The sequence below is a fragment of the Protopterus annectens genome, chromosome 2.part0, assembly GCF_019279795.1.
Source record: "Protopterus annectens isolate FY-2018-M chromosome 2.part0, PAN1.0, whole genome shotgun sequence".
In the NCBI taxonomy this organism is placed as follows: Eukaryota; Metazoa; Chordata; order Ceratodontiformes; family Protopteridae; genus Protopterus; species Protopterus annectens.
In genome coordinates, this window is record NC_056728.1 from 1,910,965,628 (window position 1) to 1,911,037,716 (window position 72,089).

Here is a 72,089-nt window from a genome sequence, read left to right on the forward strand (position 1 = left end):
GGGATAATATACTAGACCTGATCATCACAAACATGGGGACAAAATGCTCCACACCGGAAGTATTCCCCTCACTAGTGAGATCTGACCACAAACTAATCACCCTGGATATACATTTACCACCTCCACCCCCAGCACAAAAGACTACAGTGAAAAACTTCTCAAAAGCTGACTTTACACTTCTTAAGACTGAGATGGTATCATTGAAGCCCACAGGGCCAATGGAAACCACATCCCACAATGCTGAATCCTACACAAATGCTTTCTACAGACATCTCCAAGAATGCATGGATCATGCAATCCCAAATAAAACCAAGACCCTCTCCACCAAAGGAAAGCGTCCTGTCTGGTGGACCACAGCCATAAACAAACTGTATAACAAAAGAAGGAATCTACTGCAAGACAGAGCAAAATCCCATAAAGGGAAGGCATCTCTGATCAGCACTAGTAGAAAGCTACGTTCTCTCATAAAAACATCCAAGGCCAACTTTGAGAGAAAAATCGCCAAGGACACTAAAGATAACCACAAGGCATTCTTCAGTTATGTTAGAAACCTGGGAGGAAACCCTCAGATATGCTCAGAGTTAGTACACAATGACAAAAATTTACTGACCCCACAGATATTGCCAACATTCTGGCAGACAGGTTCAGTGCAAATTTCTCCCCTCCCTCACCCCCAAAAGAAGAAATACTTATCCCAGCTGAATGTAACCTTCCTGTCATCTCTGATGTCCAGGTGAGAACCACCCTCAGCAAAACAAAAAACACAGCATCAATGGGACCTGATGGTATCCCCAGCTGCGTGATACGTGAACTCCAAGAGGAGCTAAACCCACATATACAAATGCTATTTAACCTTAGCCTTACTACAGGATATGTACCTGAACACTGGCGTACAGCAACAGTGGTACCACTCCACAAAGGAGGCTCCACTACAGACCCTGGGAACTACCGCCCCATAAGCTTAACCAGCCTGGTCTGCAAAGCTATGGAAAGAATTATTATGGAACTCATAAACAACGACATTGGGGACCTACAGACACTTGATCCCACCCAGTTCAGCTTTGTAAAGGGCAGATCATGCCTTTTGAACCTGGTTGACTTTTTTGAAACAGTCAATAGAGCCATTGATGAGGGCAAAGAGGTCCATACAGCCTACCTGGATTTGGCTAAAGCCTTCAACACAATACCCCACTCAGGCATCATAGACAAGCTAAACAGCTTAAATGTAAATCCATATGTCACAAGATGGGTTGCAAACTGGCTAAAGAACAGAACCCATAAAGTCAAAATTGCGGGAGCCATGTCAGACTCAAAACCAGTCACAAGTGGTGTCCCACAGGGCTCTGTCCTGGGACCCCTCTTGTTCAGCATTTACTTCTCAGATGTGAAAGCAAACATGGGAGGGTTGTGACTGACAAAGTTCACAGATGACTGCAAACTAGGTGCCATAGTCGATACACCAGCTGACACATACATCCTACAGAAAGGCCTCACCGAAATGGACAACTGGTGCCGGAATCATGGCCTTAAACTGAATGCCAAGAAATGCATAGTCATCCCCTTTGGGAAAAACAAAGTACCCACAAATTATCACATAGACAGTAACCCACTGAGTATGGAAAAAGTAATCAGAGACCTGGGGACCCAAGTCGATAGTGACCTCTCATTTGACACCCATGTTGCCAAAGTGGTTAGAAAGACTCTCTACCTTGCCCACCTTATCATGAAGGGGTTCACATCCAGATCAAAGGAGGTCATTGTACCCCTATACTCCTCCCTTATCAGGCCCATGATTGAATACAATGCCCCATTTGGTATGTACCTCACCCGGCACTTACAACAGCTGTAGAGACCCCAGAAGTACCTCACCAAGAGGATCAAGGGTCTCCAACATATGTCATATGCTACCAGGCTAAAGAAACTCCAGCTCTATTCAGTAGCATACCGCCTGCTCAGAGGTGATCTGTGCCTGATGTACAAGGTCATGTCCAACCAGGAATTGATGGACATGCTCCACCTCAAAAAATCCAAATCCATTAGAACCACATGAGCCAAAGATTTAAACCTCAGCACAAATATGAATAGAACATGCTGGAGGGACAGATTCATAACTCAGAGGCTTCCCATACTCTGGAAGAGAATCCCAGTTCATGTTAGGCAGAGCCCCTCACTGACTCTCTTCAAGAGAAATCTTGACGAGTGGATGGGAGATCGTAGGTTTACCCCAGGAGTCACCCCTGTGTCGCTACTTGACAGAGGCACAGTAAACTAATTTTAATAAGTAAGGGGGTCTTCAATGTGTCACTACTAGACAAAGGCACAGTATTCTAAATTTATTCTGCACACTTTAGTACCACTACATGGGGTGGCAAAAGCCACATCTCTAGGGCTAGGCTTACAAATGCCCCAGGGCAGATAGCCTAGTACTAAACTATGAAACTATGAAATATTAATAAAATTGTAAAAATAGGAATATATATATATATATATATATATATATATATATATATATATATATATATATATCTATATATATATATATATCTGTGTGTGTGAACAATGAATGCAAATGCATCATAAATATTCAAATATTAGTTTCCAAATATTAGTGTCTACTCAGCGCTTTTATCTTTAGTAGACTACTAATTGACACATTTTCATTCAAGCCTGGCCAATATATTGAATTAAGATGAAGCTGCCAAGATAATTCCATTTTTTCAAGCTGATATGGCCAGGCACCACTCCTAGGGGAAATTGATATATTATCCAATACTACGAATGTAAAATCATGCTGTGGGTATACCATAATATGTTTTGCCAGTGCATTGCATTCATGGCCATCACGTATATTCCTTAAATGTTCCCCTATTTTACTTTTCAACCTACGCTCGGTTTTACTGATATAGAAACATGGGCAGTTACTACAAAGGACGCAATAAACCACTCTCTCTGTTAAACAAGAGAATTTCCCTTTTACCCAAATTTTCATCCCATTTACATCTACTACTTCGGTTTCTAAAATAATTTTACAAAACTTACACATACCACATTTGTGCATATAACCTTTGCCTTTTTTAGGTTTATTATACTCAAACATATTCGTTAAACAATGATCTTTTTTGTATAGGATATGTAATGGAGCCCCGAGTATCCACAATAGGCTTCATAGGTGGCTGCTGTATGTCCTTGTCGATTTTCGGGTCTCCAAAAATGGTTGGGGTAACCGGACATTCTACAGAAAGGTTGTGTAATTCACTAATGGAAATAAGTCCATCTATAAACATATCATGAATAAAACCTTTTATTTTCCTGTAAGCTCCTTTCATTTCATTTAGGGAGCTCTTAATACAGGTATCAGTATTCAAAATTTCAAGAATCTTGTTATTGTAGTTCACCAAATTCATGATGTCCACACTGCCCTCCTTATCCGGTTTCATACCATTATTATGGACTAGAAAGGCGAGCTCATATTCTTCATCCTCGTTTAAATTCCCATACACTTTATTCAAGCCAGACCTACTATTAGAATTCCTACTAAGCTCTCGAAAATCGAGTAAACAAACCCTCTCAAAAAGTGTTAAAGTGGGATGTGTGGGCAGGTTAAATGTGCTAGAGATATTGAATGGGTCACTAATCAGCTCAATACTATTAAACATGATTTTAAGATTCAGTTTTCTGATGTAGGGTTTTAAGTCCATCAAAGTGTGGTCCAAATTGATTGATCGGTCAGGAACAAAGGTAAAACCTTTTGCAAAAATATCACACATAGTCACATTAAGAATTAGGTCAGAATAATTATAGACCTTAAAATCCTTTTCAGAATTATAGTTCATCGTCAAGGGTGGTAGTAGACAACCATTCCTACTATCAATCATGTCAAATTCTGCTGTGTCAGGGATGACTAGGTCTTTCTTCCCCTCCAGGAATTCCTGTTGGTCCCCATATTGTTAATTCTCACCCTCTCCACCTGCTATGCATTGAAACAACCCCTCCCCTGTTGTTGCTGGAGTCTCTGCTGGTTCATAATCCGCTCCGAGTGCCTCAAGGGTGGGATTTGTTCTTCATCTAAAGAATTGTCTTCAAAAGTGTCCAACTCAGTGACCCTATTGTCCTTCTGATCACTATTATTGTATTGTTCAACACTTCATTTGTTTTGTTGCCGTATCTGTGATGGTGGGGGATGGGGCTAGGCTAAATTATCAGCATATTCTTTTTCATCTCTAGCCAACTTCTTAATCTTCCTATTTTTAATTGTTAACATCTGTTCATCAATAGTCTGAAAAAAGCAACAGTAGTCAAATTTATTACTTGGAAAAGTAGGATTTTGTACAATCAGTTTGTCCATTGCTGTTACTTCAGCATTTAAAGTGTCTATCATTTTATTGTTATAGTCAGTAACCATCTGCATGTATTCAAAGCCAAATCTATTAAAAAGGCCAAATAGGTCCTTGTGAAATCAGAGCCTGCCACTAATCCAGTAGGGTAGCGCCACATCCTAAGGCCCTTTGGAACCATTCTCTGATTCAAACACTCCTTAAAAAACATATTGTCCATCTGTAGTTTTTTGTTTTAAGAAGGTAGCGATCTAAATAATTTAACTGGTCATGCAAACTAGCATTAGTAGTTCTGGTATTGCTTAACAAGCCACAGTAATTTTTCAGCCATGCAGTTAATGTAGGTGTATTAAAGGCACCAACATTTATGTCAACAGCAGTTTTACCAAAGTCATTTACCTCTTTATGTCTTGTTTCTGTTCTCAAAGAGGGGATTGAAGCAGTACAGGCTGCTGCATGTCCATTGACTCTGTTATTAACAGCTCCTTGCACTCCCATATGATTGGACTGAGTGGAAGTGCTTGATGTAGAGTGAATTGTCAACTGGCAGAGAGCTGTTTGCTCCAAACAATCAAGCCAAGATAATTCCATTTTTTCAAGCAGATATGACCAGGCACCACCTAGGGGAAATTGTTATATTATCCAATACTATAAATTTAAATTTATGCTGTGGGTATAGAAAATATGTTTTGCCAGTGCATTGCATTCATGGCCATCATGTATATTTCTTAAATGTTCCCCTATTCTACTTTTCAACCTACGCTCGGTTTTGCCGATATAGAAACATGGGCAGTTACTACAAAGGGTGCAATAAACCACTCTCTGTTAAACAAGAGAATTTCGATTTTACCCAAATTTTCATCCCATTTATTTCCACTACTTCAGTTTCTAAAACATTTTTACAAAACTTGCACATACCACATTTGTGCATATATCCTTTACCTTGTTTAGGTTTATTATCCTCAAACATATTCCTTAAACAACGACCTTTTCTGTATACACAAATAGGAGCTTCTCCCAGAATATCCTTCATTTCCTTGTCATTTCTTATGAACTCCCAATTCTTGATTAAAATATTCATAATATTATGTGCATCCCTATTATAAGTAGTTAAAAAGCTATTTTGATAAGATGTACTTGCCCTACTAGTATTAGCTTCCCCAATATTAGTCGTAACTACCTCCTGTATATTTAATTAATCTTCCATAACATTATTAAACTTTATCATACCCTTATTACTTAAAATAGGTACAAAATGTCCGCTTTTTCTCTTATTTTTTACCTCATCCATGATCTGTTCTATTAATTTACCTGGATATCCTCTTTTAACAAACATCTGTTTGAGTATATTGCATTCCTCCAAAAAGGTCTCCCACCCACTAATCATTCGGGCCACCCTTACAAATTGACCCTTAACTACTGCCCGTTTTTGAAAAAATGGATGACAGCTAGTGAAATGGAGGAAGATATTAGAATCAGTGTTCTTGCAATAAATTTTAGCTACAAATCTTTTATTAATTTCATCTTTCATGAATAAAATGTACAAGTAAGGAATATTCTTAGTGTTTATCGAGTATGTAAATTTTAAGAAATTGGTCATATTATTAATGTAATCAAGGAAGGATTCAACCATAGCATGCTTTCCTTCCCACAAAATGAATATATTGTCCAAATATTGTATATAACATTAACAGAATGAAAACTATTGAGACTGATGTAAATATTGCTTCTCCAATTCTAACATAATAATATTGGCATATAGGTCCCCACATGAGGAGCCCATTGCCACTCCTTCATTCTGTAAATAATATTCCTGTTCAAATAAAATGAAATTATTTTTTAAAATTATATCCAACATTTGTTCATATAAATTCACTTTATCCTGTACAATATTTTTAGACTGTAAATATTCACAAAACCATTGTAGTCACACCTCATGGGGTATCACACTATTGAGATTAACAACATCAATTGTGATAAATAAATATTCATTATTAAACTGAATGGCATCAATTTTCTCTAAAAAATCCCACGAGTTAATACAAATGTTAGGCTCATCCCAAACAAATTTACTCAACTCCTTGTCAAGGTACTTCACCATAGGATATGTAATTGTTAGAAAAATATGTATTAATGTGCGTATGCTTAATGCCAATTAATAACCAAATAGATTAATACGTTCTTCATTCTATTTTTCATACACTATGTTATATATAGAAATTGAGTTTCATATGAGACTGAAAAGATGCTTTTTGAAAACTGCAGTATGCTTTCTGAAACTTGCAAGATGCCCTCTGACCTAGTAACTGCTAGCACAGCAATATTCATGTTTATGCCTTTTGGAAATGTACTTGAGAAGCTGGTGCTTATCTGCTAGGTCAGGAACGAATGAATGAACGATACTATATTCTGTAAATGTAATGATTTCAAACAATCAGCTCTGTTCGAACTATGAAAACATGTGCAGCTGCAGTAACTTAGAGATAAAGTAGACAAAGAATTATTAGAGAAATGAACTGTTAGCATTGTGCCTGAATTAGCCATAGTACCTTGAATGGTAACATAACATGTATCTAACTGGTAGTAACCAAGGCCATGTTGTTTTCATCAGGAAGTTTCACATAAAAAATGATAAATCAGCAGAAATTTATGGGAATGATGGTCAGCAGGTGATGATGAAAAAGGTGGTAATCTGTTACGTCAGTTTGGTGGGCTATGTCTAGTTAATGAATCTATAAAAATGAAAGTATTTCCTGTTTCTAGTTAGACAAACTCTGTAATAGCACATTTTTGTCTCCTTGCTGCAAGATTAAAGTGTCTTAACCTGAACCTACCATGTTTTGATCATTTTTAAAGTATATTTTTCTTCTGACAGTTTGGTCCTTCAGACTGGAAAGTACCTCTCACTCTAGGCCTAGGTCAGAATTGGGCCCGGTGGCATGCATCTGTACGGAGAAGAGGCCAAATCGGCTCATCTGTTTTGAAAGACCTCCGAATGAATTGTCGTTCGAAAGAGGCCAGCCACTGTTTCTGATCTGGGAATGGAGGACGAGTCAACGATCCGGTGGATCAACTCACGGAGAGACAGGTAAGGAGGAATTACCTTATTTCTGTTTTAAGATCATGGACTAGTTACATAACTGTTTTTGTCACTAAGATTTGCACGTGCAGATCAGGGACAAAAAAGGGGTTACTGTTTTGTCATTGATCAGGGAAACAGGATAGGTAGGCAGTTATTCTAGATAAACTGAAAACACATAGGTTTGTGGTACCACGTGATAAGAAGGGTTACGTAACAATTTACAGCTTAGCTAAGGCAACAATGGGAAATCAGTGCACGAAAAGTTCCTGGACCTGCCCCTAACTGAAGATGCAAAATATATGCAATTACAGCGTGCCGACAATGTTAAGTATTATTCAAAATGGGATGATAAGTATAAATTCAATGGCAATTTAGATAAACTCGCACTCATTAAACTCATCAGACAACTAAAAACAGATGCAAAAGGTCAATTAAAAAAGCAACAACAATTAGGAGTCCCTCAGGCACATAGGTGGCTTGAGGAAGCAAATCGCAGGGAACAAAAGATGAACAATTCGAAAACAATGTTCTTAGACAAAGAAGATAATAACTTGGTAATAGCAATGGCCCCTCCTTCGCCCCCTCTGCTTCCCTTACCAGAATATGAAGCGAGTGGATGAGCTGATCCACCTCCGCTATACCCAGCTGTTTCCACAGCATCAAGACCACTTGTCAGGGATCCTATCGAGACAAAGTCTCAAACACACAACTTGAGAAGGGAGATTGAACTATGTGAAATAGATAGGAATTCACATGCTATGAGTGAGGAAGAAATATGTCCACTCATAGAAGTACCGAATCCTCAGGCAGGACAGGCAGGACAGGATCCGACTCTTTCAGTTTATAGACCGTGGACACCGGAAGATATCCGGAAAGCCACGGAGGGAATTCCCCATCTGAAAGTGAATTTTCAAAAATTTTTAGAAGACTTACAGGGTATGAAATTAAGTTACCATTTAAATGGAGAAGAAGTAGAAAAAGTAGTTAGGCAAATTGTAGGTCTAGATTGGCACATGATTAGTGGCAACTGGAATCCTCGTGACGCACAGCTTAGACCACTCCCACATACTGATGCAGAATTGTATGGCAGAGTAAAAGGTCTGACAGACCGAATCTCTGAAAAATGGAAGCCTAGGGCTGATTGGACTTGCATTAATCAGTGCATTCAACAAGAAGGTGAAACAGTTGATAGATATTATGCTAGATTATTAGAGTGTTTTAATAACCACTGTGGAATGCAGATACCAGAAAATCAGACAAAAGATTCCCCTTATGAGCAACAGCTAAAGAATGCATTCTTGAAGTGTAGTATAACTCCCATTAGCAGCTTTATCACAAAACACATGGTAGATCATCGTACGAGTAGATTGCAGCCGTTACTTGAATATGCTAGACATGCAGAGAGGCATTTTAATAGCAAAAAGAAAAAGAAAACTCAAGTATTTTCAGCAGAAGATGGGTCAGAAGTATTTGTAGTACAAACTGGAGAAAGGGTAAGAAAAATGCCCAGGGAAATAAACAATCTGACAAGCGGTCAGAGGATTTTGAAGAAAGGAAGAAGAGAGGTGAATGTTTTAAATGCGGAAAAAAAGGACATCTAGCCAGGGATTGCAGACTAAATAAGAAGGCGACTACAGAAAATAAAGAGGATGAGGCATGACTATATGACAGTCAGGAATCACTAAATGGAAATTAACAGGAAAAGACAAGAACAAATGTGATAGCAAGGGCAGAGGATGTGACAGAAGGGGTAGAGGATGTAGATGAATTTGTAGACATTGAAGAAAATGAAATTTTGGACTTAGCCTTATTGAGCCTAGAGCTTTACTTAGCAGACACGAAGCCAGAAGTGACGCTTCTAGTAGAGGGGAGGGAAGTCAAATTGTTGAGCGACTCAGGGGCTTCACGGACCCTGATACACCCTTCCAAATTACCGGAAGATTCAGAATCACCAGATTATATACTAGTGAAAGCAGCTAATGGACAGCTGTATCGGAACCATTCCATGACATATAGCGAACAGACCCCATTTCAGAAATGACCCAGAGAAGTAAAATTGTAGTTTCTGCGAAATGCCCAGTAAACCTTTTGGGTAGAGACTTAATGCAGATATTTGGCATAGCCGTAGTTCCAACCATGCAGGGTATGGAAGCACAGCAACAAATGTATACTTTTGTAGTGCGACCGGAGGGTGAGACATATTATTGGTATAGCCAGGACTTGGTTACAACTGGTCCAGGGGCAGTAACCAAAGAACTGATGAACGTAGCCGACAGTAAGTCCCCCTCCCTCAACATTGACAAATGGCATTTGTTGCATTGTACTCTATATTACTGTAATAGACCAGGACCTGATAAAGAATATGAGCAGGAATTGTTTCAGAACCATGCAAACAGACTAGTGTTATGAAACTTGTACTGGGATGTAGAAGGAAACAGTGTAGTAAGCTGTTCATTGCCCCAGGAATTTTTAGAACTTTACAAGTCTAACCGACTGCCACGCGTTAGCTTAACTAAGAATAGAAATTTGAAATGGTCAGACTTAGGAGAAAAAATCACAAAGTGGGAAAAGCAGACAGAACTAGAACTCTCTGAACAAGGAGTACAAAAACAGAAATTTAATTGGATAACACAGACACACCCAGCTGTACACTCACAGGCTAGTGAGGATAGTTGAGTATTACTCTTGTTGGAGGAAGAAGAAAAAGCCTTGCAAAACATACCAGAGACTCTCTGGTCAACAGGGAAATCAGATGTAGGACTTATACAAACAGCAGGACCAGTTACTATTACGCCAAAATCAGCATTTAGACCTCAGAAAAGACAGTATTCCTTGAGAAAGGATGCAGAGGTAGGGATTAAACCTATCATAGCAGCCTTACTTAAGGAAGGAGTCTTAATAGACTCTCCTGATTCACCATGTAATACACCCCTATTTCCCTTCAGGAAAGCAAACGGTGAGTGGCGTATGGTCCAAGATTTGCAAGCTGTAAATAATGCAGTTATACCCAGGGCACCAACAGTGCCAGATCTGCACACCTTACTGAATGATTTAAAACCTCAGCAAAAGTATTTTTCTGTTGTAGATATTAGTAATGCATTTTTCTCAATACCGATACACCCCGACAGCCAACATTGGTTTGCGTTCATGTTTCAGGGGAAGCGGTATACATATACGATATTACCACAGGGATATTGTGAAAGTCCAACAATATTTGCACAAGAAATGGCAAGCAACCTGGTGGGATTTATCCCACCAAAAGGTAGTCAGATTTTACTTTATGTAGACGACATTCTGCTGGTGGCCCCCACCCAGCAAGAATGTAAAGAGGACACCATAGCATTGTTACAGTTTCTAGCTACTCAAGGACACAAAGTAAACAAAAACAAACTACAACTTTGGAGAAGACAAGTTAAGTACTTAGGATATGTAATATCCAAAGAAGGTAGAATACTAGATGAAGATAGAAAAACAGCAATATTACAAGCACCTAGACCAACTACCAAGAAGGAAATGATGTCCTTCCTGGGAACTACTAACTTTTGTCAGAGTTGGATACAGAATTATGTTTTGGAATCTGCTCCACTGGCTAATTTAATATTCAAAAAGCTGATGGCAGCACAGGAATTATTACAGTGGACACCAGAAGCAGAAGCAGCTTTCTGCAAATTAAAACAACTGATAGCATCATCCTTAGTTTTAGGATTACCAAACTATAACAAGCAATTTTTTCAAACTGTAGACTGTAAGCAGGGATATATGACATCAGTATTGACACAGCAGCATGGGGATAAGCAACGCCCCACAGCTTACTATTCATCACAGTTAGACCCAGTGGTGCGGTCCCTGCCCCACTGTGTACAAGCAGTAGTTGCAGCTGCAATGGCAGTGCAGGCTTCGGCCTCAGTAGTGTTATTCCACCCTCTCACATTGAGAGTGCCTCATGCAGTCTCAATTATTTTACTGTAAGAAAAAGTAGCATATCTTTCTCCTGCTAGACATCTTTCCTGTATGACTATACTGTTGAGCCAACCTCATATGACAATTGAATGATGCACAACTTTGAATCCGTCAACCTTGCTTCCAACCCCTGCAGATGGCAAACCACACTGCTGCCTGCAGGAGATTGAACAAAAAACATTACCTAGACAAGACCTTATGGATGTTCCCTTGGATGATGCCGAAGTGACATACTATGTGGACGGCTCGTGCAGGAGGGGTCCTACAGGACAGATCCTAGTGGGTTATGCAGTCGTTTCTGATACTGAAACTTTAGAAGCAAAATCTTTACCACACAATTTATCTGCACAAGCAGCAGAATTGATTAACTTGACAAGGGCATGTACCTTAGCGAAAGGTAAGAAAGTGAATATTTATACTGACAGTCAGTATGCTTTTTCTACTGTACATGTTTTTGTGCAGCAGTGGAAAAATAGAGGAATGATAACATCTACTGGTAAACCAATTAATCATGCGCAATTCATTTTAGATTTATTAGACTCTATTCAGTTACCTCAAAAAGTAGTTATTTGCAAATGCGTAGCTCATACTAAGCAACAGGATAGGATTTCCAAAGGTAATGCAGCTTCAGCCTCAGAAGCCTTTCCTTTGAGTGAGGAATTACAACCCTCTGAGATTTTGGATTTAGAAATGTTAAAAACAATGCAGACACTTACTACAAATGTAGAAAAACAGAAGTGGATAAAACGAGGAGCAATCCTTGAAAAGGGACTGTACATCTCCAAGGAAAAGAAACCGATTTTGCCGTCTAACTTGTTTAGATATGCAGCTTTGTTGAGCCATGGGCAGATCCATGTCTCAACAGGGGGGATGGATTTACAAATTACACAAAAAATGTTTGTACAGCATGCCATGTTTGTAACAAGCATCACGCACAAGGGGCACTGAAGCCTAAGCAAGGGAGTTTCCCTACAACACCGTATCCATTTCATACTATTTGTTTGGATTTCATAGAACTGAATAAATGCAAAAATAAAAAGTATTGCCTTATCATTATAGATATGTTTTCCAAATGGGTGGAAGCTTTTCCGACTAAAAATCCAGATGCAGCTACTGTTGCGAAGGTCCTTGTTAAAGAAATTATACCCAGATTTGGTATACCGGAAAAGATTTGTGATAACTGAACACATTTTGTGAACTAAACAGTACAACAACTTAGTCGTTATTTTGGAATATCATTGAAAAATCACTGTGCTTATCACCCCCAATCTGCAGGGCTAGTAGAGAGGCATAATGGGGTACTAAAGAATAAACTTAGGAAGCTGATGACAGAAACACAAAATAACTGGGTGCACTGTTTGCCTTTAGCACTGTTGAGCATGAGAACTGTTCCAAATGCAAAGGGATTGACCCCTTTTGAGACTTTGTTTGGGATGGCATATTATACACCTCAGTGGAAACCTCTCATGTCTGCAGAGCAAGAGGCTGGCAGTTCATTTGCAGGGTATATGAGACGATTTTTGAATAACAAACTTTTGCAGTTAAATTCTGTTTCAGATAAAGAACAACCAAAATCTGAAGCACCAGTAGCCCCGGGCACCTGGGTCTGGGTGAAGATTGTGAAGCGAAAGAACTGGAGTTCTCCGAAGTGGGAAGGACCATACCAGGTACTGCTGTCGACACCCACTGCAGTCAAGATTGCGGAGTGAGCTTCCTGGATCCATTTGACACACTGTAAACTGGTTAAGAACTTTGAATTGGACAAAAACTTTGTTACTATTGTACAACGAGAACAATAATGGCCAGGTACAGAGTGAATAGAGACATTGAGCAACCTCAGAAAACTTGCATGATCATTTTAATAGCTATGCTAATCACACTGTTCTTTTTGTTATGGCCACTTCTTTTTCCTGCCACAAAAGTTGAACTGATTAAACATAATGAACAAAACATAGACTGGCATCCGAACTTCAACACTTATCAGGCAATTACACGTGTGTATGCTGAGACTTTTAATGTCTCAAACTGCTGGATCTGCACATCCATACCAACAGCATACGGGGGTTTACTGATGACTACTATCCCCCTAGGGGTCAATGAGACCTGGGAAAATCTGTTTTTTTGACACAGTTGCTATTAAAGCACATGATAAGGTAGCACTGTATTTGCCTGTAACAGAAAAAGGAATTGTATGTTTTTACAAAAATGATACCATCAAAGTGTCATGGAGTAAGTGTAATGTCACAGTACAGTATAAATGTTATAGAAAACCTAATGATTTAGGTGGATCTTGTAGTACAAATTATGACTCATTTCTGAAATCTATGCATAAGACTCTTGATCAGGTACAACGTAATCCTGTACTTTTCAAACAGTTATCTGTAATAGATAGGAAAATGTTTCATGCAGGGCAGTCATTTCATAACAAAGTAACAACTAAAGTAGAGGACTGTTATTTTGTGAGTGGGGAAAAAAGCATATAAATGGTTACCTGAGAATTGGTCTGGCAGTTGTTTTTTGGGATACCTGGTTCCAGCCATCCGACACACTGCAGTATTGCCTCTGGGAAGTATTCAAAATACCCGAGATGTAACCAAAAAGACTGTTAAGAAACCTGAGAATCCAGTGGGACAGATCGAAGCAGGCTGGAAAGACCATTGTAATGTGGGAATCAAACTTGCACACATGGACTTGAGTGATGCTGTCATATCCTGGGCAGGTATACTACCTGCATATGGTGCAGTTAAATCAATGTGGGAGTTGTGAAAACTGTCAAAACTTCTCAAAGTAATGAGCAATGCGACTTTTTCTGCTCTTGAACTAATAACTGATGAACTGAATGCCATGAAAACTGCAGTACTCCAAAACCGAATGGCTCTTGATTTCACCCTAGCGGCGAGGGGTGGGACATGCACTTTAATCAAAGAAGAATGCTGTGCATTTATTCATGATCATCAGCATAAAATTAACAATCATCTTGAGGTGATTCAGCAAGTGTTGGCCATGTCCAAACCAGGCCCAAACCCTCTGACAGATTTTTTCCAGAATGCATTTGGGGGGTAAGGATCCATCCTAATGAACATATTGATTGCCATTGGGGTAGGGTTACTCCTAATAGGAGTTTGTGTTTGTTGTGGAATCCCCTGCATGAAGAAATTAATCAAAGAATTCATAGATATATCAGTGACTGAGACTATGTATCAAAGTACTGAATTTGAGGAACTGCTAGAATGCGAAACACTTTCATAAAAAGTTTAAACTAAATGACTTTCTTAACTGTAAATCCTGGTTGGAAGAGGTTAGGAAAAGAAGCAAACTGTTTATTCTTTTTTGAAAGTAGAATTACAAAGTATTAACAGGAGGGAAATGTTAGAAAAATATGTATTAATGTGTGTATGCTTAATGCCAATTAATAACCAAATAGATTAATCATTCTTCATTCTATTTTTCATGCACTATGTTATATATCGAAATTGAGTTTCATATGAGACTGAAAAGATGCTTTTTTGAAAACTGCAGTATGCTTTCTGAAACTTGCAAGATGCCCTCTGACCTAGTAACTGCTAGCACAGTAATATTCATGTTTATGCCTTTTGGAAATGTACTTGAGAAGCAGGTGCTTATCTGCTAGGTCAGGAATGAATGAATGAACAATACTATATTCTGTAAATGTAATGATTTCAAACAATCAGCTCTGTTCGAACTGTGAAAACTTGTGCAGCTGCAGTAACTTAGAGAAAAAGTAGACAAAGAATTATTAGAGAAATGAACTGTTAGCATTGTGCCTGAATTAACCATAGTACCTTGAATGGAAACATAACATGTATCTAACTGGTAGTAACCAAGGCCATGTTGTTTTCCTCAGGATGTTTCACATAAAAATTGATAAATCAGCAGAGATTCATGGGAATGATGGTCAGCAGGTGATGATGAAAAAGGTGGTAATCTGTTACATCAGTTTGGTGGGCTATGTCTAGTTAATGAATCTATAAAAATGAAAGTATTTCCTGTTTCTAGTTAGACAAACTCTGTAATAGCACGATTTTGTCTCCTTGCTGCAAGACTAAAGTGCCTTAACCTGAACCTACTGTGTTTTGATAATTTTTAAAGTATATTTTTCTTCTGATAGTAATGGAGCCCCGAGCATCCACAATAGGCTTCAAAAGTGGCTGCTGTATGTCCTTGTGGATTTTCGGGGCTCCGAAAATGGTTGGGGTAACCGGATATTCTACAGAAAGGTTGTGTAACTCCCTAATGGAAATAAGTCCATCTATAAACATATCATGAATAAAACCTTTTATTTTCCTGTAAGATCCTTTCATTTCATTTAGGGATTTCTTAATATAGGTATCAGTATTCAAAATTTCAAGAATCTTGTCATTGTAGTCCACCAAATTCATGATGTCCACACCGCCCCCCTTATCCGGTTTCATACCATTATTATGGACTAGAAAGGCAAGCTCAAATTCTTCATCCTCGTTTAAATTCCCATACACTTCATTCAAGCCAGACCTACTATTAGAATTCCTACTAAGCTCTCAAAAATTAAGTTCACAAACCCTCTCAAAAAATGTTAAAGTGGGATGTGTGGGCAGGTTAAATGTGCTAAAGATATTGAATGGGTCACTAATGAGCTCAATACTATTAGACATGATTTTAAGATTCAGTTTTCTGATGTAGGGTTTTAAGTCCATCAAAGTGTGGTCCAAATTGATTGATCGGTCAGGAACAAAGGTAAAACCTTTTGCAAAAATATCACACATAGTCACATTAAGAATTAGGTCAGAATAATTATAGACCTTAAAATCCTTTTCAGAATTATAGTTCATTGTCAAGGGTGGTAGTAGACAACCATTCCTACTATCAATCATGTCAAATTCTGCTCTGTCAGGGACGACTAGGTCTTTCTCCACCTCCAGGAATTCCTGTTGGTCCCCATATTGTTAATTCTCACCCTCTCCACCTGCTATGCATTGAAACAACCCCTGTTGTTGCTGGGGTCTTTGCTGGTTCATAATCTGCTCCGAGCACCTCAAGTGTGGGTATTGTACTTCATCTAAAAAAATTGTCTTCAAAAGTGTCCAATTCAGTGACCCTATTGGCATTCTGATCACTATTATTGTATTGTTCAACACTTCTTTTGTTTTGTTGCCATATCTGTGATGGTGGGGGACTGGGCTAGGCTAAATTATCAGCATATTCTTTTTCATCTCTAGCCAACTTCTTAATCTTCCTATTTTTAATTGTTAACATCTGTTCATCAATAGTCTGAAAAAGGCAACAGTAGTCAAATTTATTACTTGGAAAAGTAGGATTTTGTACAATCAGTTTGTCCATTGCTGTTACTTCAGCATTTAAAGTGGCTATCATTTTATTGTTATAGTCAATAACCATCTGCATGTATTCAAAGCCAAATCTGTCAAAAAGGCCAAATAGGTCCTTGTGAAAGTCAGAGCCTGCCACTAATCCAGTAGGGTAGCACCACATCCTTAAGGCCCTTTGGAACCATTCTCTGATTCAAACACTCCTTAAAAACATATTGTCCATCTGTAGCTTTTTTGTTTTAAGAAGGTAGCAATCTAAATCATTTAACTGGTCATGCAAACTAGCATTAGTAGTTCTGGTATTGCTTAACAAGCCACGGTAATTTTTCAGCCACTCAGTTAATGTAGGTGTATTAAAGGCACCAACATTTATGTCAACAGCAGTTTTACCAAAGTCATTTACCTCTTTATGTCTTGTTTCTGTTCTCAAAGAGGGGATTGAAGCAGTAAAGGCTGCTGCATGTCCATTGACTCTGTTATTAACAGCTCCTTGCACTCCCATATGATTGGACTGAGTGGAAGTGCTTGATGTAGAGTGAATTGTCATCTGGGAGAGAGCTGTTTGCTCCAAACAATCAAGCTGATTCATTAGTTGTTGTATAAGAATTGTTATGTCACTCATTCCTCCATTCTGCTGTTCGTTAATTTGTACATCCTCATTAAGTGAAACGCTGCCAAGATTCGCCTCCATACTCAGGAAATGACAAAAAAGCACACCAAGGCAAAAATAAAATCAATAATCCAAGAAAAAACAGGTAGAAGGCAAGCATGAGAGCAAAACATGAACACAAACACTTCTCCTTAGGGCAACCAAATCCTTTATTGTTAAAACAACAAGATAAGCACTTTCCTCTCAATTTTAGACAATCAAAGAGACTTCATCAGATAAAGCTAGAAAAAAAAAAAAAAAAAATAGATTTAAAAAACAGAACCAAGACCCAGATGATATAATGTCCTGCTAACAGGATTAACCATGTTTAAAGTGACAGTATTAAAATCAAATAGCAGTGTGCCGAGAGCAAAACAATATCGTACCAGTTATAAAAACATCAAACACTATGGCATAAAACAGGAACTTCATCTCATATAATATCATCACTGCCTTATAAAATATATAGAAAGCATATAATAAAAATTATGAATGCACATAAAATGTATGAGCAAGTAATTGAATAAGTCTGGAAACTGATTTGAAGAAGTCAGTCAGGTTCAGGAGACAAGAGCGGCCCTTCACGAACAGAAACTGGGTGGGGTCCAGTGTTTGAAGGTTGCCAATGTCTTTATTTATAAGTTCCATGATAATACATTCCATGTCCTTGCAGACTGGGCTCATCAGACTGATGGGATGGTAGTTCCCAGGATCAAAGGTGGATTGTGGATTGGGATAACTGTAGCTGTGCAACACTCAGTGGGCACAAAGACAGAGGTGAGGCTATAATTAAACATGACACTTAGGTGAGGTGCTAGTTCATTTTGCAGTTCATGTAGTACACAGCCCAGGATGTCATCTGGTCCCATGGATGCTGTATTCTTAGCTTTGGAGAGCGCTGTCTTTACCTGTGTGAATGTTATTACTGGAATTTGGAAATCTTTCGGTTTTGAGAAGGCCCCTTTAGGGGGTGAGAGTGGGGTGAAGTTGGCACTGAATCGATCTGCCAAGATATTGGCAATATCCTTGGGATCAGTATATTTAATGCCATTCTGTTGTAGCTATGAGCAGATCTGAGCATTATCATTTAGATTATTGACATAGCTATAAAATGCCTTGTTGGGTATCTTTGGAATCTTTGGCAATTTTATTTTTGTAACTAGCTTTGGAGGATTTTATGAGGGATCTCAGCTTCTTACTGAGGCTTTTAAGGGAGTTTTTTGCATCTTGGGATCTTCCTCTTTTCTGCAACAGTTGCTTCCTTTTGTAGTAAAGTTTGTTTATGGCTGGAGACCACCAAATTGGCTACCTTTTTTTGGAGGAGAGCGTTTTGGTTCTATTTGGGATGGCATGATTCATGCACGAGTGGATGTGCTCATATAGTGCCTTAGTGTAGGATTCAGCAATCAAACTTTCAGTTCCCATCTGCATGGGTGTCATAAAGTTTGTCACTTCTGACTTGAGTAGCATGAAGTTGGCTTTGGAGAAGTTTTTTACGAAGATTTCCTTACATGGGGGTGGAGGAGGGATGTTGATGTCATGGATGATTAGCTTATGGTCAGACCTGACCAACGAGGGGGTGACCATAGGTATGAAGCATCGATTTCCCATGTTGGTAATGACCATGTCTAGGGTATTGGAGCTGCTGTTGGGACTATGGATTAGTTGAACCAGGTAATTAGAATTTATGAATTCCAAGAACCGTTTGGCAAAGGTGTTGGTACACAAGTAATTTTCCCAGTTAATGGAAGGGTAGTTGAAATCACCCAGTAATAGGGTGTTTGGTTGTATCTTAATATTTTCCAGTATGTTTAGAAAGGTGTGGTGATATTCTTGGGGCATGGTGGGGGATTTGTAGCAAGCTAAAATTTGGACATTTTAATGTGACTCAGAGACATATTAGCCATAAAGAGGAAATACTTCATTATTGGTTAATTTTAATGTTTCTGACTTACATGATATTACTGCTAATGCTAATCAGTTTTTTACTTTCATAATCACATCTGCAGTCCCTGGTTTGTATTTGCTCAAGCACCCCCATCATGTATTTACACACACACACACACACACACGCACACACACACACACACACACACACACACACATACACACACACACACACACACGCACACACACACACACACACACACACACACACACAATACCATTCTTCTTACCTGTCCCTAAGTTTATAGTATTTTCCTAATGTAACTTTTTATTTTTTCCCCTGCCCTCACAAGTCACAGATGATTACAGTCACTCAATAATGCCAGATATTAGAGTTTTATTTTACTTCATTTTCAGAAACTGCATCATGATGCTCAACCAGTTGCTCTATTAACTTTTTAAGTTAATCTGTGTAATATTTAAAATTTCTCTATGGTATCAACTAGTATTCTTAGTGGCTGTGTCCAGAGGTCTTGAGCATGGCCCTTTGGAGCTATGGCAACCCCCCCCCGACATACTCACATACACATGGACACACTCCTGCCCTTCACAACTTACACTGGGTTTACATAATGTTCTTTATTTTGCCTCGTATACCTACTGTGTTCCTTTTAACTCAGTATTACAGTCTGTCAATAATGCCACAGTAAATATCATTATTCAGAAAATACGTTATGCTGCTGTAAGTCCACAGTTAGCATATAGGGCTATTTATTTATTTTTTTTTGTTAATGAGCTGCTTTCAATACGGGTACAGGAACTGAAGTTTTTTTCCTATTGCTCAACCCTTTAAGTGACTTAGGGTAAAACCAAGTATCACTGGAGTCCAGTGTTAGTACAGAGGACTAAAGCTCTGCTTTCTGTACAAAGAGTGTACTCAACTTTTTTAGTGACTTACAGTAATCTCTAAAGAGGTCCTTGGTGTCTAGTGGCCCCATATTTCTTTCACGTAAAGCCTGCTGTTTTTCTATTAACTTTTTAAATTGACTTACGGTAATCCTTAAAATTCCCTTGTCTACTCCTCTGCCTACATTATTTCAGAATTTGTTCATTAGTCTAGGAGTCTTTAGAGGTATGGTAGCTCCTCTGTAAATGAGCCTTCCACGAGCGCGCACACACACACACACACACACACACACACACACACACCTACCGTACCTATCTCCTTACTCATCCCCTACTGCAACCACCCAAGCAGAAACACAGTGTGTGTCTCTCTCTCACACACACACACACACACACACACACACACACACACACATACATACACAAACACTCCACAACTACTACCTGTCCCATAACTTCCTATGAGAACACAGACTTTCGGTTGAGTTATTTAACTAGTCCAGCAGTGCTGATGTATGCAGCTGAGCAGTTCTGATTATGTTTATTCTTAGGAAGAATAGTCGATTGATAATTAAAAGTGGTTTCTTCAGCAAAAACTAAATTAACAAAAAACGACTTAATTCATTCCAGCAAGTACAAAAGTTTATAAAGAGAACATTATTTGGACTTACTTCTTTTTATGCTTAACAGCAATTTCATAGAAATGTAGACTTTCTTGTTGGCTTAAACAAAGTTTTGACAGGTTACATGCTCCATAGCACAGAATAATTACTCATAGCTCTCTTTAATAAAACGTCCTAGGGGAGGACGATAACTGTCCTTTCTTGATGGTTTTGTCTTCTCTGAACAACACTACTTTAGAATTCTCTCATATCTAGATCTCCTGAGCTCAGGATTTCAACTTCATTCTCATCTTTTCACAATGTGGGATCTTCCCCACCTTCTACTGGTTCATTCTTAACCAAACTCTCCACCTTAACCTTGTGAGTATGGGTGTGGCAGGTACATGATAGTCAATTCCTTTATAGCCAGATCCGAATATCGTAGCCACATTACATCGCCTTTGCCCCATTTTAGAAAAAGTGTATATTTTTGGATAAAATTTGGTTGTGGCTAAGCTAATATAGCAGCATAGGTGACTGAGCCTAGTAGATAGGCTCTTCCACTTCATATTTACTGACTGTTGCCTCTAGAACTCAAGACTGGCAGCTTATTTAAAACTAACCTTGACCCAGACCTAGTACTTGCTCAATTCTGTGATAGTCCTTAATAGCATAATAATGCCATGGAAAGGAACAGTCCACATACCATGATTATAGTTTTGAAAATTGTTTCTCCTTTCTCATACATAAACTGTGTAAACATTTTAAATTTGGAAAGTCTCTGCATATTTTAATATGGAAAAATATCAGAGTTTAACTGTACACGTGTGTCAGGCATAGACTGAATACGTTTGATATATTACTTTCCATACTGGGCAGATTTTTGATTTCACGGTTAAAAGTACTAGAGTTTCATGGATATATTTAATTATCTTACGCATGTTACTTTGCATACAGTTTATATTTTGAAGATAATCTTCTGCAGTAGTAAGCATAGTCTGAAATGCATTGCAATCATGTTAAATTCTTGAAATTTCAAACTGGGACAGTTCCAAGTTTAGTATTTGGACTGAAAACAGCTAGCTCATTTTAGTCCATTCATTCGATTATGACTTTCCTTCTTTGGCACAGGTTCTTCTCTAGTATCATGAAAGAACTGTGATCCCCAACTTTACAGCAACGTGAAGATTTCCCAAGTAGTCCTGTACTACTCACCTGTTTGTCTTTCTCTGACATATGAGTTAACAGCTCTGCTGTCACCATATTTCCTTCAGTTAGGTCAGCTTTCTTATGGGCATATATATGAACTCTAACTCAAAAAATGCACTTTTGACCTTCCCAAGATAGGAAACCTCCATCTCTTGGCCATACTTGGAAACAATACTTACAGTACCCTGCTATGCTCTGAGGACACACTGGGGTTCTTCCCCATCCAGATTCCCACAGACAGCATCCCATACCTTATCCTATCGTACTATAGGTCACCTTTTATATTTCATGAAACCCATAGTTCATACTTAGGCCTATTGGAGATAGTCACCATTCAACCACATATCATGCTGTGGGGAATCTTTAGTTATCTCTCAATAAAATAGGAATCTTACACAACCCTAGATTTGCAGGTTCAGAAATTCCTAGAATTTGAAAACAAACAGTCTGGACCAGTTAGTGTATATGCTTAATAGAGGTACAAACATATTGGACCTGTACTCACAAATATTGGAGAATGCTGCACCATCCCAAGTGTCATGTCTTCTCTGGTCAGGTCAGACCAAAAAGCAGCTTCCTTTGAAATAAGAATGAATTTTGTAACCCTGTAACAGTTAGAATCTACTCCATGGGAAATTACCTTTTATTAATCGATAACTTGTCAAAATTTCAGCACCCCCCCAAATCCAGATAACAGCAGTCTAGGTGGAATTATAAAGAGAAGTTCTGTACAGCCATGTCAATGACTGCACAGAGGCTACAATACCTACCAGATGTAAGACAAAAACTAGATAAAAAAACAAGCCATCCTGGCACAATCCAAAATTAAGCAGGTTGTACAATAACAGAAAAAGCCGTAGCTAAATTTGGGAAGTTTAACACCAAAAATGATTATAAAAAAAAAAACTCCCATCAAACTGAATAACTGAATATACGACTAAGTTGTCTAATTTTAGTACAGCAAAGCAAATTTTGAGGTAAAGATAGCAGACCAGGCCAAGGACAACCATAAGGCCTTCTTCAGCTATGTCTGAAACATCAAAGGCAGCACACAACAGTGTGCCAAACTGTTGGTAAAGGAAGCCACATTCACAGAACTTGGAGATTTTGCTAATCTTCTGGCTGACAAATTCAGCTTTAACTTTACTCACCTCTCAGCTTCCTGCCAGTAAATACCATTTAATATAACCCCTCCAACTACCAGTAGACAGAAGGTCTTAGATGTTCTCACTAATGCTAAGAATACATCTTCAATAGCCCCATTAATATCCCAGGATGCCTCAAAAATAGCTGACGTGACCTATCAGGGTCTCCAGGGTCACTATTCAACCATAACCTCTGCATATGCTTCATGGCATGTAAATGGAAAACTGCAACAGTCATCCCTCTGCACAAGGGTAGACAATCAGCAGGTCACAGGAACTACAGACCCAGTAGTTTAATTAGTCTCATAAGCAAAGACATGGAAAGAATTATCATGGGAGTGATTAACAGCAACACAGGAAATCTTCAGGCACTGGACCCAACCCAACTTGGTTTCGCCAAAGGCTGGTAATGCCTACTGAACCTGGTGGACTTCTTTGAGAAAGTTACTAATACAATGGAGGAAGACAAAATGGTGCATACTGCCTACCTTCACATAGCTAAGGCATTTTATAAAATGGCCCACTATTGCATTGTAAACAAACTCATGGAATTAGGCATAGTCTATGTAACTTGCTGGATAGCCAGCTGGATTACAGACATGACCCAGGAAGTTAGGACTGCAGTGACCACCTTCACAAGGAGGCTAGTCTCCAGTGAAGTCCCCCAGGACTCTGTGTTGGTTCCACTCATCTATTTTGTGGAAGTCGAGGCCTGTGTCAAAGGCTTCTGGCTAACCAAGTTTGCAGATGATGGCAAATGAGGAGCAATCATAGAAACCCATCACGATACTAACATCTTGCAGGAAGGTCTAACACAGAGAAATTACTGCTACCAAAGCCACAGATTAAAACTCAGTGCCAAAAAATGCATAGTAGTGCCTTTTCGGGAGTTGGACACCTAGGGAAACTACCTCATTGATAAAACACCCCAAAAAGTAAGCACACTAGTTATGGATTTGGGGACTCATATAGATTCAACTAACATATGTCTAAAGTAGTAAGAAAATCATTCTGTGTCACTCAACTTATAAGTAAGGGTATGGCATCTAGGTCTCGGGAAGTCATTGTGCCACTGTACTCTGCCTTCATCAGAGCCATCACTGAGTATAATGCCCCTTCAGTATGTTCCTGACTAGGCATTTGCAACAACTATAACATCCAGAGTGGTTCCTCACCAAAGGAATACAGAGCATAAACACACTGTCCTGTGCTGATCACCTCAAGGCACTATATCTACACTCTATTTTCTACAGAGGCAATTTATGCCTGCCATACATGGTGTTCTCGGATCCCACTATGATGGAACTTTTGTATATCAGCAAAAAAAAAAAAACAGCACCAGAACAACCGTATTTAAGGATTATACTTTTCTTGTGACTGAACTAGGACATGTTGGAGAGACAGGTATGTAGCTCAAAGAATTCCCATTCTCCATTATAAGCTTACCCTCCATGTGAAACAGAGCCCTTCACTAACCCTCTTCAACCACAACCTGGACTAGTGGATGGGAAATCAAATATTCAACCCTAATCTGACATCTGTGTCTCTGATGTACAAAGGCAGCTGTTAAATCAATCCTAAGTAACGTACACCCCTTAAAAAAAACCTCGAAAGCACAATAACTCATGAGATACAATCGGGTTGCATGGCTAGGCATATAAAGACCCCAGTGGTTATTAGCCAAGCATATACCTATGAACGTATAAACCTATTTGCATATCTCTATGTAAGATCGCATCTGTGTAAATATGTTTTATTGATTGATTACATGAATATCATAGCTGCCATGTAAAAGCAAAATGCACTAAAAAAGCATTGCTTTATGATAAATGCTTTTGCCATGGAGATTTACACTGCAAATGCATTCACTAGAAAGGAGGTGGTGTAGGGGTTATTACAGCCAGCTCATCATTTACTCTAAATAATATTTTTCAAAATGTAGTTCTAGTCACTAAATATCTTGGGATGCCCTGAAACAGTCTTATCTCATGATGGGGGCCTTCCTTGTGAAAGATCATACAAGGATGTATAGTTTTAATAACTCCAGCAATCACTTTCCTGAAGGGGAGCTTTGGATATTTCTTTTTGCCTAGGAGAAAGAATTTTGAGATTGTCATTGGTTAAACTGCAAATCAATAATTACAACTGTGAAAGTGCAGCTAATGCATTATTCATAAGCCAATTTATGTGACTTTCTCAACTTGGCCCATTAGAAGCTATGTACTATTTTTTTAAGAATTCTGATCTAAATCTGAATTTAGAGATTCTATAACTTAATTTATCTGAGTTAGTTGCATCAGGTTTTTTTGCAGAGACGCTAAGGAAGCTATAATTAAGTTGTCCATTTAATTAACTGGACTATGTTTTCTTGATTTCTGTCTGAGCTGTGCATTTTTTTATATTCTTATAAAATGCCTAGCCATTTCTGTGATGTGCCCATTGCATGCATTCATGGAGTCAGTGCCATACTATATGATATTTATGCGATGGGATTTGCTCAGTCATCTACAGCATAATGAACTGAAGTGACTTGCTACCTACTAAGACCACCGATGTAGTGGCCACCATAGGCATTATACTGCTTGTGTTGAATGTAATACTGGAACTGCATACAATGTATGATTATAGCAGAAATGCACAGTACTGCATTTATATCCTGTACAGGGACTGTATGTAGGTGTGCTGCATGTCTGTCACATGCCACGCGCCTCGCACAGTGCAGTGCTGTAAACCCTGCATGTAGTGCTTCCTGTGTGGAGCAAGTGGAACTACACACAGTTGCAAGTACAACATAGCCAGCGAAGATCCAAAGCCCTCTCTTGATTAAATTGTGTCCAGCTATTGTCCATGGGATAGACATCTAGAGCATAACCTTGTTAGAATTACAGAATCCTTGTGTGCACTAAATGAAACACATGCATTCAGGAGTGTGATGTCTGCAAGTGTGATGTCAGGAAAGTTCACATGCTACAGTAAACAATTCCCATTAGCATAGAGTCTGTGCCACCAAAAACTAATCTTTAACAGAATTTGCAAGTAAAAGTATATTTACAACAATTTTGAAATATTGCCAGGATATAGCTCCTCATATGCCCTTATATATCTGCGCAGAGAGATTCTTGTATATACAGATATAAGCAGTATTTTAACTGATTTCTCGGAAAGGGACATTCCTTCTGAAAGCATGTCTGTTTGTCTTTTACACTGCATGCTAAGCAAAGAGCAAAATAATATTAAAATGATAATTATACTTATTAGATGGAAGAATGACATTCACCTTTCCTCAGCTCTAAATAACAGGGAAAAGTTAAGTAAAGCAGGAAAACAGCAGTGCTGTCACATAAAGCACTAACCAACCCCTATTTCATCGGCTTAACTAGACTATGCATTCTGATGGACATGGTGTCTTACGCAATAGCCATTTAGAAATGAAAGTAACAAAAACAGGCCCTCATTAAAGCATATCACTCATACTTCATAAATACCTAACATTCCATTGCTCTTACCAGGTGACTGAAGGCATCTACCATGCAGCAAACCATATTGTTCATCTTAAAGGACAATTACAGTTTCAACATAGGACCAATTATACATAAAATCTTCACACTATTTGCATTTAAAAACATTCATTTGCAATTAAATTATACTTCCAGGTGAATATTAGAATCAAAATGTGGATCAATGAGCTTTTTCTAAAGCAGAAAAGCAGAGACACTCTATGAAAGGACAAAAAGTTGTACCTTAAAAATTGTAATTATACCTTTTGTTAGTTATTTCAACAAACTGGCAGAAATGACACTGCGTATTTTTTAAATATAAAGAAAAATTGCAGCCTGTCTAAGAATGTTAGTTTACTGTGAGAAAGAACAATGAGTTTTTTTATACACTGGCAGAAATATAATACTGTTGAGATAACTAGACAGAATGGCAGAAATACAGGTAGGTGTATGTACATAGTGTGTGTGTGTGTGTGTGTGTGTGTGTGTGTGTGTGTGTGTGTGTGTGTATATCTGTATATATATATATATATATATATATATATATATATATATATATATATATATATATATATATATATATATATATATATACACACATACCTATCTATATATTAAAAAAATATATATATATATATATATATATATATATATATATATATTTTTTTATTTATTTTTTTTTTATTTTATTTTACATTTGTTAACCGGGAGAGTCTGAATGGACACAGGTCCATTTTCAGCGGAGGCCCTGGGAGAAAAGCTCCAAGTTATTTAAGTTACAAGTTGGTTAAACAAGTTGGTACAGATCAAGTTGATGCTGATTGTTATCAGCATCAATAGAGAGAGGTCAACACCAACATAATTCAAAGGTTACGTGTACATCAATGCTATATTCTAAGTCTATACAGTCATAAAGAATTTTTTTTTTACCTAGTAGGGAGAGCATCAAGAGAGTAGGTCTTTAATAGGGAAAAGAGGCCTAGAGCTGATAGGGGTGTTTAATTGTTAGGATACAGTTTGAGAGATAGTATTATAATATGAGGTTACTATTTACTAGGGTTCAGTTTTGTAAGGTACAGTTCTTAATTCCTATGGGTATAGAGGCTGATTCTACAAGGAACTTGACAGTGCTTTGTAGGATTCAACATACATTGGTTGAGATCTTCGTGATTTGCCATGGTCTGGATTATCCTGGGGAGTATCATGACCATAGACAATTATTAGAGTAGTGTTTTTTTAGGAGGTGTTTAAATTGTGCTGGAGAGGTCGTTGAGGTTATGTGGTTTGGAAGTGTATTCCAGGACTGGGCTATTGTGCAGGCAAATAGAGAGTTACCTGATTTGTTTTTATCTCTAATTACTTTGAATTAGGTTCTGGTTGCTAGATCTTAGTTCTCTAGAGGTAGTGTAAGGCTGGATAATGCCCTGGAGGGCTGTTTTTTTAAGGTAGATGGTAAAGCTTATGTGCTGTTGAGATTTGATTCAGTAGTAGTAGTACATGGGGTAGCTCTAGCCAATTGAGCTGTTTTAGGGATATACAATGGTGGGACCTATGTGTGGCTTCAGTGGCAAATTTGGCAATCTTGTTGTAACAAGATTCCATTTTGTTTAGTTCTTTCTGACTCAGGTTGATTAATATGGGGGAGGCATAAAGTAGGATGGATAGCAGGTGGGTTCTAGCGATAGTAGTTTTAGTATGTGTGGTCATGAGTTGTTTGTTTCTATAGAGTAGGCCTAGTTTCTTGTTGACATTTTTGATGGTTTGTGCTATATAGATATCAAATTTTAGTTGGTGATCGATCTGTACACCTAGTAGTTTTGTGTGTGGTGTTGGTGTGATTTGAATATTACTTTTGGAATTTATAGTTAATCTTTCATTTGAGGGATGTGATCTGCCAGGATTGAACAGAATCAGTTTTGTTTTGTTAGGATTGAGAATAAGTTTGATGTTGGCAAACCATGCTTCAACTAGAGTGAAGTTTGATTGGGTAAGGGTTTGTAATTTTTTAATGTTTGGTGCGGCACATATAATGGTGGTATCATCTGCATATTGCACTACTGAGGCGGTGTGTAGGGCTGAAGAGATGTTATTAGTGAAAAGAGAGAACAGTAGAGGGCCTAGGATAGATCCTTAGGGTACTCCTATTGAGACTGGCAGTAGGCTGGACAGTTTATCTTGCCATAAAACTGCTTGATGTCAGTCAGATAAGTAACTGTGAAACCAACTTATTGTGGCAGAGCAAAGGTGTAGCTTAGTCAGAGTTTGGAGAAGCATACTATGATTCACCATGTCAAAGGCCTTTGATAGGTCTAAGAATATGAAAGATACAAATAAGCCTTTGTTCCTGTGGTGGTTTACTGTCTTGGTATAGGAAAGGAGAGCAGTGGTGGTGCTGTGGGAGGGTCTAAAGTCATGTTGAGTTTTGGATAGCAGATTGTTTAGTTGGAGGTAATGTATTAGCTGGAAATGGACAACTCTTTCCAGTATTTTGGATAGAGGGGATAGGATAATGATTGGGTGGTAGTTGGTCAGTTCTAGGGAACTACCACCTTTATGAAGTGGTATGATATATGAAGTTTTCCATAAGGTGGGTACTTTATGTTCAGACAGAGATCTGTTTATGAGGATGGATACAGGACAGGATATGGCCTCTGCTGATATCTAGAGGAAATCTGCTGGTAATCTGTCAGTGGCTAGGGTAGTTGTTTTAAGTTGCTGAAGGAGTTTTGAGATCGTCTTAGTTGGGACTGGTTGTAAGGAGATGGTAGTAGCTGTGTTTTTCATTATTGTGGAATGGGGTGGATAGTTGTGTTGGAGTGTTTGTGTTTGGTTGGGCATTTGCTAGTTTTACTATTGTTTCAGTGAAGAAGTTGTTGAATTGTGTGGGGATATTGGTATCATTATTTGGGAGTACAGGGGTTGGGGTGGAGGCTTTTCCTGAGTATAGTATTTTATTTATGCTGGACCAGAATATTTGTGGGTTATGTGGATATTTCTCTTGAGTGTTTCTATAGTAGTTAGTTTTGTCAGCTTTAATCTGTCTTTTGACTTTATTATGAAGTTCTAGGTCGTTTTGCCTTAGTGTAGGGGATTTATCCTTTTGAAACAATATCTAGCTTTTGTCTCTTTCTTTCATTGTGTTTTTAGTCTCCTTTGTGAGCCATGGGGCATAGTTGTTTTTTATCCTTACTGTTCTAGAGGGTGCATGGTAGTTTAAATTTCTAGAAAGGTAGTGTTAAAGTATTGCACAGCAGCATTGAGGGTAGTTGTTTAAAGGGGGGGGGGGGGTCCAGTCGCAGCAGTTTAGTGATTTACTAAAGTCTGTGGCTTTGAAGTTCCTTTTGTTGCTTATGATTGTAAGGGTGGTTTGGTTTATGTGTTGGTTAGATCTATTCCTAATTAGATAGATTGGCTGGTGATCACTTAGACTGTAAGGGGGACACCCTGACTGTTGTACAAGGGAGGGATGGGATAACAGTATCCAGTCTAAGATTGATTGACGTTTAGTTGCTTTGTCAATTCTGGTGGGAGTGGATATTATTTGGGTGAATCTGTGGAGGTTTATGTGAGTAGAGGGGTTATGGTTAGAGCATTTGAGCCAATCTATGTTAAAGTCTCCTAGTGATATAGCATCACAAGGAAGGAAGTCTGAGGTCCAACTAAGTAGGTTTTCTGTTGTGTTGATATTATTGCCTAGAGGGAGGTAGGCTCCTGAAATTGCTATTTGTTTGTGAGAGTTTAGTTTAAATTTTGCTAGGATCAGTTTTATATCCTTCAATTACTGGGTATCACAGTCAAAATGCTCCAGGGTGAGATGGTTTTGAAATAGGATTGCTACCCCTCCACCTTTTTTCTCTACTCTATCCTTCCTTATTATATTATAGCATGGGGCTAGGATTTCATTATTGCTATGTTCAGGTTTAAGCCAGGTTTCAATCAATATGACTATATCTGGTTTATATAAGGCTAGTAGGGCATGAAGGTCCTGGATTTTGTTTAGTATACTTCTTATGTTTATGTTTAGGAAGAGGAGGAATGAGGTGGGTCTGTTATAGATAGAGTTAATTGTGTTTGAGTTAGTAGTAGTATGAGTGGGTCCTGGGTTGGGGTGTATGTCACCACAGCAAGTCAGTGTGAGTAGGAGGTGTAGGTAGTGTTTGGATAAGTTGTGCAGTATTTTGTTTTGTTTGTGAGAGGTGAGAGGGTTAGTTTTAGGTGTTAGTATATTATGATAATATGTGAGTGTTTTATAGGTATTAATGTAGGTTGGAGTAATTGTAAAACATTTTAAGTGATTGTGGTTAGTTATGGATGTAGTCTGCCAAGGAGAGGGAGTGTTAAGTTGAAGTTGGTAGTGGTAGGAAGAGAGGATGGAGAGAAGGAGTAGGGGAAGAATAATAGATGGATAGAGTAATACTATTAGTAGTAGGTTTTTATGTGATATGGGCATCTTAATCATTATGGAGAGAGAGAGTAGTTAAGGTATAGCTATTTTTTTGTGTTAGGTGAGGGGAATTGGGTGAGTAAGTAAGGGTGTGGTGTAAACAGGTTATGTAGTAGTTGACTGATGTGGAAGTGTAAAGTTTGTTAGAGGGTGTGGAATCTAGTTATCTATTCAGTTGATAGGTTAATTGGGTAGTGAGGTAATAAGTAGTGGGTGTGGTTGTTAGGTATAAATTACAGTGATGTAGCGGTGAGTGGGAAAGGGGGTAGGGTAGGGGAGCGAAGCAGGGCTACACTGGATTGGAAGAGGCCCAACTTCCACCGAAACAATCAGAGTAAGTTGGTGAAGACAGAGGAGACCTATAGCTTCACTGTAGTAGGATTTATTTTACGCACAAATCTCTGAAGAGGAATTAGACAGCCCTAGGGCTGAGAGATAACAGGCACTGATCTGGGAACTAAGTTAGTGCTAGGTATATTTGCACAAATATTTAGGTAGATATACAGTCTTAGAGCTGGTAACAGGATACAGGAGGGAAAGTGAATCTACTAGGCTGAGAGTAAGGCTAGTGAGATGAGTGGGGTGCAGTTTTGGGAGAATGGTGGTGGTGGGCTAGGGTTATGTGAAAGATGGCCAAGTTAATAGAGGAGACCAGTGGGAGGATGAAGTATGAAAGAGGACTGATAAGGTGGTTAGACCAGTAGCAACTGGTAAGTGGACATTGGGTGATAGCAGAGAGAGAGATACTTATAAGTAGAGATAGGGAGAGTGAGAGACAGCGAGAGTGATTGAGCAAGTGAGAAAGGGGTTGGTGGGACACTAGAAGGTTGTAGTGTTTGGTAAGAGGGATGAGGCTTCCAAAGAAGTGATTAAGCTGACCAGGTACCCTCAAGTGAACATCACAAAAGTAGGCTAAGTAGGACTAAATAGATGAAATATATATAACACATATGTTCTTTAATTAAAATGGCACTGTTTTTGGAGAGGATTCCGCTGAAGGTGCAACACACAGGGGAGTGGTGGTCTTTCCAAGTGGGTTAGGGTTTGAAGAAAACCTTAATGTTTGGTGTCAGGGAACTGTAGGATTACGATGGAGAAAACAGAATATCTGTGAGATACATGAATAGTAAGTTGAAGTAGCAAGAGACAGATAGTAGAGAGGAGGAGATGAGATAAGGATAGGAGGGAGAGATTACTTGTGAGAGGGAAGTGGTAGATATAGTAGAAGAAAAGGAGTAGGGTTATAGGTGGAGTGGTAGTTAGAAGGCTATATTATTTGAGGGAGAGCAGCGAAGAGAAGATAGGATGAGAGAGTGTGGAATAGGTTAGGATAAGGATGTAGGAGAGAAGATAAGCAGCTCCTATAAGTTCCTAATACAGTTCTTGCACAGTAGTATGCTTAGTATTGTATGGCTGTAAGCTCTAGGATATTTGATAGCCACATTTAAATTATTAACATCCATTAAAACACATTTCATTTATTCATATCAGGACTACTAACAGGGAACAAATCAATACACAAATATGCACTGGTTTAGCTTTGTATGAAACAGGAAAGTACAGTCACAGTATAGCAAGGCAATCACCTTTCTACTGATAATAACTTATACTTATTGTATTAATACACAATGTTAAAGAAATCAGACTAAACGTGAAACTATCAGTCAACTAGTAGTAGCTAAGACCTAATTGTATAATTATACTGTTTACGTACATACTGTGTCTGTAATAGTCTTAAAAAGTGTTAAATCATGTCTCATTTAAAAGAATAACATAAATCTATTCTAAGAACATAGTAGATATTCATCTGAGTACATTTAATGTCATTAAATGTGATTTAAAGCATCTTGACCAATAGTACAATCACCTTAGATAGTTGTGTAGAGCTTGCATTTGGTACTACAGATTAGTGAAGATGCATCTAGTTAAGTAAAGCGCCAACCCTAAAGCATGAAAAAAAGCACATGGCAAGCAACTACATGAAAGTGCTCCTATAGTGGGACATAATTCTCAATTTAGCACAGGTGGTAATACATGCAGCCAGTAAGGTGGACAGTAAGATAGTAGGTTTATAACACACATTTGACTAGCCTAGGACCTATGTGGGCATTTTAATCCCAGGACAAGAACTCTGTATTTACTACAAAACACTTAACATGGAATGTGCTATGAAGCTGGACCAGGAACACCCATTAGATTAGCCTATGGGCCTATAGTGTGCTTTAATCTTCAGCACAAGTTCACAATTTTCTGCCAGACACTGTACTGGGAGAGCTGTAAGGTGATATCAGATCACTGTTTTTTAAAACAATAAGATATCACTGCTGAATCTGAGAAGCTATTTGCAACCCATATAAGCCCTTTGGAGTTTATCTGCTTATGTCCAGGAAAGCTATTTTCACTGCGATATGCTTGCATGGTAGAGTAAAAGGAGAGAACAGGGCGTCGCTTTGTTATAGTTGTAATAGGAACACTTTGCTTTGTAGCATACATCTAACTTCCTCACCTAGTAATACTAATGTCTACTTTTGTCGAGAAAGCTATTTTCACTGCGAAATGCTTGCATATTAGAGTAGTAGGAGAGAACAGGGCATCGCTTTGTTATAAGAACGCTCTGCTTAGTGGTATGCATCTAACTTCACCACAAGTAGCATAAGATGAAGTGTTCCACAGTAGCATAAATCTAAACTCCGCACAAAAACGCCAATTACACAATAAAACACATGCTTAGAAAGCTTTCATGTGAGAATGGGGCATCATTATGGTAAAGCCTTAGAAAGCACAATGCCTGGTATGTCGAAGGCAAAATTACACTTTGTATATCAGGCAAAAGAAAATGCTAGGGGCTAGAGAATTTACATCCATGTAGTACCAAATGCAATCACAGTGTAAAGTAATACAAATTAAAGCAACGTTAGTGCAGGATGCAGTCAATTTATAAACCTTAAACCAATAGAGAAGTTACATCCACATAGTACCAAATGCAATCACAGTGTAAATTAAAACCAATTAAAGCAACGCTAGTGCAAGAAGCAGTCACTCTATAAACCTTAAATCAATAAGATACCAATAGCCTTTTCTATGTATTATTCCACTTTACAAGTGCTGTAGAGATTTAACCAGTAACACATTAGCTTTATGATACATGATGCTTGATCTTTATTAAGGACTTACCTGGTCAGCGTTAACACACTGCCATGTTGGAGGTTTAGGGGATAAGACATGATCCTGGAGGCTAAGTGTGCTTATTATTAGGCCCAAAGCATCATGAGAGAGCAGGGATGACGTAGGAGGACAGGTGATGGCGGCAATTTGTGTCCAGATGACTAGGTGGCACTACACCGGGTTGGAAGAAGCTCAACTTCCACAGAAACAATCAGAATAAGTTCATGAAGACAGAGGAGACCTATAGCTTCACTGTAGTATGATTTATTTTATGCACAAATCTCTGAAGGGGAATTAGACAGCCCTAGGGCTGAGAGCTAACAGGCACTGAGCTGGGAATAGAGTTAGTTCTAGGTATATTTGCACGTCTATATAGGTAGATATACAGTCTTAGAGCTGGTAACAGGATACAGGAGGAAAAGTGGATCTACTGGGCTGAGTGTAAGGCTAGTGAGGTGAGTGGGGGTGCAGTTTTGGGAGAGTGGTGGTGGTGGGCTAGTGTTATGTGAAAGATGGCCAAGTTAATAGAGGAACACTTTGCTTTGTAGCATACATCTAACTTCCTCACCTAGTAATACTAATGTCTACTTTTGTCAAAAAAGCTATTTTCACTGCGAAATACTTGCATAGTAGAGTAGTAGGAGAGAACAGGGCATCGCTTTGTTACAAGAACGCTCTGCTTAGTGGTATGCATCTAACTTTAGTTACATTAGTATTACTAGGTGAGGAAGTTAGATGTATGCTACAAAGCAAAGTGTTCCTCTATTAACTTGGCCATCTTTCACATAACACTAGCCCACCACCACCACTCTCCCAACAGATGAGGATAAGGTATGAAAGAGGACTGAGAAGGTGGTTAGACTAGTAGCGACTGGTAAGTGGACATTGGGTGATAGCAGAGAGAGATACTTTTAAGTGGAGATAGAGAGAGTGATAGACAGGGAGAGTGACTGAGCAAGTGAGAAGGGGTTGGTGGGACACTAGAAGATTGTAGTGTTTGGTAAGAGGGAAGGGGCTTCCAGAGATGTGACTAAGCTGACCAGGTACCCTCAACAGAATGTCACAAAAGTAGACTAAGTAGGACTAAGTAGATGAAATATAAATGGCACTGTTGTTGGAGAGGATTCCACTGAAGGTGCAATATCCAGGGGAGTTGTGGTCTTTCCAAGTGGGTTAGTGTTTGAAGAAAACCTTAAAGTTTGGTGCCAGGGACGTTCTTTAATTAAAATGGCACTGTTGTTGGAGAGGATTCCACTGAAGGTGCAACACGCAGGGGAGTTGTGGTCTTTCCAAGTGGGTTAAGGTTTGAAAACAACCTTAAAGTTTTGTGCCAGGGACGTTTTTTAGTTAAAATGGCACTGTTGTTGCATTGGATTCCACTGAAGGTGCAACACACAGGAGAGTTGTGGCCTTTCCAAGTGGGTTAGTGTTTGAAGAAAACCTTAAAGTTTGGTGCCAGGGACGTTCTTTAATTAAAATGGCACTGTTGTTGGAGAGGATTCCACTGAAGGTGCAACACGCAGGGGAGTTGTGGTCTTTCCAAGTGGGTTAAGGTTTGAAAACAACCTTAAAGTTTTGTGCCAGGGACGTTTTTTAGTTAAAATGGCACTGTTGTTGCATTGGATTCCACTGAAGGTGCAACATGCAGGGGAGTTGTGGCCTTTCCAAGTGGGTTAGGGTTTGAAAAAAACCTTAAAGTTTGGTGCAGGGATGTTATTTAGTTAAAATGGCACTGTTGTTGGAGAGGATTCCACTGAAGGTGCAACACTAAGGGGAGTTGTGGTCTTTCCAAGTGGGTTAGGGTTTGAAGAAAACCTTAAAGTTTGGTGCCAGGGACTTTGGGAAGAAGTTTAGTTTAAGGACTTCTGCTAGGTATGGTGTCATCACTTGTTTCACCATTTTGTACCTGTATGCAAGTACACGTGCAGCACCTGCAGGAAATCCTGTCTTTTGCCAAGCATGAACAGACCACTCTGGAATGAAAATGCAACATTGCAGTTAGCTGTTGCTATACAGCTGCAGTAGTACGTTACCACAATAGCTTTCTTTCAGGAGGTAGCCAGTGGCTTTCTGCAGCCTACTCACAATACTTAAATGATATTCTTCTCACAAGTCAAGTTTTAGTGTCTAAAAACGTTCACCATTAGCAACGTGACGTGTATATACACTACAAGGGCCTAAGTCCTAAGCAGCCAGAGTCTTGCATTTCTTATAGCTTACAGAGCCAGCCACTCCTACTTAAACACAACTACATGTTTGATATAGGTGCAGCAGTCATGGAAAGAGAGTGAAGCTTCCTCACCTTTCTCAAACATAGTAGTCATGGCCAACAAGTGAGGTGGGTGGAGTGTAAGTTGAAGATTTAAGTAAAAACTGGAGGGGAGGGTTTAGGATTTAGGGAGTGGAATTGGAAGTTATTGTTATGGAGAGGTAAGGGAGTTTTAGGTTTAAGGTGTGAGAGGAGAATTTAGGACTGGATTTCAGTAGTGGATTGTCCCTGTTAAGGAGTGATTGGGTACTTTAGATTTATGGAAAGTGCAGTAGAGGGAAAGTGACCCAAGGCTGACTTTTTCCAAGATGGTGACATCCCTTAAGGGCTATTATTTGATAAGTATATCTGTGCATGATTAATGGGTTCTGTAGTTCAACATGTTAGTATGAAATAATCCATCTAATGTTCTGTCCACTAATACCAAGAGGTGACTGTGGTTATCAACTGAAACCTTTGCTCGTGACAGCATTCAGAGCCCCCTCTATGCCTGTTGGGGTTGCTTTCAATGCAGCATATACTGCAACAAGAAAAAAACATGCTGAAATCATGATTCAGATATCTAGACATATCTGGGGGTACTGAGGGTACACTACAATAGACATCAAAAAAAGCTGCTTAAATGGTCACTGTGTCTGCCAACTTGCACAATATTATTGCATGTAAACACAGTGGCTTACCAGCAGTAGGTGTGGATGAATTGGCCCAAGAGCCACAGATGTCTGAAGTAAACCTGTCAGAGCATTCACAAGATGATCAGGTGGACACAAGAGTGATAACATCCAGGGATAGGTGACAAAGATTGTGTTTGTATATGATAGCTTAGACAACACAATAACATCTGGATTAGAATTTTTGAGCCATGATATGCGAGCTGTACACATACACACAGTTAAACAGGAGATGTGTACCCATTAGTCTCAGCATATCAGTACTACATGTGACAGTCACACTAATCCATTTGAGAGCTGTCCAAAGAATACATCATATATCCCAGACACAATAGTATAGCTAGAGTGGAATGAATGGGGCAACCCACCTGGGCACAAGATACTATGGGATGTCATCATCAGAAATCTTTTAGTCTTAGTGCTTTATCACTATTGGTAGACAGAACTGATGCTCTGTGCGCTCAGTGTATGAAATAAACTGTAGCAGATGTTTTTAAAATCAAAACTGCTTTATGGTCTTGCTGTGAGATAAACTGTAGCAACTGCTTGCTACATCATGACAAGCAATTTGCTTTAGTTTAAAAGGAAGTTTGTTTTTTTTATACTCCGTGGAACACAATCTGTAGTAACTGTTTGTTACAAACTAAACTAATGGAAAAAGAGAGTGTTTTTTTTTGCTTCATAACTTAGAGTTGAGGGAGGGTGTACAGATCAGGGAATAGCAAAAGGCAGTAGAAAAGACAGGCTACTTCTTTACCCATTTAAGTATATATACTGTCTCATGTTATATAACAAATATAACTTTGCTAACACTGCACAAAATATATGGATACTTACAGAGAAGCCCATAATAATTGTAAAAGGAATAAACAAAAAAAAGCTCCAATAAGCCGTATCCACCGCAAAGAGGTTTTTAATGGGTTCCACAGCAAACACGAAACCAAACTGGTAGTGTTTCAGTGTTAGTTTACTGTGACTGTATTAATTGTGTTTGCTGTAGAACCCATTATAAACCTCTTTGTGGTGGATACAGCTTATCGGTGCTTTTTTTTTTTTTTTTTTTTTTTTTTTGTTTACTGGTTTTGACTTGGGCACCTCATCCTCTTGGAATTGTAAAAGGAAGACATACTTGTATGTGTATGAACTATATATGGTGAATTGCAATTTAACATATATGGGTCAAGGGCAGTATTTCCATATTTCTGCTGTAGTGCATGTATATAGCACAGTACAGTAAAGTGTGTACGAGGTTGGCTGCTATGTGCTTATGAAGGGAAGTACCACATCAAAACAAGATGTACATAGGGGTGTAGAATGAGTGATACTCACACAATGCACAGATAGCTTGCTGTGCCTGACATGTTGCTATAATGGATACTGCACACTCTGGAAAATGAATGTTTGGAAATGTTCAGACATCAGGTTAAACATGTTCCATAAATGGTACAACTCTGACAAGGGACAGAACATCCCAAACATGAATGTCATAGCTAGTAATACAACAGTATAATTGACTGCAACAAACATATGTGATCATCATTTGAAAGTTCACATGTGCATGTGCATTACATGAAAAGAGGCCTAAGTTGAAGCATTAGACAAAGCAGACAATCTTGGATTAGCAGGAAGGTACGTAGGTCCAGACATGTATAGAAGCTCATAGGGGATCCTGCATGCATGAGGTGTCATCAATAACTTGGACTGTGAAGTTCAGAAGATTGGGATATGAGTCTTGGACATACATGTGCAGGGTTTGGTGCAATATACTCATTGACAGTAACCAGAATAATGTGTCAAAAGAAACACAGGAATGCTCTTCCATGTATACTCTTGCAAGCACTAGTGTCAAACAATAACAAAAGGTGTACCATTAATAATATATGCCATAACCAACATCAGATTTTTATATGCATAGAAAATGGATTTGTAACACAAATCTAAACCTGTACTTCACATAAAAGTAGCTATACAGCAAAAATTACATTCATTGGCAGAATCCTGTTAAAACTTATTAAACATAAGAACAGACATACATGATGTGGGTAATGGTTTTATTGCCTTTTATGTAAATCATACAAAAATATAATCCATCTGGCATCAGACATGTTAAACACCACTAGCCTGTACAGTATATTGTGGCTATCACAGTTGTCATCATTTACACACACACACACACACACACACACACACACACACACACACACACACACACACACACACACACACACATGGATAACTGCCACAATAATGCTAACTTATATAAAACCACCCAGCTGCTGCTGTACAGTTGATATGTTGCTACTTCCATGTACATACTGAGACATACTATGGGTTTTTTCAGTGGCAAGTGTTGTATTATGGGGCTTGTGAGTTGTTTTCTTATATCATTATGACCTACAATACCTGTACTTGCGCATTGCAGCATAGACATCAGTGCTGTATGAGGGCCATAGGTGGGGCATGGAACAGGTGATCTCCCTTTCCCACCTGGTGGCATATTGATCATTTTAGTCAGGGCACATATGGCCCAGTTTGTATTATGGCACTGCTCAAACATTACTGACAAACCTTCTCAATAGGGCATGTAACAAATTTTGCACTATCTCACTGTTCAGGCAGTGCTGCTATGACCTTTCCATGCCTGTGCTCCTGACCGTCCTGTAACATATGGATCTGGTGTTCCATGTAGTCAGTTGCATTAGCAAGTGCCCACAGTTTCATGCCATGACAGTACTGAGACTGATTATATGCCTGTAACAGCAGGTGCACAACTTCAGATACATACCCATGCATTGCTGCCACTTGCTTTCATATTATCCCATTGACAGTACTTGCTCGTCATGAAGCTGTCTTACCACTACTTTCATATTCACTTGAAAACTGTTGGTATGGTTGTCTTTTTGACCAGTAGCTGATGCTTCACCCCCTGCAGAGTGGTCAGGTGCACTGTCCCACTGTCAGTGTTATACTATGAGCCACAAGATATCATCCACCTGGGCTTGACAAAATTAACCTAACTGCAGAGCAGTGGAGTCTGTCACTGTCTGCACTATTTGTATGTACTACAGCACATCCTATGTCAAGATGAGTTGATGAGTAGTGTTTAGACTGTAAGTGCAGAAACATAAATAGGAAAAAATATTTAAGTGCATAGAAGAACAAGTGTGCCCAAACAGCATATGAAATATACTGAGCCCATATCAACCAGAATGTAATCATGCTCAAACCTTGTTGGCATGACTGTGGGAGGTATGATGCACTTGCATAAGAAAAAAAGATTATTGGTATGCATAGTCAAAATGCCTGCTAACAGCATACTAGTGTGGCTGATATTGGCACACTTACTTAACATGTCATCGCCTGTGGATACCTCTACTGGATGATGTCTGCCTGGCACTTTGCAATGCATAAAACACATGTAGGACTGTAACACAACCTACATCTAACACATACTAGGAGGTCATGTTTGTTACTACAGTACACACCATGGGATCTTGCCACCATCAGGAATGCGATCTGTTTCCCAGAAAAACTAATGTACCCTAGTTGCAGCTCAGACTATCATGTTGGAGTTTCACCTAGTGCATTACCACAGATTTTACCATAACAATAATGTCGTGCCACGCTTATTTTCTCCACATCATATCAACTGTCTGGTCCAGAAGCTATCTGTCATGCAGATGCAAGGAGTACAAGACAATATAATTTTCTTGTGGAAAAAAATTGTCTTTTTTTTTGAAAACAATTTTATTGATTTTTACAGATAAATAAAATAAACATATAATTTCTAGATGAGTTTAACTTTTGATCTAGTACATAGTTTATAGAAATCACAATCTAAGTAAGGTATTTACAGAGACATCCACTTATATACATTTCAAAAACTGTTAAAGTCAAGGTTTCATGTTGTAATTCATTCCTTATTTAATAAACTAACCCACATATTATATGAAAATGTTTTTCTTAATGTTCTTGACTTAATTGTCCAAAGTTCCATATGACATATGTCTGTGATGTTATTTTTAAATTCATTAAATGTAGGTGGTGTATCTGAAATTCAATTTCTAGTTATGCTTTTTCTGGCCACTGCCAATATAGACCATAGCAAAGGAAGTTTAATTTTTTTAATACTACTATGTATAGGTGTGTTGAAGAGGACCATAGATTTAGTTATAGTACAATTATCAGTAAATATGTCTTGTAAAACGTTATTTACTTTTTCCCAGTAACATTTAAAACACGTGTATCCAATCAGCATTTTTCTCTTGTTTACATCTTTTGCATACATTTTCTTTTTTAGTAATCTTCCTCATTATAAGTGGTGTGTAGAATACCCTATTTATAAATTTTCACGTATATAACTTCCATCTCAGTGAAGAAGTTGTTTTACTAGCTGATTCTAAGATAAACTTCTTATTTTGATCATCTGGTTGTTCAATGTTAACTGAAATATAAAAGTTCCAAAAGCCTTCTGAGCAGCTATATGTTTCTTCTCTTATTATGTTGTAGATTTGTGATAGCTTGCCTTTGGACTTAGTTTTATGTTGCATATTCATAACTAAATAGTTCAACAATGTTGAACAACTTTGTTATTAGTAGGTGTTATTAATTCTAACTTACTTATGAGGAATTGCCTATAAATTTATAATTCTAGCCAGAGATTATAATCTAATTCAAACTCATATATTGTCTGTTGTTTTGATTTCATTATTTATCATCAACTGAAACCAATATATTACTCTTTTGTTCTTTAAATAATAGTATCTTAGTGGAATCAGTAGAGGATATGATTCATTGTGTGTAGGCTAAAGGATATAAGAGGAAGGACCATTCTTTATATATTGGGTATTTATATATAAAGTTTCTAAAAATTTGTTATTATAGTTGAAATATAACAAGATAGATATTTTGGAGTAATGTATGTTGTAAAAAGTTATTTTAGTATCCAGATGAAAGGATTGTTTAATGTGTTTAATTTATATGTTTTAGGTCTTATAAATGTGTCCATACCTATTATTTCCCAGTATTCTTTCCATTTAGCTAGATATGTAGGATCCACTAGTAAAGAAATAGTTTTAATTATAGAGGAAATACAGTATAACTCTAGATCAGGAAAGGCTATTCCTCCTTTCATCCAGCTACTTATGTGATATTTTAGAGCTATCCTAGATTTGTTTGGATACCATAGAAATCTTAACATCATTGAGTTTAATTTTATAACTATTTGGTTTGAAGTGAGTAATGAAATTGACTAAATAATATATAATATTTTTGGGAGTATGATCATTTTAATTATTGTTAGTCTTTCTTCCATTGTAAAGAAGATTTTACTTCACTTAGTTATTAGCGATTGAATATTATTCATTATATTATTATAATTGACTTGCATTATATTTTTCTATCCTTGGTTAGTGCTATCCCTAAATAGGTAAACTGACCTGAATCAGGAAATAATTTATGATATTCTTTTCCTAGATTATTTTTATAAGTGTTTTCCATGGAAGCAAATAAAGCAGAAATTGATGACATATTCATTATTGAAGTTCAGGCCTGATATCTTTTAGAAGTTTTTTATGAAAGCAAATAAAGCAGAAATTGATGACATATTCCTGTTTAGTGTGATAAGAACATCATCTGGAAAGAGCTGAATCTTAGATGTTTATTTCAGAGTTTATATTGGATCCTTTTATATCTTTCTTTGCTCTTATGGCATTAGCCCATGGTCCCATTATTAAAGTAAATAACAAAGGGGAAAGAGGACAACCTTGTTTGGTTCTTTTTAATATTGGGATGTTTTGTGAGATATATGTGCCTAATTGTATATATCCTTGGGTGCCTTTATATAAGTATGTTATTAAGTTTATAAAGTTATCTGAGAAATTTTGATTTTTAAGTAATATTAACAAATAGTGCCAATTCACTGAATCAAATGCAGATGTTATATCTAAGCTTATTAAGATTGTCTTTTTTTCTTAAATGAGTAATCTATTAAAGAATGTGTTCTCTTAATATTATCAAATGTATTTCTATTTATTATGAAACCAGTTTGATCATCGTTGATTAAATTTGGGAGAAGTTTCTTCAGTCTATCTGCACATATATTCATAAACATTTTATATCTGCATTAAAAAGTGAGATGGGACTGTAACAGGTGCATTTTGTTGACTCTTTATTTGGTTTTACTATAGCAGCTATAAATGTATATTTCCATGAAGGATTGCAAATAGTAGCATTCTGAGTTGTAGAAAACACTTTTTGTAATAATATTACAGAACTTCTGGGCAATATTTTATATATTTACAGAATAATTCCATCATTCCCTGGAGCTTTATGTAGTTTACGTTTATTAATTTGAGTCTGGATGTCTATGAATGAGATATTTTTGTCTATTAAAGTTACTTGTTGTTTGCTAAGACATTTATCAGTGTATTTGTTTATAAATATTTTTATATTTTCTTTTGATTCCAAATTGACTTCTTTATAATTATTTTTGCAGAAATAGTCCCTGAATTCATTTAGTATATCTTGTATGTTATACATCTTTCTCTTTTTTTTCTTTATAGAATAGATATCTTTAATATGGTTATGTTTACAGAGTCTACTGGTTTTATTTTTAAGTCTATTTAGATAATTGGGATTGTTTGAAAATGCCAGAAATTTATATTTTTCCAGACATATTATAGTTTTATGACTATGAATTTCTAAATATTTATTGTTTAATTTGATAATTTTCTCATTTATGTCTTTATTTATGTTGCTATTGTTTTGATTAAGTTTAAAGTTGTCCAGTTTTTCATGTAGCTCCTTCAATTCTGTATCCCAAGATTTCCTTTTGTTGTTATACCATTTGGTTATTATTCCATTAAAGATAGGCTTTAAGGGCATCTCAAATGTATATTACTGATGTATCAGGGGTGTTTATTTCTATAAAATTTTTGGTTTAATTTATTAAGAACTCTTTCAATTCTTCTAATTCTTTTTTGCCTTTAATACTGGTTTCATTTTAATTTAAGATGCAATTGAAATCACCTGCCATTATAATATTTCCTTTTGCAAAGAGAATAATTTGATTCAGGTGTTGTTTAACAGTATTTATTCCTATGCCTGGTATCCAATAAACATTGACCAAGGTTAACATTTTATTGCTTATTTCCACTATAACCGAACACAACATTCCTTTGTCATCTTGATATGTGTTTATTATTTTAGGAATAGGTAATTATTTGTTCCATAGTATAGCTACTCCTCTTTTTTTCTGTGAATGTTCAGAACTAGATAAAATAAACTTATTTGAATCTATTTTAGATTAATCTTTTTTAGAAGATGTGTTTCTTGTAAGAAAATTATATTAGATCTATGTAATTTCTGATATCTGAACAGCTTTCCTCTTTTACATGGATTATTTAAACCATTAATGTTAATGGAAATACCTTTCAGAAGAACCATTATAGATGTTTAACAATTAAAATATATATTTGTTTTACTTCAGCGTCATTCAGATTTTTTTCTATTATTTTTGATTTTCCTTTTGTCATGTATTAATATATGTCAATTATTAGTATGTGGGTTTATTTAATGGGTAAGATATATTTTGGATCTGCGTAAGATTATTACCTTGTGTATGTTACAAATACTGGATGTCTTGAAGAAGTGTTTTTTTACAACTATAACCAAATTGTATAACCTTAAAAACATACCCCACACCCTGCCTGGAGATATAAACTCCTAATTTGAGTAACATCAGCCACTCAAATATGCCACCCTATCCATAACAGCAGAGCCACAACCCCAAAATGCATTTATTATTAGTAATTACTTTTTTATATTCATTATCCTTCTGTTTTTAATCAACATATTATGTTAAGATTTAACTCACCAACATTAAAACTTATCAATAAGAAGGTATGTATTGTTAGTTCAGAATTTATAGTATTTAAAATCAACAGTATTCTAACATAAAGATTTAAATTTTTTAGTGTCTGTAAGCAAACTTTTCTTATATTTGTATATATTCAGTTTAAGCATCAACAAGAAGTTTAAAGTCACTTCAATAAGTTTTTTTATCTAACATTCATGTATATCCAAATATCAACTTAAGAAAACTAATATACCTATTGATAATTATAAAATTGTGCATCAGTATTAATTACTATTTACATATAGAAGATTATATTAGAACTTGCGTTCACTTAATATGTTTAATCCTCTGCTTCCTCTATAATCTCTTAGAACTTATATAATGTTAAACAACCTCTTTCATTTCATTAGATTCTTATATAATCAATAACCAAACATATAGAATGTCTGTCTTAATAGGTTTATAATGAATATCAGTTTGTTGCAACACACATTTCAACTTCTTGTTTACTATGTATTCAGTTAAGTGTATAGTATAATTATATATGCCTGCAAGACTTATAACCTTTACAAAAACAACCTTTATGCTTATACATAAGTTATCAAGAGCTGGCTGTGCATTCAGTTAAATTACTGAGAATCATTAATAGTGAAAACAATCAGAATTTTTAGCAGTTAGTTAAGAAAATGAGAAATTTGCTGTGTCGTTTGCATCTATATCATAAATGTATACTGTAGTCAATATAACAAACCTATTCTGAACATTAAACCATTGCCTGTGCTTTCTCTTTGATTAATATTGTAATGAACTTTCTCAAACTTCAGCTATCCATTCTTTAAAAGCAGACTCAACATACAGTTGCTATTTCCATTCTCATTGTTATCTAAACTAAACAACATCACTATATCATATTTCTAGATATTATTACTGATTTCATTTAGCACAAACAAAAAGATAGCATTTCAGACTGCCTTGTTTCTCCTTGAAACCTCTGATAGTAGCTGCATTTGTGCTGATAAATTCATACTTATTTGAAATACATACATCTATGTCTAGAATCATTCTTAAGCTAAAGACTTTAAAAAAGAAAATAAAAAGGGAAGTGACTGTTTTAATATTTTTGCTAAATGTATCAACAATACTTTTCTTCCCTTCCCCAACAGCAGTTAAAGCAAACCTTCTTTATCTGACAACAAGCTGTTAGCATATCTTTCATAACTTTAGAATTTACATAGAACAGATTAGCTAAAATACCATGAAACTAATAACAGAAATGTATAATAAGCATTCTGATTGTATATTTTGACCTTTTCCGTTATTTAACAAACATAAAACTTACAGTTTATAATTAAAGTTCTATGTTTTCTTCATTTTCTCCTCTGTGACGACTTCTCTTACTGAATATGCATACCCAGCATAGTCTTATTGTCATTACAAGTCATAAGAGGTCAAAGTTCATTTTGCTACTGCAGACAAGTTCCTTTGGATTATCGAAGTTCAGTAACGGTATTCTTAACTCATGGCAATGTCTCTCAAGCCACAAAAGACCTAAAATTGTCTTTTCAAGATGCTTAAGTGGAAAACTGTAAGCAGAGGCAATTCTCCACTTTTTTGAACAGCTTCTCTTGTGTTTAATGCATGAGCCACGTAACAGGCAACTTGATGTGCCTTTTAAATAATGGTGTACAAGTTCTTTAAATGTTTTAACTGCAGTTTATCATATCTAACAATACAAGTGTTGCTAACAGTATAACTGACAATAAATCATTTATTTCTATAATTCAGAGTTGTATTCATAAATAAATAAATTTATCTAAATAAACACATACTTTTTTCTTTTTCCCTCTCTCAACCCCTTTGTGATAATTATTCTTTCTTGTTATAAAGTAACTATATAGACAACTACATATTATATTTAAACCACTTATTAAAAGTAAAGTATCATATTATTAAAGGAGACAACCTGTATATATAAATAATAATAATAATATAATCAACCTTCTGATTTTTGACTTCACTTTCAAGATATTAAAGTCAAATATATTGCATGTCCATAGTAAATGGAACTATATGTTCAACTTTAAGTGAGATAGATTATTTAAGTTCCTATTTATTTTTCAGTCTCTTATGCTTGTCACTAGTTTTCCATGGAGTTTCAGATGCCATTCTTTTTATAGAAGGAGTAGCCCACTCCATCTCTTCAAGTTTGTCCAATATTTTATGTTTTTTGATGTAAGTCAAAGCACAGTCAAAATCCTCATATGTTTTAAGACCATCTGGTAAGAATATCTTCAGCTTGGCTGGGAACAGTAGATGAGTTTTTATTTGTGCTTTCTTTAGTTCCTTTACTAATGGTAAAAAGGGTTTCCTTTTGGTTATTACCATTGAGGAATAGTCATTATCAAATCTGATTACAGCTTCATTAACTTTAATGGGAGCTTTTGCCCATGCCATTTTTAGTACCATCTCTTAATCATATGATGAGAGAAATTTGACAATTACTAATTTAGGTGTGTTTTGTTTGCATTAGAGGGAGAGTGAGCCCTATGGGCTCTTTCTATGCCAAAGGATAAGCCTTCTGGCAAGTCTAGTATTTTAGGTAACCATGCAGTTAAAAAGCTTACCATATTGTTGCCCTCGATGTTTTCAGGCAAACCAAAAATTCTTAGATTATTCCTTCGGGACCAATTCTCTAGAATATCCAGTTTATTTTGTAGAAGTGTATTTTGTTTAAGAAGAAACTCAATGTTGTTCTCCCCTTCCTGCATTCTGTTATCTATGTCATTTAATGCTTCCTCTATTCCATTTATTTGTACTTTTTGTTGTTGCAGATCTTCTTGTAATAAGTCCACTTGCTTTGTGCATTTTTCTTTAAATGTGTCCATTTTTGAGTCAATTTTGTCTGTTTTAGTTGTCAAGTCCTGTATATTAGATATCAAAGATTATAGTTCTTTTCTGAAGATGGTGTAATGATTGTTGCCTTTTGAAAAGCTCATTCTGATGATTTGTGGTGAGAAAAAATATTACACAGAGATCTGTAACAGGAAAATTTGTCGAATTCAGTATTTTTTATATTATCCTAGTTTTAGATATCTAGAAACTTTTTATATAAAAATAAGTTTCTTAGGATAACATAAAATTAATAATTTCCTGTCATAAAATCTTTTTCTAGGTGGAGTTGAAGAAATCTGCTGCTATCTGGGGCTCATCTTGGCCACACCCCCAAATTTGTCTTTTCTTGACTTATATGTAATCTACAACATACAAATTTGCATTTCAGATATAAAAGTGTGGGATAGCTATTCAGGACTTATCTGTAGTAGTCATGTAAGCATGAACAGCATACACATTGCTACATATCACACTGGTCAATATTACTCCCCAGCTCTTGCAAACATTTTATCCACCAACAGTAACAGACACACATACACATTATTCATATTACTCCCCAGTATTCACAAACATTTTATCCAGCAAGCGTGACTCACACACACACACACACACACACACACACACACACACACACACACACACACACACACACACACACACACACACACACACACATCATTCATATTACTCCCCTTTGTTCACAAACATTTTATCTATCAAGCAAAACTTCCACAAGCAAACATCACTGCATGTCAAATTCTAGAATGCAGATGGAACACGTCTGGGTTTCACATCTGTGTCCATGACACAGTTCAAGACCTTCAATGTAACCACTATACCGCTATCAGGAAGCAGCAGCTGTGGGTTTCAAACCCATGTTTATTACACAGTTCACAGTACAAAACATTTAAATTAACCACTGCATTAGTATCACAGGGATGGTGCTCTTGTGTTTTAAAACATACCTATAGGTCTTCAACTGGAAGATTCAAAATCTGTCTGATGTCTCATAAAATTTATGACTGTCTACCACCAAATCCAGATAATATACATTAAAATAACAAACTGCAGCCTTAATGCATGCACTAACTGGGTAAGACATCAGGTAGTATTCTGTAAACACAGGTATGGTACATATTTCTTTATAAATAAATATATTTGTCCAGGACTGCTATTCATGTGTAATAACAGACAGCAGACACTTACTAGTTTGTGGATGTTGGTGGATGTTTGTAATATTTCCAATATCTGTTAGTAAAATGGAAAGTATGTACAGAACAAGCTAAAGTATTATTGTATGGCACAGTTTATACCATAGTATATAAAGATTATTCAGTGGAATAGTAATATTCAAAATGTGAAATTAGTATATTAGACAGGGAAGTCTAGACAAACAATGGCAGTAGCATAATGGGGCAGCATGTATTGTACTTTTATTGCAAATGTGTTTTATTCAAAACTCTGAGAGCTGTCGAAAACCCTGAAGTATAAGAAAGAAGCTTTTTATCAAAAGGGGAGAAAAACGATTTTAGTTTAATTCTACTTAAGCATATTAAGTTGCACTTAGTGAACTGTACGGTAATACTTGTTTTTGTACTTTTCTGATTTTTTTCCATGTTTTATCCAAAAAAGTTATCTGTTTATATTTTTTTGTTTCTTCTGGGAACTTATTCTTGTAGCTTCATTTGCAGGGGTTGGAAGACTGTGTATTGCTGCAAGAGTTTAGCATTGTTTATGCATATTACACTTCTATCATATATATATATATATATATATATATATATATATATATATATATATATATATATATATATATATATAATTACATGTAAAAGCTAGTGGTTTGTATTTTAATCACTGTATGAGGCCTTAATTGTCTAGTTTCAAATGCAGTTGTGGAAGACTGTGAACTACTGCCAGATTTGAGCCTCATTTTGTCATTTATTTTAGATTTTTTTCCATAAACAGAGTTGCTAGTAAATTTTTTCATAGTTTGCTGCCTTGCTCTGTGTCAGAATTGCAATAGTGGCAGTACTGTAAATTCTATTCCAGAATTTGTGCTTCACTAATTTTACTGCTGTTTATATTCCAGTTTTGCTGCTAGAGTTTTATATTCTGCTTATCATTTACTTGCCTAAAGTTGCATTACAGTGACTCTCTGTTTACTTTGTTACAGTTTTTCTCCTGTTCTTTGTGTCTGCCCCAGGCATTCTCTAGGAAGTTTGCTTTTTGAAGCTTGAATTTCTCCAAAACTGTTCTTCCTTTTCCTGTTGTGGTTTTTAAAGGCTGTGTCTCTATCTTCTGGCCCTTATGGAAATCTGACTTCCAAAGTCTCTCTCATTTAATCTGTTTCATTGCTGTTTTCTGTTGTGTAAGCTAATTAAGTACTTTTTCCACCAATTGTTTTTCATATATCCATAATAACTAGTGCCCACCCAGCAAACCAGCATTGCTCTTTAGTAAATTTTATCTCTCTACTCTTTGAACTGGAACCTGTAACATAGTATGGCTAACAGAATGTCCAAAAAAAGTACTCCAACAAAGAACAAGAAAAAGAAACCAAGATCTTGAGGCAAACAACAACTTCTCAGGACACACCTGAAATTGAAAACAAATCAACTAAGGTGGTAGCTGCTAATCACTGTGAACAGTACTCGTCCACCCAGCGTGGTGCATTTGCAGCTAACAGAATGTCATTACATGGACACTAGCATAGAGCAGCTAGGCTGAGTATTAAACAGCACTACTATTGAATCCTAGCACAATCTAACCTAGTGTAGTGCCAAACCCCAAAGATGAACCAAGGAGACATCTGTATATTCCGGTGCATAACCCACAGTAGCCCACCCATATACAAAAGACATCCTAAGTATATAAACAACACTGTCTATCCTCAGCAACCTGTAAATCACTCATTAAAAGCAGCAAAAACCACCACACCTATGCCTAAACCCAGTGGGATCTCAAGAGCAAAGCCTGTAAAAGAAGCAAACACATTCCCTAGGATTGTTGTCACAGGGGATTCCATTGTAGGAACACAGATGCACCACTCACCAGACTGAACAAGGAGCACATAACAGTTGCTAATATGGAGCCAGGATCTACCCAATTACACAGGCAAGTTACTACATCCTGGTATGATTCTACCAATCCCGGTACCAGTATGATTCTACCATAGTCCATGCGGGTGTTAATGACCCGAAAGATACTGACCTGGGCTATGAAAGGGACATTACTGAGCTATGTTTCTCAGGTAGGAATGTGTCTTGCACTGAGCAGCATTCTGCCTTCACTAAGAATGGTGGTACAGTATGAACAAAAGATGAATTAATTAAATAATTGGCTTAGTTACTGGTATCTTTCCAGGGGCATTCAATATTTGTCAGCATGGGAGGACGTGCTGAACAAACCATGCTGCTTTGCAAAGTATGGTCTGCACCTGAACCCCCTCCCACAGGCTTCTGAACATTGATTAATATTTTATCCAACATTAAAGACATTTTAGTCAATGCCAAATAGACCAACCTACTGACATCCCAAAGAAACACAAAGGTGTTACTGCTCAGTGCTGGGAACCTATACTAGAAACTCCACAACCTACAAGCTCTCTTCACACTGGAGAATATGGACATCTGTGCCATTACTAAGGCATGGTTTAAATGTGCAGAAAGTACACTGGCAGTGCAAGGCTTCAGTGCCTTCCCCACATGAGCTACATAGGCAAGGAAATAAGGTGGAGGAGTTTGGATCTACATTAGCAATAAGTATACTTCTATCGTGATTAAACTGGATGATGCTCTGGAGTTTGTCCACAAGCAAATCACCATAGACAAAATTCCATACCATATCCCAGCAAGCTATAAGTCACCCTCTATGTCCCAAGAATCCCTCAGTTTGTACCTAGGAGGCATTCACCATTAAACTGAATACCCTCTTCATGGCAGACTTTGATTACCCCTCTATAGAGTGGGAAACATACACTGCATCATACTTGCAGGCACAATGATTCATGGACTTAATAAAACAAATAGCCTTGACCAAAGAATGCACACACACCCACCAGGAGTACAAATGTACTTGACCTGGTACTCACCAATATGGGAAAGCATTTCATAGCCAACCATGTCATGTCCTTACTGGTCTCCTTCAAAATAAAATTTAACTCAGTAACCCTAGCAAGCATGTAAGAGTTAGGAACTATTTCTAAGCAAATTGTATCCTATTATGTTACAATTTGCTAAAATTCAGTGCCACTCTTAACCCTGAGTTCACAGCAACTTATGTGGAATTATTCACAGAGACATTGTACAGTCATAAATGGTTGTATAGAGGTTGCTGTACCTACTAGAAATAAGCCCAAAACAAACTCTAAAAACACATTACACTGGTAAATCTTAACCTTAATATGGTATATAATAAAAGGAACATCATAGCTAAAATCGGGAATGGCAAATCTAATTAAATGGAAAACTAGGAGGACTAATTCAGTCCAGCAAGGCCAATTATGAGGTAAAGATAGTCTCACGGGCTAAAGAAAACCACATGGTTTTCTGCAGCTATGACCAAAAAGCTTAGGGGGTGCCAAACTGGTGTCAATCTTGTCATCTTCACTGAGCTCTGCTTTGGCGAATCTACTGGCTTACAAATTCAGCACAAACTTTACTCCACCCCACCCCTACTTCCCCAAATGAAATACCTACTAACATAAGCCCCCCACCAACTATTGCAGGGAGCAGGTCCTAATAGCACTCACTAAAGCAACACGAAAACAAGTAACGTGGCACAAACACAATCCAAAAAAAACAAAACCACGGACTGCTTCTCACACTCGAACTAAACCTTTATTGGAGAACCACAATGTTAAGCGCTTTCATCAGCATAAATCAGCTGACTTCATCAGAACAATAACAATTCTGTATACTTCATCTTTGTACCTTTTAAAAAAGTCACATGGTACAATCAATTAATGAACATATTGAATATTAAAATATTTAAAGTGCCAAAGCATAGCTATAAAGCCATGTAAAACTATATCCATTCTAATAATAACTATTGTTTATAAGTCAAATATATATATATTGCTTGTTTTAAAAATCTAAATACACAATAAAAACTGACTATTGTAAAAGAATAAGTAAAAATGACAACATCATATTTTGTATGAATGCAGCTTTAACAAGCTGTTAAATTGAGACTGTCATTCAGCCCAGGAAAAGAAAGGGCATCCAACCTCACTATACAACATTATTCTTTGAATTCGAGGTAATCTTCCCATGGACCCCCCCCCCCCCCCAGGGTCCTGTAACACTTTTTCTATCACAAGAAATCTAAATTCATGACCAGGAAATTTATCTATATGCTTAAATAGTGCACCCATATTATTGCAGGTTTAATATCTCTTAGATGTTTGTAAATCCTTTCTTTGAACCACCTTTTGGTTTTACCAATGTAAAAACTACTTTTTGTGCACAAGGCAGCATATACTACTCCCACAGTGCAACAAGAAAATTTACCCTTTTGCCTAATGATGGTATAATTAATTTCAATTTTATCAGTACTAAGTATAAAATTACATTGTGCACAAAATCCACATTTCTTAGTACCCAGGCCACTTATTAAAGGAACAGCAAGGGTCTCCCTTTCCAAAAGATTTTTAATAGTGGCCCCCCTTCTAAAAATAACATGGGGTTCCATCCCTACTTTACTGAGTATTGCATCTTGCCCATGGAAAACACTTCAGTTCTTTTTCAAAATGTTGTAAATTTCCTGATGGTCCACTGAAAAGTTAGTAAAGAAGGAGCAAACATAATTCTCACTAACACTGGTGGATATATCATCATCAAAGTTGGTGTTCTGATGAAGCATACATAATTTTTATTGTTCTGATGAAAGTGCTTAACTTTGTGGTTCTTCAATAAATGTTTTGTTCGAGTTTGAGAAGCAGTCCATGGTTTTGCTTTTTTTTTTTCTGGAATGCACTCACTAAAGCCGCAAAACAACCTTAATGGGCCTCCTAAATAGCTTGAATTGGCTTGAAATGAGACTCAGCAGGACCACTTGGTTCATTTTAAAATTATAGCTTCTAAACAGGCTTTGTACCATGTGAATGGAGTTCTGCCATGATTATTTCTCTTCACAAGGATGGACCATCAGCTGACCCTGGAAACTACAGACCCATTAGACTGACTAGTCTAATATGCAAAGGCATGAAATGAATTATTATGGAAATGATCAACAAAGACATATACAAGCTTTAGACACTGGACTCAATACAGTTTGGCTTTGTCAAGGAAATGTCATGTCTACTGAGCCTGGTGTACTTGGTCTTGAAGGTCATCAAGATATTGGATGAGGGGAAAACAGTGCATACCGCTTACCTGGATGTGACTAAGGCATTTGATAAAAGACCCCACTTGTATATAGTTGAAAAACTCACCAAAATTGACATAAACCCCTATGTGACTCATTGGATTGCCAGCTGGCTCACAGATAGGATCCAGGAAGTCTGGATAGGTGAGACCATCTTCATGAAGAGACTAGTCACCAGTGAGGTCCCTCAAGACTCTGTGCTGGAACAGCTACTATTTGTCATCTACTTCTCAGAGGTGAAGGCAAATGTCATGGGCTTTGGCTGACCAAGTTTGCAGATGACTGCTAATTGGATGGTAACATAGATTTCCCCCAATGCCGCAAATATCTCACAAGGTGGTCTAACACAAACAAATGGCTGGTGCCAATTTCATGGATTAAAACTCAATTCCAATAAATGCATTAGAGTGACTTTTGGGAAAAAGGCCACCTAGACTAATTACTCCATTGATAAGACACCACTAAGAGTTAACCTGATGGTAAGAGATCTGAGAACATATGTAGACAGTAGTTTGGCCTTTACAACCATACATACAAACATTTCAAGCACAGGCAATAAACCATCACAGCTGTTCCCATAATAAGTGTCCAGGTTGTTCTCAAGAATATCTAAACTAGTGCTAGGTTTAACTTAATTTTGTACTGTATTCCATGCATCAGATTCCTTCTCAAAGAAAACCAATTAGTACACTTCTCAATCCTACAGAATCTTCTGCATGGGTTCAATGATGATTCTCTACTATTTTTTCATAACCCCCAAACATTCCCAGAGGTAGTTGTCTTTAAATGCTCTATATACCCGAATAAGGTTAAATACCTATATGGAACACTGTACAAGATCATATATTTTAGTCTTTCATAATAACTTGAATTTTCACATCCATGGATACCTGTATATTCCAACTATACTCTTTCCAGTTTACTTATGCTTGTTTTATCCTACTTTTTTCACTTAAGGAGAGGTTTAACAAGTGCATGCCTACAATCATGAGGAATCTCTCCATATTTATATGACCTAGTAAATAGCAACTATAATGGTACTGTAAGTTTATGCCATATCGTTCTCAAGTCATTATTACTAATTCTTTCTATCTGTGCTTTGTTTGGATTCAGTTTGTGCAGTTTTTTTTTCAATATAACCTAAACTGATTTCAGTATCTGAAGTTATCTAGATTTCAATAGGAGCCAGACTGATATGACCAAGGTAGTAAGGAAATCATTCTGTGTTACCCAACATATAAATAAGAACGTGGCATCCAGGTTCAAGGATGTCATAGTGCTATGTTATTTGGCCTTTATCAGACTTCTTATTGAGTATAATGTCCCCTTTGGCATGTACCTGACCAGACATATGTAACAGCTGGAATCCCTATAAAGGTTCCTTACCAGGAAAATCCAAGGTATAAACACATTCTCCCATACGGATTGCTTTAAAGCCCTATCTCTATACTCTGTCTCCTACAGGTTACTGAAAGATGATCTATGCCTGACATACAAGGCGTCCTCTGATCCAGCTCTGATGGAACTTTTGCACATCTGCAAGATGAAGAACATCCGAACTACTAGATTCAAGAATTAAAATTTTGATTGCGGCATAAATATGAAATGTTGGTGAGACAGATAAGTAACTCTGTGATCCCCATGCTCTACAACAGGCTCCCCATCCATGTCAAGCAGAGTCCATCCCTAACCCTATGTAAGTGTAACCTTGACCAATGAAAGGGAAATCAGAAATTCACCCCATGTCTGGGCCCTGTGTCCTTGAAACACAAAGGCAGACAGTTATTATGTTAAACTAACATGCACCCCCCCCATCACTTCTAAGAACTATTTAACATACCCCCTGCTAATAAACGCCCTTGATACATAGGCACACAATTGGCTTGGGTTGCATGGCTAAGCTTATAAAGGCCCTGGGGGTCGTTAGCTTAGTATATACCTATGATCCTATGAAGCTATGTAGTGAAGTGTAGTATACTTCAGTTAAAGTTAGAGTTCCTACAGATTCCCTTGTAATATGTCAAAATCCTCAACATTGTCTTAATGAACCAGTAGTAGTGGTGACATCAATGCCTTAAGAGTATATATCAAGGTAGTTATACACAGGTTATAGATGTGTAGTAGGAAAGTGACCGAAAACAAGCATGAAGTAAAATTCAACATGTCAACAATGTAAGTAAAACTTGCAAAATCTGTAGTTTTGCAGAGTAATCTGTAACCATATATAAAATAATTAAAGGTTGTAGTAGGAAACTTACATCATACAAATTAAAATGATTTCAAGGTATACTGAAAATGAAGTGCATACACCTGACTTAAGTACCATTTTCCCCATATATAATTTGTGTATTTAAATTACAAGAATGTACAGCAAATTAGTAGAAGTATAAAGTACCATGTGCAGCGGTTAGCATTGCCACCTTACAGCAAGAGGTTCTCTGGTTCAATCCTCGGCTGGGGTGCCTTCTGTCCGGAGTCTGCATGTCCTCCCTTTGGTCGCGTGGGTTTCCTCCGGGTGCTCTGGTTTCCTTCCACATCCCAAAGACATGCTGTAGGTGGATTGGACACTAAATTGGCCCTAGGTGTGAGTGTGTACATGTGTGTGCCTTCTGTGGAAGGTTGGGCACTGGGCTGGCAACTCGACACCGTAAAGCTCCACTGCCAATCATGGGCGGACAGGTGATCTCCTGTGGTGATCCCTAAAAGCCAAAAGAAGAAGAAGAAGATAAAGCACCATACCATCTCGTAAAGTGAATGTTTCTGTCTAGCAGAATAAGGAATAGTATGTGAATACCTGACTTAAGTACCATTTGCCCCATTGATAATTGCTGAAGTTTATTAGCATAGGAAGTATTTGAATTGTATAAGCGTACATCAGCATAAACTATTAGATTCTGGCACATTATGCCATAGTTTGGCATAAGTGGTTATAGGGCACATCATGCCTTAGTTTAGTATAAGTGGTTATAGTTCTGCATGTTTGCCAAGTTTGAGCCAATGTCTGTAGAGGTGTACAGAATATCTTTGATGTCCACCAACAGGCTGATGCCAACCGCATAGCACCAAATTTTAAACATGATAATGAAACTTCTCCAGTCTATTCATTTGTAGGCTGTGAACTGAGTGAAATCTCAGTAAACAACAATATCATAGCATTATCCCCTGCTACCCAAACTAACATATTGAAAGATAGAGAGAGAAAACAATTTAGGCATGTCCAGGCACCCATCTGGTTAGATGAGTTGACAGTGCAGCTGTTGAAATCTATGTGGGACATGAGCTAAGGATTCGAGCCAGACAGAGGGACTTCATGATCAACAGCATTTGGAACCAGATCACAAGGGGGCTTCACAGATGTACTGGAGTCTAAAGGACAAGTGTTCTGATTTGCTACAATGGTGTTCCTCAGCAGGAGCCAGAGCAACTGTGTGATTACATTGTCTATGGAAACCCTCCAGTAGCCTACAGTAAGTGAGATATTGCATGCCTTAACACCTTCAATATACAGTCACCAATGAAACATAATATGTTTGTATATTATAAAACTGTTATATCACTGCAGCATGTTTTTACTCATAATATAAGGGACCTATAATTTCATATAACAGAGTTTAAACTTAGCAGTTACTCGGTATGTGGCTGAGTGCAACATTTATAATTGTATGTATGTGGTTTTAGTGAAATAATAGTTGAGTGTGCTAATGTTGTTTCTCCTTTGATATATTATGTTGTAGGCCCTGCATGTACTACATCCTCGATGGAAGAGTGAATGCAAGACCAACGCATTTGCTAACTGCCACTTGATTTAATTGACAATACATATATATGCATGCATGTATGTATCTATCTACATTTACACACACATACATACAAATGTGTGATGTATGCCTTTGATATAATAATGTGTACATCCATTACATAGTATATTTAGACACATGAAATCCAAATCCAAAGATAGTTGACCAAAACATAAGTAGAATAACAACTTATTAAAACAAATAACTAAACACATGAGCCTTTCGATGGCTATTGCTGCACAGGTTTTTCAAGTGCCGAAGTGCGCTGCTATGGTTGGCATCTGAAGGCACACATGTAATTATGACTGCATGTCATCACATTGCTTACAATGATAACCCTCAGCTATAATAGTTCATGTAGCTGTGGTTGACTGGACGTAACATTATTCCAGGATTCCTGAACCTAGCATGAATTTGTAATTGTGTTATTGTATAGTGATGATAACATAAACATATACTGAAGTGAATTGTTTTTCAGTGTATTACTAATTTATATTTTCTTTTGCAGAACTCGCATTCTGTAATATGTATCAGCTTTTTTTTCTTCTTTTGTGTCTCCTAGGAACTGTATGATGTGTGTCAAGAGGATACATTGTCTGGAGAAACATGGGTTTTATGTACATGTCCCGATGAAGTCCTTGGTGCTTACATCAAGTAGGAGTTTTTCTGAAAGGGTGTACTGTATCTTGGGAGCTGCATGTCATTGATGCCTGCATTACACAGAAATCAAAAAGAATAAATGATTCTGTGGTTGATTGCTTATAACATCATTCTAGGATTTCTGAACCTAATAAGGCTTTTGTATTGCATACTGATGACAGCACAAACATACACTGAACTGAACCATTTTTCAGTGCACTGCTAGTTTATATTTACTATTTCAGAAATGCCAATTCTGTAGCATGCATTAACCTTTTTTCCCCTTGTTTTTTGTCTTATAACAGGTGCAGGAAATGTTCCTAGGAACTGTACATTGTGTATCAAGGAGATGCATGTCTTATTGAAACAACGTCAAGAGAGAGGTATGAGTTTTTTGTATATGTCTTGATGAAGTCACTGGTTCATACATCAAGTATCTTGAGCAGATATCAAATGCATATGAATATGTATGGTCCCCCATCATTCCACAGTAATCTAAGAATAAATTCCACTATCTATTTTATTGTGTAAATCATAGCAGACATAACAAACTGTCACATGGATCCTTTATTGCAAATCAGCATGTGTTAAAGATGTATGCTTTGTTGCCCACATGTACAGTTCCAGCCTGTTTACACAACCTAAATGATGTTCAGTTGTCATGCAGTGCTCTGTAGACATGTTAAATGTCCTGTGCTGTATGTATGGATTTATTTGAAGCTTGCTCTTACATGCAACATCATAGTCCAATAATGTCGTTGTTTTTGGGCATTTATGCTGTTGGCTGGATAGTATATACGCATGATACCGTACTCCAGTGGTTCACTCTTAACTAGTATGGTGTTTGATATCTACTTTTTTGGCAAGATGGTTCAAGAGTTCTATTGCTATAATATAGCTTGTGTTTGTGCATAGCAAAGGAGTCGCAAAGCTCAATATGTTGCATTGCTTTTTTTTTATTCGTTTGTTTTTGGGGGGGTGGCTTCCTCTACATCAGTATATTCAGTGGTGGGTTTCACATACAGTGCCTTATACATTATTTGTTCATTGTGGGTATTCTTTTATGACAGTATTTCTCAATGTTATATGCGTATCATGTTACAGAAATGTATGGCACATATTTGTACAAACTTCTGTGGGTGGTCACAAATATTAGTATGTGTTATTGTGTGTTTGCACACTAGAATATTATCATTTTATATGGATATTAGGATGTCACTATTGTGTTTTGTGTGCATTTTAAATTCTCAAAAATGATGCCAAAGAGATTACTCTTGCATGAGAGATGATACCTGGTATGCCAGCATGAAATAATGTGCCCATAATGGAACAATTTATATATTTGCATATACATTGATGTTTTACATGCAGGAGGTATATGATGAAAAGTTTTGTTTACGATACACTTATATATATGGTTTCTTCTTGATGATATGCCTGACATTAACATAACCATTTGCAAATGTATTCGGGACAGTACATCTTTGAAGTGAATGTTGGCATTTCCTTTGGTATTGACTTGTTTGTAAAATTCATAGAGCATTGGCTCTAATGACTTAATGACATGACAATCAAACATTACTTGTATGTGTAGGAAAAAGGACAGGACACATTTATTAGTTGCAATGTAAAAATATATTACATAATCACTGAAATTATAAATGTCAGCCTTGCATTCTATGGATGCTCCTGCAGGTTGACATGATACTATCATCTGTGCACATACTGCTCCATATTATACACATGTATGTCATCTTCATATAGCCTAACACAACATTAATACTGTTTGGTGACATGCTTTACATTGCTCTAGCACTGATGGTGTTATTTGACTCATTGTTAATGTTTCTGACATTTCAGTATAGTATGGCTCATTCCCCTACATTTGTGTATACTATTCTCATGATTGCTTGTATATAGTGATGGCAATATTTGTAGGTGTGTTTCACATGTGATCATTGTTGCATATATCATAGCATATCAGAGTGTTGCTCTGTTAGTTTGAGGTACTATCTGAAAGCACATTGATTTATGATATGTGCATAATATTGAGCACTGTGATTAATTATTGCATATGTCTCTTCTTAACAAATGTTCTTAGTGTATATCCTCTCTATATATGTTAATTTCATGACTAGACATATCCACATCACTGTAGTATGTAGTATATACAAACTACATCCATGATTACTTGAAAGAGGGTATGTATTACATGTACTTCAATAAATCACATGAAGCAGCACTTATTCTGGAGGAATTTTGTCCTGCATACAGATAATGACACACTTCATGTGTGTACCACTTCTACATCTTTTTTTTAAACACTTTTCAAATTATCACTTAAGATATAGACATATTATTAATATTAACGTTTTGTCTTTCACATACATTACAAATTAAATATATGTTTTCTTTATTTATAACAACTGTCATTCAGTCCAACATTACAGTACATAAATTGTTCAATTCCTACCATCCCTAAAACCTCAGTTCTTTTCTTGAACATTATTCTGTATGTATTGTTCCCACAAATTCCATTAATTTCTATGCAATTTGCTCCTACTCTGTCTTAAAGATACCACTTCCAGATATTTATCTATTTTATAATATTCAATACTTCAAACATAAGTATGCTTATACCTATATTTGAGTACATATTTAGTCTAAAGTCACATACTGGGTATCTATATGTATTTATTTGCATTGATGTATATGAGCAGTAACATACCATTGTAAAGGCAATAATTCTTAAAACACAGTTTATATCATGGTAGTGTAGTGTTTCCTACAAATCATATTCATCATGAGATATATCATTGCCAAACACCTACTTACAATGAACATACTGTTTGTTAACTGTGACTAATACATGTTATGTCACAGATAGGCACATGGCTTTTTCACATATGTGTTATAATCTCTGCACATCTGTGTATGTAGTGTATAGTATCTGTGATGTTCAAGTACGATTAAAACAACTAGGTGTAGACTTTCCTTAATTATTTCTACTGCATATTGATATGGCAATGTAATGACATGCAACACTGTTTAGAAGAGACATGGGGAGGACTGTCTAGTTTGAGTATTTTGAAGAATAAAGACCAAAGATGAATATTTGACCTGGCCTGTATCAGAAACCACTTAGCCTTAGGAGAAAGCAGTGATGCTCATTCCATGGAGAGTTAGGTATGAATCAACATATTTTATTGGAAAGGGTCTGACGAGTGGCAGAGATTTTGACATGAGCAGATGCAAACAATGAGAGACTATACTCAATATGAGCAAGAAGGATGCCTTTTACTGAAATAGCCCTTGCTGAATTTGAGAGAAAATGAGATATTTTGTTGGCCTAGAAGATTATATTGTTGATCTTGGCTCTCAACATTTCTCAACAGATCTGTACCTACAAAATGAAAACCATCCGAACCACTAGAGTCACGGATTTACATTTTGCTTGTGACATAAACAGACGTGTAACTTTTTGATTGTTAACAATAACAAAAATTGCAAAGAACACAGTAACTCGTTAATTATTAATGTGTTAGAAAATTATACCTGCATTGCATGCTCAATAACTATTATTTCATTGAACTGTGGGCCTTATAAATGAATACCTACACTTCCTGTAAGTGCATGTATGTTGCATAGCAGCAAGAGCACTGCTTGATATTCATTAAACAGCTCTGTATGCCACTAACAGCCACAAAAAAAAGTTAAGTGGGACAATATGCTAATGAAGGCATAAGTATGTTAACGATATGCTGATAAACAGTTCAACATGGTGGATTGGTTCAGCAATGTATAGAACACTTGGGTACATGCTGCTGTCCCTCTTGGACTTAATTGTAATACACTTTGAAATATGGCCACAGATACACACTCTTACACAAAAAAAATGTGAGGGGTGGCTGCTGATATTGTTAACTTCTATTTTCAGCAGATTTTAATACAAGGATAAACTGCTGCTGCCAGACCTTGGCTTAGAAAGAAAAGGGCCTTCAGATGCTGATTGATTTATCAGGGACTCCATAATACATGGAAATTGTACCACACTGCACAGTAGACAGGGATACCATGTTGGAAATATGCAACAGCTGTCTCCATCAACTGAGGTCCAGTGGAAATCATGGAGAACCCATCCCAGTGAAAACCAGGATGTATTTAGCAATATGTATACTAGCTACAGTCACTTTTCAAAGACCCACTGGTGATGTAGTAGGTGTGTCACAGGCCTTAGCCTCCAGAATATTACATCAATTTCTAAATGCAATGCTGAAACATGCAAATTATCATATCTGGTTTCCATGTACCCCAGAGGACAGAGCTACAACCATGCAAAACTCCTATGCCATAGCACACTTCTCTGAGGTTCTGGTGCCATAGACTGCACACATATCAAAATAAAAGACCCCACCCAGTGCACAGAGAAGAAGGTACATCAACAGGAAAGGCCAACACTCCATCCACTGTCAGTTTGCGATGTCCAAGGGAACATATATAATGTGTATGCAGGTAATCCTGACATTTATCATGACACATATATGGCACACCTGTGGCCTGTATTTAACATTTGCTATGTGACTTTCCATAAGGGCATCTTGCAAAGCATGCAAGTTGTGCATTGTAAACCTGGCTCAGGATACCCATGAGAAATCCATACTACCCACCGAACAAGGATACAGCAATGCCCATGCTCAAACCAGGAATTTTGTTGAGCATGTATACGACTAGCTCAGATCAAGGTTCTGATACCTAGACACTTCGGTTGTTGCTCTACAGTACATGCCAGCAACCTCAGCCAAAATACTAACTGCATGTGCCTTCTTGCACAATATGATTGTCAGGAAACAGTTACAGGACTAAAACTGCAATTCTCAGCACCCCAGGCAAGGCCAGGAGGGTCATCATGCATTGACGAGTAGTCTGAGGAAGAAACAGCAGCTCCAGATGATCCTTGCAGACATAAGCATGCATAAAATGCCATGGGCCTGAATAAGAGACAGAGGATTGTGCACACACACACACACACACACACACACACACACACACACACACACACACACACACACACACACACACACACACACACACGCAGTCTCAATGCATAATTGAAAACCTATGAAGCTAAGTACATACAAACACTAACAATGATGCATGCAAAATTAGCAACCTTTACTTACCCATGTAATGGCTGTAATCTGTGAACATCAGATAGAATCAACCCCAGAAGACACAAATGGTAGCAGCAACATTAACCGTTAACAAAGAGAAAGAAGTGATTTTTTCTTATATGCAAGTATTGTATGTCAGTAAGATAAAACATGACTCAAATGTAAAGGAATGTTGATAGTAACTTGTGAGTGATATATGCAACAAATATTAATCTGTCCAATACTGTGCATCATGCATTAATGTTGACATGTGCAAGAAGCAGCACTGTAACTTTCTGCTTTATAGGAGCACACACATATAACACCCCCCCCCCAAAAAAAATGCAATGGCAAACCTGGTAAGGCTGAATAAAATGTGCAGCCACTTAATAAATAACGTTAACAATTAATCAAGTGTAGAAAATAAACATGTTGATATTTGGTGTAAGCTTTGGTGATGTCAGGCATATACAACAAGTTTAACACAGTTATTGGTCTTGTAGCTTTCACATTGTTACTAGTTTTATAAATATGTTTGTCATATGTGTTCACATCCTCAGAGAAATTTTGCTTTAATGATCTGTAGCATTAGTTGAGCATACGTCACTTAAAAACTGCTATAACTTCTATACCAGTGCAAACTGACAAAATCAGACAAGAGACAATGTTATCTGAAACATACAATTACAAGTGTTTAAATAAATTACTTGTAAAGATGCATCACATATCTTGACAGAACTTGTATGAAAATCTGAAAAAGTAATTCAATTGCAGCAGTTATACAGAAGTATCTCAGATGTTAGGGGATTCAATCTCTGCTATTGTAAGTGCCTTAGCTCCAGGTTGTGCTTATATTGTGCAGATTAACTCCTCTGGACACTGTGAATATGTAAATCATCTGTCAACTCATTACTATTCATGACTGCAATCTGCACAAAGAGCTGAACAGGTAAACATGGTGTGAGGACCTAGCGGATGCCATTCACATGCCCTACCATTACACAAATGAGTACTGAGAAGCAAAAAGAAAAATGAAGCTCCACAAAGTCCAATAAATATCCAGTGGATAAGCAAAATTCACCAACGAAGTAAGGTTTATTTGCAAGAACAGACTGACAAATACAGACTAAGCACACAAACACTTTCGCCAACAATCCGGCTTCATCAGAGTCATTAATTAACACAAACCAATGCTTTTTAAACAGTAACACCCGCCACCATTGGTTAAACATAATACCCACAAAATAATAAAATTAAAATTAAAATCTTTCCTTTCATACAGATTAATAATTAATATTATACATTAATGTTACTTAAAATAATTTGATTTGATACAACTCCTTTCCTTAATACATATTAATATTAATACATGTAAATAAATAATCATATACATAAAAACTCCTAATAATATTAAATGCAACATACCTACATAAAATTCTTGATATCCTAAATAATTAACTATAAAAATGTACATCATTAATAAATATCATAGGTATAAAAATTGATATTAATAAAATTTCAAATTTGTTGAGATCTGAGTTTCAACATAGGTTTCAAAGAAACATGGTCATTTAAGCCTGGAGGCCTACAGGCATCTAATCTGATCTGCCATTCTGCCTCCAATGCCCCCACCTTGTTAACTACATCTCCACCTTCCCCACAATCCAACACATGGCCAATAACAAAAAATGCAAATTTAATGAATTCTGTACATCTCGTGCTGTGCAAATAAAGTGCATTGTGCATGCCTTTCTTTTTAATAGACCTCATGTGTTCAGCTACCCTATCATCTTATATGATGCACTGTTTCAGGGTAACATAAATGAAGTTGAGTATGATTTTTTAACAGTAAAATTTCCAAAAATCAACTTTGTTTGTTTGACATAAAGGTGCACAAAGGGGCGGATAGGTTGCAATTTAGACCTATAGTGTCAGCGAAGGGATCCAAGACAGAAACCCTAAGCAGCATTTATTGACATTTCAGTTAAATCAGTGATAAATGCAGTTGAGCATATTATAAGGGACTCATGGCACTGCCTAGAAAGGTTTAAGAATTTAAAGAATGTTGACTGTGATTTTGTGTTTCTTACAATTGATGTTGTAAATCTTTTTTCAGTTATCCCACAACAGGTAGGACTGGATATGTTTTATGAAGCAATGGTTAAAAGTGGCTTAATTGAAGGACATAAGGCCAATTGTTTGTTGGAATTAATGGAGGTGGTTCTGAAGAATAATTTTATTTCTTTTGAAGGTGAAATATTTCAACAAGTCTTAGGGGTTGCCATGGGTGCTAAATCGCACCAGTTTTTGCAAATGCCGTTTTACTGACGTGGGAGAGAGAGCACATCTTGGCATCTAACAGGTATTTAGAAAATATACTTATGTATAACAGATTTTTAGATGACATACTGATTTTATGGAAAGGGGATGAAGAATCTGTTAATGAGTTTATTGAATTCTTGGGGAAAACAACGAATTTTTTGAAATTCACATTTCACTGGCATAAGGATGTGATTAATTATTTGGATTTGTCCATTTGCAAAAATGAGGGGGGTTTTGCAAGTAATATTTACAGAAAGGAGAACTATTCAAACTCTTTGTTGCATTTTACAAGTTGTCATCCTTTCCATCAGTGAAAGGGATTGATTAAAGGACGAATGGTAAGAACTTCTAGACTGGTCAGTGATGAGGTAGTGTTTAAAGAAGAACTATTTAAACTTATTGGTATGTTTTTGGATCATGGGTATCCTTTGAAGTTGTTGCTCAGTGTGAAAAGAGATGTGCTTAAAGAAAGGGGTGGTAAGTATGCCCCAATTTTACATACAGGAGTAACACTAGTTGAGGAACAGCAAGCTGATGTAACAGAAACAAGAGAGGAAGTACGATTAGTGCTAAAATATAATCACAGGACGCCTGAAATTATTGAAATTGTGAAGGAAGCTTGGAACCTCTCTCTGAGTGAAGAGATCAGAAAGATTATGGGTTCAAGGCCAGTTGTTGTGTATAGTAGGGGAGAGAATTTGAAGGGAATTTTGGAAAAGAAAAGTAAGAAAAATTACAAGTCTATTATGAAGAAATGTGGTTTTTGCAGGTGGTGTAGATTTGTGAATGAGAGTACATACGTATGTGTTAGTGGGTATAAATACACTATTCTGTGTCCTGGACAATGTAATTGTTGCACAAAGAATTTGGTTTATCTAGCTACCTGTACCTCCTGTGATGCTTACTATGTAGGCAAGACTATAAGGAGGTTACGTGATAGGGTAGCTGAACACATGAGGTCTATTAAAAAGAAAGACATGCACAATGCACTTTATTTGCACAGCACGAGATGTGCAGAATTCATTAAATTTGTTTTTTTTGTTATTGGTCGTGTGTTGGATTGTGGGGAAGGTGGAGATGTAGTTAACAAAGTGGGGGCATTGGAGGCAGAATGGCAGATCAGATTAGATGCCTGTAGGCCTCCAGGCTTAAATGACCATGTTTCTTTGAAACCTATGTTGAAACTCAGATCTCAACAAATTTAAAATTTTATTAATATCAATTTTTATACCTATGATATTTATTAACGATGTACATTTTTATAGTTAATTATTTAGGATATCAAGAATTTTATATACATATAATTTTTGGTAGGTATGTTGCATTTAATATTATTAGGAGTTTTTATGTATATGATTATTTATTTACATGTATTAATATTAATATGTATTAAGGAAAGGAGTTGTATCAAATCAAATTATTTTAAGTAACATTAATGTATAATATTAATTATTAATCTGTATTAAGGAAAGGAAAGATTTTTATTTTAATTTTAATTTTATTATTTTTGTTGGGGGGCGGTATTATGTTTAACCAATGGTAGTGGATGTTACTGTTTAAAAAGCATTGGTTTGTGTTAATTAATGACTCTGATGAAGCCGGATTGTTGGCGAAAGCGTTTGTGTGCTTATTCTGTATTTGTCAGTCTGTTCTTGCAAATAAACCTTACTTCGTTGGTGAATTTTGCTTATCCACTGGATATTTATTTTTCTTTTTGCTGTCTGCCCTAGTGGGTGTTTTGGTCTGAGTACTGAGAAGCGCTGCTCACTAAAGACTTGTAAGTGTGACTCATTAGCAGTAATGCATGCATAATTGAGTGTTTAACACTCCTACTTCAATTTACATTTATAAAGGGTGTGTCACTGAGAACAAACTTACTAAATAATATGAGATTACCTTGATTTACACCAAAGAGAAAACATTATAACACATTTCTGAATATGTGCCTAAGAGGTAAATGTCCATATCTAATTACTTGCAAGCTATAATGTCATCACTTTACAAATGTGTTAAAATGCACTTGCTGCTCAGAAAATAAAGAGAAGAACACACTCTTGTATTTCAAACATTTGAGATCACTGTGACATAGGTTAACCTCTGCAAGTGTCAAAACCATGCAGATATCAAATGTGACATGATAAAGGACAACTTGATAACATGGAGATATTGCCCCATAAATGTAAAGTGTTAGAATATCAAAGCTTGAGTATATGTGCTCCATTTTCTCTACCTCATAAACCAATCTCTTTATGTGGCAAATACTGCTACTCTTCTCAGTGTTTCATATTGATGCCATGATATCAAGGTTCAAATCTTAAGAAGGTGATGTCTGTGTGAAAAAGGACCCTTAAAGTTCACAGTTTCATGGTATAACAGCATAGATTTGGTATATTATATATATATATATATATATATATATATATATATATATATGACACACACAAACACACACTATATATATATATATATATATATATATATATATATATATATATATATATATGGGTCCTCATATATATATATATATATATATATATATATATATATATATATATATATATATATATATATACACACACACACATTGTTTTTTTCCTTTACTTTTTATTTTTGGCATGGCATTGCATATCACATTGCATATCCTTGACTGTCAGAAGTCACTAACAGTGAACGATACTTCATTTCCCAAGAGAAAAATCAGAAATTTGATTTGGAATGCCATCAGTAGAACAAATAAGATTGTGCTAGTGCACTTTGGACTGGTACTGGCACACTCTGGACAGTACTGAGTAAAGAATATGCATGTGTCAATTGGCTTTCTCTCTGAGTCAAAGTGTTAATGCATTAAGGTTGGTAAAAAAGCAGATATAATACTGAGTTCAAATCTAGGCTACAGATAGTTTTACAGAGGAGGTTAAAATAAGTAGTGGCACTCATTCTTTATAATGAATTGAATAAAACATCTCTGTCTAATGAATGCTAAACATGTTACCTATACTCTTTGTGAATTGTGCTACACACAACACTTATCATATTTAATTGAAATAACACATTCATATGTATACTACTAAAATACTTAGTAGTGAAGTAGTCATTGCAAAAAGAGAGTTGTTATGTAATTTCCTCGATGATGCAACATGTTAATGCAATCAAATAGTTCTGACAATAGCAATAATGCATGGCTTGATTCCAGTTTTTGATAAATTAAAGGTAGTATTCACAATGACACAAATGTTTTGATGTTGGAAACTGAACTATTCTTATTAAGAATAAAATATTTTGAGACACGTGTTAGAAAAATATTTATTAGTAATATGCATGCTTAGTGCATTCGAGGTTTAAAAGGGTTAATACATTTATTCTGTTCACACTGCATGAATCTGCACAGCTATTAGAAACATAACAAGGAGCATTTGATTTCTGCTAATGTCATGAAAATAATAAGAAGTGTTTCATTTCCACTAATGTCATGAGACTTAACAAAGAGTTATTGATTTTCTGCTTATGCCATGAGAAAGTACACAGCTGCTAGAAGCTACTGATAATGAAAACAAAGGCTGCTTGAAAGTATATACTGTAGTCAGCATTACTTGACCTGAGTTAGAAATGTACCTTGAATCTAGGCAAAATGTAACACATATAGTAAAACTGCACAATTGAAGAATAGAAAGTGTGTGGTGGGCTAAAATAAGCCCCAAGGCCAGGTTGTTTTTCTCAAATATTTTGTAAATCAGCAGTTATTCTCAACTAGTCAGCAATTAGTCTAGTAACATTTTCTGTAGAACAATACAGAAAGCTGTGTCTGACTACGTCAGTAGAATAGTAGCATTTACTGTGTGACATGGAAAGAACTCTATAAAAGTACCATACTAATTATGAATGTTCAGACAAATCATTCTGCCTGCATGCTTTGTCTCCTTCCTGCAAGTTAATAAAGGGTGCCATACTTGAACCTTACGTGAATTGGTCTTTGAAGTTTTTTCCTTTGACAGATTGGTCCTTCAGACCGGAACCCTCTCTTCACCTCGGATCAGACGGGCCAGGTGGTTGAAACCATACAGGGAAGAAACCAAATCAGTTCTTCTTATTTGAAAAGCCCTCCGACTGAGTTGTCGTACAAAAGAGGCCGACCGCTTTCTGATCAGCGACTGAAGGACGGGTCTCCGAATTGGTGATCAATCACGTGGGCTCAGGTAAGGTGAATCTACTTTTTTCTGTTTTCTGTTTTAGATCAGGCACTAGATTTGTATTGTTTTTGTCAAGACTATATTTTACAAGTCAGGGACAGAAAAGATTACTGTCTTGTCATAGATCAGGAGAAACAGAACAAGTAGGCAGTCATTCTGAAGAGACTGTAACAAAATCCATGGTACCACGTTAAAAATAAGAGAAGTTACGTAACGATCAAAAGGGTAGAACAAAATGGGTAATAACTGCACAAAAAGACCCCAAAATCCGCCGTTAACAGAAGACGCAAAATACATGTAGTCGCAGCGTGCCAACAATATTAAATATTATTCAAAATGGGTTAATAAGTACGAATTCGATGGAAAATTAGAAAAATCCTCACTTATCAAACTTGTCAAACAGCTCAAAACCGATTCCAAAGGTCGGGTATAAAAGCAACGTAAATTAGGAATTCTTCAGGCAAACAGGTGGATTGAGGAAGTAAACCATAGGGAACAAAAGAACAACAATTCAAAAATAATGTTTTTAGATAAGGAGGACAATAACTTAGCAATAGCATTGGCCCCTCCGCATCCCTTACCAGAATATGAAGCAAGTAAACAGGTTAGTCCACCCCCATGATATCCTGTTGTCATTGAAAATAGAGACATTGTAAAAGTAAAACCATTTATTAGAGATCCCATCGGGACCAGGTCTTGAACAAGGGCAGGTAACTTAAATGAAGGCATTGAGTTATATCAAATGGTTAAGAATTCATGATCTATGAGTGAAGAAGAAATATGCCCACTTATAGAAGTACCCAGTCCTCAGGCAGGTCAAGATAATCAGGACCCAACTATTTTAGTGTATAGACCCTGGACTCCGGAAGATATCCGGAAAGCTACTGAGGGAATTCCCCATCCAAAAGTTAATTTTAGAAAATTCTCAGAAGATTTACAAGAAATGAGGCTGAGTTATAACTTAAACGGAGAAGAGGTAGAAAAAGTAGTTAGACAAATTGTGGGGCCAGATTGGCACATGATTAATGGCAACTGGAATCCTCATGATGCTGCACAAAGACCCCTCCCACATAGCAGCGCAGAATTAGACAACAGAGTAAACAGTCTTACAGACCGCATCTCTGAAAAATGGAAGCCTAGGGCAGACTAGACTTGCATTAATCAATGCATCCAACAAGAAGGTGTAACTACTGACCGGTATTATGCCAGATTATTAGAATGTTTTAATAACCACTGTGGAATGCAGGTTCCTGAAGATCAAACACAAGATTACCCATATGAACAGCAGTTAAAGAATGCATTTTTAAAAGGCAGTATTGCGCCCATAAGCAGTTTTATTACAAAACACATGGTAGATCATGCCATGTCTCAACAGGGGGGATGGTACAGCTGGTGAACCAAGTGTTCACAACATACGGATTTACAAACTACTCTAAAAAATTTTGTTTGATGTGCCAAATTTGTAACAAATATCATGCACAAGGGGCGTTGAAGCCCAAGCAAGGGAGTTTCCCTACACCACCATACCCATTTCACACTATCTGTATGGATTTCATAGAATTGAACAAATGTGAAAATAAGAAGTATTGTCTTGTCATTGTAGATATGTTTTCCAGATGGGTGGAAGCCTTTCCAACCAAAAATCCAGATGCAGCCATGGTGGCAAAAGTACTTGTCAAAGAAATCATCCCTAGATTCAGCATTCCGGAAAGGATCTACAGTGACAACGGT